At 40.0% G+C, this 72,089-nt stretch overlaps 1 protein-coding gene and 1 long non-coding RNA gene across 4 annotated transcripts in view; both read left to right on the forward strand.

The window, feature by feature from the left end:
• The first annotated feature begins 1,377 nt into the window (after positions 1-1,377).
• Positions 1,378-43,509, forward strand: LOC119731189 (pituitary homeobox x-like). Of its 3 annotated transcripts, none has more exons than XM_038204254.1 (5): positions 1,378-2,131; positions 11,921-12,175; positions 18,884-19,355; positions 32,104-32,321; positions 40,430-43,509. In XM_038204254.1, the coding sequence occupies exons 3-5, from the start codon at positions 18,917-18,919 to the stop codon at positions 40,955-40,957; spliced, it is 1,185 nt and encodes a 394-aa protein (XP_038060182.1). In that variant the 5' UTR covers positions 1,378-2,131; positions 11,921-12,175; positions 18,884-18,916; the 3' UTR covers positions 40,958-43,509. The 3 variants fall into 3 exon arrangements, with proteins under 3 accessions (XP_038060182.1, XP_038060184.1, XP_038060183.1); XM_038204256.1 differs by having other exon boundaries at positions 18,887-19,355; XM_038204255.1 differs by lacking the exon at positions 1,378-2,131 and having other exon boundaries at positions 11,774-12,175.
• Positions 43,510-50,467: 6,958 nt separating this feature from the next.
• Positions 50,468-72,089, forward strand: part of LOC119731485 — a 35,584-nt gene continuing 13,962 nt past the window's right edge. The window contains exons 1-2 of the long non-coding RNA XR_005271454.1: positions 50,468-50,895; positions 61,584-61,674. This is a non-coding gene — a long non-coding RNA (uncharacterized LOC119731485). The remainder of the gene's footprint in view (positions 50,896-61,583; positions 61,675-72,089) is intronic.

A 72,089-nucleotide genomic window follows, 5' to 3' on the forward strand; every position in this document is an offset into this window, starting at 1 on the left:
GGTCTAGGTGCTGAGGTTCACTGGGAAACAGACTTCGTCGTGGCCGGATCCGCGTTTTGCCCGAAATTTGCTAATAATATTTCGCAACATCTTGTGACTAGATTGTTTATTATGTAATTTGAATCTTAATTAAGGCAATACTACCGATCTGCATGTGATTTTAAGTGTTTATAGTGTATTTCGAGTAATTCTGGGGAATGTGGCAGATTTTTGATAAATCTAACCGATTTTTCATATGCACTTAGCAGAATTTGGCTCTGACCTAACGGTCACCCTGAAAGTAACTAAGAAGAGAGTAAATGTGATGTGTTCTGCCAAAACTAGACTGAACCGGGCAGACCCTGAATTTGAGAAACAGGCGAAAGTGGCCTCGGGTGGATTTTTGATATTTTGGTTATTTCTTATTCCTCAAAACCTCATGAACATCCTGCGGAAGTTTCGGATTGAAATTCCATCCATCTTCTGAATACGGTCAGAGCATATACTGACTGGAACGTCGAGTTTATACCTCTGGTTCTTTTCAGAACCATTTCGGTCAGTTTGAGAAATTACTCCCACATGGTGTTTCCGCAAACCTTTCATTCATTAGTATCTCCACCATGCAAAGCCCAAAATCTTACTTAAATATATTTGTGGTGATTTTTTGGAGGCTTGTCTCTTCAAAGATTTCGCTGGTTCTTTTTTTTTCTCAATTTTGTTGCTTAATGATGCTACAACATACATACTTTGTCGCTCCTCAAAAGACAGCAAAGGTGCGTCGCCCCTATACAGTTTTGGTATCGCCGAAGTTGGCAGGCTTCCATATTGCTAAAAATGTATGTACTTTAAAGTACTTTAAATCAAGACTTTAATTTGTATCCACAGTGAAGCCCTAACTTTAAGGCACAATTTCACATTTACAACTGTATTTTGTCTCTCCGAAGCTCGTCGACCGATGTTAGTAGGCGTTTTCTTTTATAATTTTAATTCAGTAGACAAATAATATCAAGAATAGGTTTTAAATCAATTTCAGCTGCCCTTCCATTGGTCCAGAATTCCAGTCTTTTCTTGAAGACACACTTTACATTAGAATTTAACACTATCAGGCTAGGTTACGTGTTCGTATTTCTTGGAATAAAAAAAACCTCACTTCTAAGGCTTGAATGAACCGAATGCCGAGGTAATGAGAGAGCGAAATTTGCAGAGTTTAAAATGGACTTTCACCTATGGAATCGTGATGTATTATTTAACAAACCCAACAAAGACTCGTTCTACAACCAGGTGTACTTTTCCTCTGGCAACGGCGTTGAATATATCAGTAGTGGAATGTTTAATGAATGGGACTGTTTTGAGAGCTAAATCTTCAATCAGGAATAAAGCACGAGAGCTCTTATGGCCCACGTGCAAACACCAGGCATTCCTAAGCAATGCGAAGCTTCTGTGTTAACGTTGCATACAATGATGGATGGCAGGCCAGACAGCAAATGCATCACGGAATGTACCAACTAAAAGTTTGCACTCACTGACACAACAAGCCTCGGCCCACCTTCCTCAATTCAATTTGACGACACGACAAAAAGCGAATCCACCATATGCCCCGCTGTTTTGAACTTTAAAGTGGAATCTGTATTCTAGTACGTCAGACTATTAGGCGTGACATATTCTACTCCGTCAAGTTTCGCCAAGAGAAAACCTTTTTACTGACGAGCGAACACGAGACGAACTCGGAGTTGTTTTTCGGCCCGGCCAGACGGCGTGTCACGCAACAAACCGACTTGGAGATCACTGTGGGCTTGTCAATCTCAGACTACGCGAAGCTGTTGTGAAACATGTTTTTTTTTCTCTTCCAGTAGTGTGACATTGACAGACTTTTGATGTGGAAAACACACCTGGCCAGCTACGACCCCCCCCCCTTACCGCGTTGAATGCGAGTCCCTCCAGACGAGCTCTTGAATCATGTTCGAGGGGGTATAACCTAGCCACATCTCATGTTGGTGTCGTGCTTAATATTGTCTAGGAAAAATGTGATTCTGGAGAGTTTTCAGACCACACTTGCTTGCGAAATTATTTTTGGATTGGTCTCTGAGGAAGGTGCATGGTTGTCCGTGGTCCTAACAGCGAATTGGACGTCAAACCACACAGCATGATACAGGTAGGCCACTAGGTCACTTTTATTTTACTGGTCCCAAAGGGCCAGCCTGTATGCACCGACTCATTGACTGATGTCCATTGTGACAACCTGATACTGGCTGGTAAAGAGAACCGGGCAGTGCTATTGTATAGGATTACCCCGCAATGAGCCAAATCCGGTCAATTGTGCACGCCGAATGCATGAAAAGACTAAAGTGAATAGCCATTTTGAATCAATTGAAAAGAATTTTACGCATTCTGGGACCAGCTTTACTAGGGTTACCTTGTCTTTGTTTATATTATAAGACTTAAAATGTATGACAATATAGGCCTGGTTTAAAACAAAGTAAGTATGTCGTGAGAGTATTGCGCGTATTGTTGTCTTACTTTCTCTAGATCTATATGCGGTTCGTTAGTGACTTCGTCATACACGCGCGCGCAACACTGATTACTAGCGCCCATTGGATAAACACTACAGTTGTGTTAACTTCCGGTTCCAATGGTTCAAATGCTATACGCAATGTGCAGTGGGCATGGTTTAAACTGAAGTGACGTCACACTAACCAGTTCTTAAGTGTGACTTCATTTCATCTTAAACCACGCCCACTACACACGGGGTAGCACTGAAAATCATTGGGATTATTGGAACCGGAAGTAGTGCACAGTGACGTGTTTCGCCAATGGACGTTAGTAATCAGTGGTGCGTTCGCGTGTATGACGCAGTCGTTAACGAACCAATGAGTAATCCGACGACAATCATTACAAGTCATTACTGAGGTGCACCATGCTTGCGCGCAGGTGGTACGCACTACGCGCGCACTCAGTGGCCAATATGGTTTCAAACTGTACGCGCACCTCAATGTAATTTTACGCGTACTATAATGCACAGTGTGGTGCCACCTTAGTGATATGGCAATCACCGAATTAGTAACAAGTGCATGTGGTTACCTCATTTATTTATTTATATTTATTTATTACATTTCTTTACTAGGTAATGCCAAAACACTTCAAAACTGGTTTCCATTTGGGCCCTGCACTCATTAAAAATGACAACAAACATGTATACAAATACAATACATTACAAACACAATACAATACATTACAATACAATGGGATTTTATCGGGTGCTAGATTAGTTAAATGAATAATTAATTGAATAATTTCAGTGGCTAACGCATGCAGGGTACCAACTTGTATTTTGTCGACAAGATAATCTTTGAACATTGATGTACATGTATTTTTGCTGCATCATTTTTGAACTGTTTCGCTACGTGTTTTGAATTTTACAGCAAGAGTCAGACTTTAACTTTAATATAATAGTTCTACGTCCTTCTAAAAAAGTGCCGCATAGAGGTGACATTTTCGTCTGGTTCCCTCACCTTCATCGCGATCTATCACGCATACCTGGAATTCCACTCAGCGCCATGTGCCGCGGGGAACCATACCTCTCTGTCAAGCTATTGCCGTAGGACACGTATAGTGAAACGTCGTAAACAGAATCCGTATACGACATAAATAATAGGCGCAATAAAGCAAGTAGCATAAGCCACGTGATGCCATATTTGAATCATAACCCCTTATTACGATGGCAATATAACGTCGGTGATATCGCTGATAACTTAACGGTGATTCAACACCTTTGTTAAATACTTTCTTTGTGTTTTTAAACATTTTGCGTGACTCTAAAACCTCACGACAATTTAGCACAACGCGATTAAAATGACAGCACCAAGCAACAGTACAACACGTGTACATTGTCTATGGGATTTTGAAAGAAGAACAAAAAAGAAGAAGAATCCGTACACAAACAAAGGCTTTTTCGCAACTATGCCAATTAAAATGGGGAAAATGATTAAATCACAACAATCATAGATTGTACATTAGTCAGGCTAACACAGCCATATGGTTGCGAAGGGCGATTTCTAAAGGTTACGTAACACTTTATTTTGAATGAAACTTCATGTACACAGACATGGTCACGTTGGCGGGAGAAATCTTTGAAAACTAATTTCTCCAGTTTTGAGGACCGTATCTTCATGCAACTTTCAGGATTTATTTCCCCTATAATGATCCAAGTATGTGCTGAAAGTCGTTGTGATATGTTCATTACTTAGGCCTCGCTACGTGCAATTTTAAAAATTGTAACACTGGCGTTCGCAATATCTATCAAGCCTCAAGAATATTAATGAGGTTCCTATTCATTACGGTGTGCAGTTAACAATTCGATAAAAGCCTCCTGCACGAGTTGTTAATTAAGAAATATCACACTTTTGCCGGCTTCCATTGGTTGATACCGAGACCCAGGCCATGTCACGCCGAGTGACGCTAATGAATATGCTAATATGCCCGTCATCATTGTGTGCTTGGCCGAAATCGGTCAGCCGTAGCGCCTACGGCGCTATGCTGAACAATGCACATAGGTTGGGTCGGCAAATAATTGTTTCGATCCTCTTCGAAATTTTCCATGGAGATGGTTCACGTTGTAACACTAACGTTCGCAAAAACAGATTAAGCTGAAATTCGAAATATACTTAGATAATGTAAGTGTTCTGCTACTCGTGAAACAACAACTGGGATAAATTCCTAGAAATTGGGATAAATACATACATTTGGGGAAGTTTTTGAACGATTTCTTCCAGACTTGAAGGTCAGCTTTGAGAGTAACCAGTATTGAGGTTTCGGCATCGATGACGGCGAATTTTTCACTGACATGAAGTTTAGAATTTCTTCTTCAGTTACAATGTAACATTTTAATCATACCGAGCGTATTTTCGGAGAAACACAACGTTCAAAATGCCATGTTTTGGGGGTGCATGAATTTCACTGCTCTGTTATAGCGTCTAAGTACGTAATCGGATTAGCTTTGCCTAACAACGGTTAGCAACCATATGGCTGAACAGACATCAAATGATGGTTTTTCAATCATGTACTGTGTGAAAAATATAGAGTTTATTGCACGACATTCAATAAACATGTAAACAAGGTATACATTACTTAATCGGCAAATCATGTTCTCCACGAAAGCATTGCCGTAGGTGCAATAAGTGCATAATATATACGTGATGTGCAAAAACGCTTTGCAGTTAGCATCTGTTCGGGCAATTTGTCAGCTTTAAAATGTCATCTCTTCGACCCCAACCACACACATGACATTGCCATTATGTATACCCAACCCATCGTCAACATGAACTTTCACAATGTTGCTTTATGCAACAGACATTCAGCGTTTAGTCGCCAGAGCCCTGTCAATAATTGTTCCCATGTCTGCGGTGCTGCTACCATGAGCTGCCGGATTAAGTCAAATTTGTCCTAGCATTCGCTGCGACATCACCCGTGAAATCCCTCTCCTGGACATTCTGTTCTAAAGTTTAACCCTTTGAATTCAGAGGTTTTGAAAAGAAAAAAACTCTGATTCCCTCCGGGCTTCCAGTGCTAGCTGACCCCTGGTCGGAAGTGAATGATCCGGGGGAACACTTGCTTGAATTCTCCCGCGTCCATCATCGAGTTTGCCCGGTGGGCTGTCGATCTGCGGGGAGAAAAACAAGAACGTCCGAAGAAAAGAAAAAGGGACACTCAAGATTCTGGATTTCCCATGGTGTGGAGACAGAAGGAGACTGATCTCCGAACAGCGTGAGGCAATGAGGACATCTTTCTTCGGTCGTCAGGGGGTGAATCGCGCCGCTGGTCCCGTTGGGGGATGCCGGCCCTGCGCGCCCCGGGCGGTAGACAAGTCGTAGGCAACTTCGGCCTTTGAGAAAGGTTTAGAAAGATTGGAGATTTTGTTCTTGTGGTGTGGGGTTCAGTTTGGGTCAGGGTCAAAGGAGTGGTTTCTTACACCGTTGGTGTCGCGATTCACATACGCTTACGTTACTGCACATGCTGTGGCAAGGTTTCTTTATTGCAAAATTAAAGAAATTTTTTAATACACAGGGTGAGCAACAAAAAACGAAACCTAAATATCGGGACCATTGTTTTAGTAAAGTTCTAAATGTAGCACTTTTAAAATCTAGGATATGAAAGCTAAATTCATAAGCTTTCTTTCAGTATAAGAATCATTCAAATCACTAATGTACTTTTTAAGTTACGGACTTTTAAACACAACCACCGTTTTAAAGTTCTGTCCACGGATCACGAAAAGGTAAGTGTTCTTTCAGCAAAACGAAAACAAATCACAAAGGGATGTGTGAATTGTTTTCGTTTTGCTGAAAGAACGCACACCTTTTGTGTGATCCGTGGACAGAACTTTAAACCGGTGGTTGAGTTTAAAATTCCGTAACTTGAAAAGTACATAAGTGATTTGAATGATTCTTGTACTATTTAGAACGAAATAGGAGCGTCCCACTCTTAATTCAAAAGTTGAAATTAATTAATTGATTACTTGTCGTGGGCTGATTTTTCTCTTGTGATGTCTTCCTGGAAAGCTCATAACTAATGTAATGCTAGAAAATTATCTATTCAATTTGAACATTTATTTTTCAAGGTGCCACACCCAAAAAGCACGTTTATACCAACTTTAAACATCGTCTGATATTTAAAACTGTAAAGTCTAGCGTCTTTGGGACTTGTTTTACCTCTAATTTTTTTTGTTCTGATTGTACCGTGAGTTAATTCGTAACGACTTGTCTTCAACAATTACCTAGAATTTAATGTTTCTTCGAAAGTATTTTGTGGTCAGACATCAAGTAAAAAGTAAAGATGTATGAGTCAAACTGCTTTCTGTATCAATCATCTTAGTGTGACTTTCTTTAAATCCATCTCATCCTTTAAGTAATCAGAACAATTTTGGAAAACAAACTGTCCTTTTTTTGTTTCGACAAAAATGACAACTCGGCATGTGACGAATCAAGTTCATTAACTTAAGTTAGCTTACCTTAGCTTAACTTGGGAGACATGCATATATATATGATGAAAAATGTTTTGTGATAGACTGGCTGGCCAATCCAACATAAGCCACCCCAAAAATAGAAGTATACTCTGTCTTTGAAGAAGTTTGCTATCTTTAGGATATGACGCAGTGTTGTAAAAGTCACACAAATTGGTAAATTGCAACTGTTTTGGAAGCAGGCCCGCGGAAATTTTTGGCAATAGACAACAATGACGAGTCGTAAGCAACTGGAATTGTGATTGGTAGATTGTCCTTATGGAAGACACAGTCACATGATCGCAATAGTATGGAGGTCGATGCACTCTGAATGAAGCAATTGGCTGAATGAACGAGCCCGGAACTCGACTAAATTGTGGAAGACAATTTGAGTTGTCGCTGCCTCGTGTTACATCAGTGTTTCCTTCGTATAAAAATGAGGCATTATGACTCCTCGCTTGTTACTTAATCAGTGCAATGAATTGCTGGGTTGCATCTACAGGATGTGTTTCATTGTCAAGTGGAATCATTGGACTTGGACTAATAAAATACAAACAATTCTTCTCTTTATTTTTGTGTGTGTAGAAAGTAGAAACACTATAGGGTGTCCCACAAAAAGTGTGCAAGCAGATATCCTTTAATTTCTCCAAAACTACTTAACATGAGTATTTCATCTTGATGGAGCATATCAATTATACTCTTGCGTATAATCAGTGAAAATGCCATGGAAATCCGTTCATGCAAACCAGAGATCCAACAGATTGTAAAAGGCTGTAGGTTTTTTCACCATTCCAATGGGATTAATCCCAGTGGATAAGATTGTCATAGGCCTTTTCACTCTGATGTAAATTAACTGTGTAAATCCCATGGCCTTTTATAATCTGTTAGGTCTCTCGTTTGCATGAACGGATTTTCATGGCATTTTTGATGAATATACACAAGAGTATAATTAATATGCTCCATCAAGATGAAATACTCATGTTGAGTAGTTTTTGAGAAATTTAAGGATATCTGCTTGCACAACTTTTTTGGGGAAACCCTGTAAACTCCTCATACCTGTCACGTACAAAGTCAACTTTGTTGGTCCGACTTAGGTCGGAGACATTGCTTCATCGACAAGTGTAAACCAGCAATTTTTAGCACAACAAAAATCCAAAGCATAGGCGGCCTATAAAAAGAGATAGCACGGTGACCTCTCAACTTTGATTGGTATTAATATCAACCCCCTTTTCTTAAAAAAAATTAAAATACCGAACGGAAACAAATTGGGGCCACTTTTTCCAGAAAAATACTTATTTCGCTCCCCCACCCCTTCCCGGCCCTCCCCCTTTCCGAACGACTCAAACCTAGAAACGCTACTGGAGAGAATGTTCAGATTTGAAGACTCGGGACATGCACAAGACGTGCGCTAACCATCAAAATCATTTCTTCTTTTTTATGCGATTACGTCACAAGTGTGGTTTTCCCACCGGTTTTGGCTGGGAAACCCTTTTTCTCAACTCCCCCCCCCCCCCCATTTCGTAATTGGGCCGACGCCACCAGCGTCCAGATCCGACATCATTGAGGATATCCGAACTACCGATGTGTCACGCCTTACTCACGCGCCTACCTTACGGAGCGCAGATCAAAGAATTAGTGCACGCAAACTCTGCATAATTGACGTTCATTAATGGCCTTGCATTGTTTCGTTTAAAGTCCCTTCTGTTTCTTTGTTTCCGATTGTAGGAATTCTTTCATTTCTTATTTGTAATATTCCTTCTTCTTTTTTACTTAGTGTAGGATGAAAAGATACATTCTATTTCAAAAAACGAAGTTCATAATATTATAGACCTTTCAGTCGCCGACCATTTTGCCAACCACAGGTTGCCAAACTATGGAAGGTCCAACACTGCAAAAATGAAGAATAGTTATTCATGATTACAAAAATATTATTTTAATCGTTGAAAATACAAAATTATCAACAAATCCTACGAAATAATTCCTAAAGATGTTTTTTGTTATGTAATGAGGGTGTTATAAGGATTTTTTTGGAAAAATATGAGGACTTTTTTGGAAAAATATGTTGCCAACCGCGGCTTCAATTTATGCGCTTGCGGCAGCCCATACAAAATGGCCCTCAATGTTTACAAACAAAAGAAAGGTCCACACGTACAACTGAATTCTACACTCTAAAGAGTTCCCGTCGGATTTGACCCGGATTTTGAGTTCTATTTGACTCGATACATTTCAGGGTCAAAATGACACTTTTCCGGTGTCATATGAAAATCCGACTCCTATGAAAATCGGACTCCTTTTCTCTATTATTGGTTAATCCCTCGCACGTGACCAGTCACTCTCCTAATTATCATACTTACGCATGCGCAATACTACCAACGAGTCCATATTTCATGTAGATTCACGCTACACTGGGTCAAAATGGCACTTGGTCGTTTTTTGGTTTGGGGGTCACTTTGACCCGGAAGCTTTGGTAAAATTTTCATTTGAACCTAGAAAAGTGTCATTTTTACCCTATAAAGTGCAAGGTCAAATACGATCCTGATTCCGGGTCAAATCTGATCCGGTGTCATATGAAATTTGGACTCTAAATCTAGTCTCTATTGCCATATTGCCTTAGTGACCTGTCCCTGTACTTAGGCATGCGCAATACAGTCAAGATGTCCGTATATCATAGTATAAATTTCACACTAAACCGAGACTTTTAGAGTGTACAGGATGAGTCAAAAAATATATTTCATGTTTAAAAAAAATATGTAGCACCAAAAATAATAATGACTGGAAAGCCATTTCATAAAATACTTTTAAATGAAACAAATTACTTAATCACAATTGTTGACAGTTGTTGAAACAAGTATTCTGTGTCATTTTCTTTGTTGTTCCAAACGGTCAGAACACACAATAAATTGGTTTTTTTTACCAAACAGGTTTTACGGTCATTGCGTTTAAATGGTGATATTCTTTGAACGGATTGAGCAATTTCAGTACTTTTTTCATCTTAAAGTAGTTGATGAAATTGGCTTTCCAGTCATTATCATTTTTGGTGCTACATAGTTTTTTAAATATGAAATATATTTTGGGGGTTTTGATTGTAAACACAGCTCACGTTGATGCCACTTTGTCAACTGTAAATTGTATATAGACCCGCCTACACCTGATCTTCAGTTTCAGTTCAATCATCAAGTGCGTACTCATCGTTTAGCATACCAAACCTAAGTAGGACACTCTGCAATCAGCACTCATTGCCACCAACACCCAACCCCATGCATCGTCAGCCCAAGCAACCTATATTTACCCTTGAGACTAATCTCACCAAAGCCACGCGCGATCACACGGTATTAGCAACACCAACCCACCCATTTTACTTTCCCGCTTTTTTCCCCCGCAACACCCCGCGCGCGATGATACACGAGTGACACAATCCCGTCTCCAATTCCCGCCAAAAAAATCCCGCCCAAAACTAAAAAAAAAAAAAAAAAAACTGTAGTCACGGACGCAGTTCCTATCGACCCCTCTGTGCTGCCACAAAAACGCGTTCCCCTTTACCAGGCTTATCGGGATATTTGTCGGGAACTTTGGAATTAAGAAGCGCTGTCAAATTCACTCGCTATCTTTTCCACTCACCCTGGCAAAGAGAATGACTTTGCTAACTTCGCGTCGAGGGGCTGTCAGATGCTATTAGGCCCCTACTCTTAAAAAGATGAGACCATTTGCTACCAGCTTTCTCGGTTTATATTTTGTCGGCAAGGGGTCGTAACAATTTTCTCGGTTCATACTCTGTCGGTAAAAAGATCGTTAAAAAATCTCATTTTGAACCCGACACATATTTATTTTCTATGTAGGCCGAACTCATTACCTTTTTTTGCCTTACTACAAACATGAGATCAGTGCGAGAAATAACAGTGAACTTTTGTTGTGTTCAATTTTCCGGGAAAAAAACAAGATTTTTTTTTGAAAATGGAACTTAGCGTTTTCCCGGTATGCTACATTCGAAAACTTAATATTTGTTTTTGCTTTTAGCCCGTACCTCTGCAGATCAGAATCCACTGAACCTGGTAGGCCCTACAAAAAGTCAAATTAACAACCGGTTATTTTGTCCCTCAAAACGAAAAAAATACCGTTTTCATAATGATATTATTTTGTCAAATGTAATATCATTTTGGTAAAACTGTAATATTGGGGAACTATAATGATATCGAATTTTACTTTGAGTGTCTGTTGATAAGTGTGCCAATTAATGACTTAACCTGTGAATGTCCATAGCTTTTCCGATTGGACTGTCCGCTTAAGACAGGTGGAATCATGTCCAGGTGGCCGCAATGGGGAGGTTGCAATCTGTGTCGTTGCGTGTCACAGACGCGCACAAGACGAACAGGGCTCATTATCAGAACATCCGGGAGACGGGTGGAGACCCACGCAAAATACTCGTCACCCCTGGCTGCACTTTATAGACCCTGACAGCACCACATGTTACTGTCTGTATCCCGAATGGGTGTAACCCTCCTTCGGCCAATCTCCAAACTCCTTGAAACAATACATCACGCGGTAGTGCGTGATGGTGCAGAGACGGAGTGAAAGGGCGGTATCCTAGGCAGAACGAGGCAAGTTAACTCACTGGACTTGATTGGTGATTAGTTTTGGCAGGGCGGACTAACCATCACTGCCTTATGGTGTTATCCGTATACGTGGTAAGAAGGGGGAGCGTATACCAGTCTCGGCCTGATAGCTCGGCCTTAATTTGCAGTGACCACGAGGCGGGCTCCCTGCCTCGCAGATCACCACTTGGCGTTACACGGGATTTCCTGTATTTTCCACAGCCGTACACTTGATTCGATGAAGGCCTAGGATAGCCCTTGGGGGTTCAAGTGACACCTCAGGCATTCTACCGATTGGTTCTAGTCAGCACGGACACACGAACGATTTACTCTGATATTCGTGTCTGTGTTTTCATTGCAGGCCTACATCCACCATCTTGTTTGAAGGACTGCCGACGACTAAGTGTCCCTTGCCGCCATTGGCTGAAAGTTTCCCTCTTTAGTAAAACCATCCAGTGAAATCATCCGACTTAAGTTTGATAATTCTCCACAACTCGTACATCTCGAGAACATCTGCGCAAACTGGTATTTTGGAAGTGGAAGCAAAAACTGCGGGTTAGTGCAAACTGGCATCGTCCAGAAGAGTTGGATAAGGATCATCAGCTTGATATTTCAGGTAAGATCTTTGGATTTCATGGATTGAAAAAAAAGAATTTTCTGCATTCACTTAAACAGCATTTCAATTGCATTATTTATTTCCAATGAAAACACACACGATTAAAACAAGGTTTTACTATATAGTCCTTAGTCGAATTTTATTTTCATGCAGACTCTGTATTTTTTGGCTCTGTTTTCATTGCTCATTCCTTGATCTGAAAGGCAAATTGTAAAACATTGTTTTTATAAGTAGAGTGAAATCTCGATAAGTCAAACATCAGGGAATTGGCTCAAATTTTGAGCTAAGCAGAGTTTTGAGTTATCCAATGGATTTCTATTATTGACAGGAAGAAGCTTTTAATTTGAGTTATTGAAGGGTTTTTGAGTTAACAGGTTTTGAATCATCGAGATCTCACTGTTTTCGATCTAGCTTTGAGTTATTTGAATTTATCTGGTAGAAAAAATGGAAACGTTTCTATCAGAAGCAAATTCGTTTCGTTATTTTGGTGCAAATCTTGGCATGAATTCACAAAAGCTCCAATGTTCCAATTTAAAGTGCAGTCAGCATCAGTCAGAGTTCATACTTCAGTTAAAGTGCACCTTGGCAACCAGGGGAAGCGACCTAAACTAACCATGAGATTGAATATCCTGATTCCTGATTGGTCAGTTCCGATTTCCCGCCTCCAATTAGCGCTAGACTCGTCAAAGAACATAGAGTTGACATGGACCAATATTGTATCGAGCAATATTTTGGTTCACCACTTCCCCCTTCTTTTTTGGACAAGTCCAAACATTCAGTTAGTTCTGGAAATAAATTTCATAACACTCTGACACGAAGAGTACTCTTAATTCCAAAGAGTGAAAATTCACTCCATTTCAATGTGGATTCACTCCGACAGTCGGAAACTAGGACTAGACGTTTTAGAGTGAAATTTCTTCAATCGTAAAGATCGAGTTTTCACTCGAGCTTCGACTAAAGTGGTTCATTTTGCAGACTATTTCAATCGAAAATGAGAGTGATTTTAAGTCTAACACGTCTAGTCCCTAATTTCACTCTTTGGAATTTAGAGAGTATGCCTGTTATAATCCACGTCACTATAATATGACTTTGCGAACCTGTAACACTTTCTATGGAAGATTGGCAAACATTTAGTAAAACTAAAGTCTTTTACCATGCATAGAAATTGACCAAGACGAACTATTACAACTTTTTTGACTTTTTATTTTATTTTATACAAATTGAGTGAAATGGACAAAGCATCAATAATAACCTGTTTTTAATTGAAAATATTGAAAGGTTATTTAAATCAGTTTTCTCCACCATTAAATTCCCTTTTTCGAAAATGAGATATTTTCTATTTAAATAGTTTTTATTGATATAACGAAGGAAACAGAAATTGACCTTTTACACTTTTTTGCACGACTTGGGCATTTATGCAATGGTGAATTGCAACAACGTAAAGAAATTAAGAATGAGGCTCAACCATGATTCCTACTAGACTTTGGGCAGGCCTATAACTTCCCCTCTAATCTCCTCAAGATATCAGTCAGGCCTTGGTTTGTAGCTTTTCCACAATTTTCAGAGGAAACACCAACTCGTGTTCTCAGTTTATCTCCCCCGGCCAAGACGCATGGTGTTGGGAGGCCGTAAGAGGGGCCTTCTATACCCCGCTGAACATGTGTCACGGTTTGTCAAGGCGCTTCCCGAGTCAACCCGCGAAATGGTTTAACTCGCCTCCAATATCCTGGTGGATAGAATCTCGGACAGGCTTGCACAGGTGCATGGGGCAACACGCTAGGGTGAAGACGTACATAGATTGGGTGGGTCCGTCTTACTATAGACGACCTTTTCTTTTTAAACTTTTTTAAAAACTAAACCTTCACTTTAGACTTTTGTGTCATACATTACTCTTAAGGCCTATATGGGATGAAATATAAGTTTTAATCACATGCAACTCAAAGATGAGGTTCTTTTTTACGCGGTATCACTTTGAAATCATATATGCTTGAGGGAAAATGAGCGCCGAGAGACGCAGAGACGAACCAACAGACACACAAACAACAAATAGGCACTATATATGTAAAATCAAATATAACAACAAGTTGGCAGGTAACAATTTAACATCGGCAACAGAGTTTTGCAGAATATATAGACTGTTCATCTCTTGCGGGACAGTTGGTCGGGTAAACACATTTCAGAAAACAAACAAGCAAACAACAAACAAACAAATGACGTAGGTTGGTCTGTTGGTCATTACCCTTCAGATATATAGGCAACATTCATCTTCACACAACAAATCGGATCTTAATCGAGGTGAGGCTCTTAAACAGTCCAGACAACGGCTTTACACGGGATAAAAAGCACGTGTTTTAGGATCGGTTAAGGAGGAAGTTTTGTCAACAGTGTGAAACGCGAACAAGCCGCTTGATATCTTAGGCAGGTGAGCAGCTAAACTTCGACTACCCCCCCCCCCTAAAAAAAAGCATTTCACAGAAGGAACATCAGCGGGTCGAGCTGAATCATACCCCGTAACTTTGGGTGTCGTCAACCCCTGTATACGGTACACGCCCATAATGCGGAGAACCACGAGAACAGGTGGGGGAAGTAAGTGCGTCACGCGCGCTACCAACCAATCAAATCTCTGCAATTCATAGTCCGTATATACCCAAATTAACTATGACCAGTGATGATTTTTTTGGCAAACTGTTTTGGTCAGTTCCGATGACGTCATAGAAAAAGAGTATAGGGAGAATAATTGTCACGCTCGCGTGCAAGGGATGGTTCAAAGTTCTTGTCTCATTTCAACGGCCCTCTTCACTTGGAATATCTTATCAGTTGAGACGGGGAAAATTGTGCGCACTTTAAGAAAGTGCAAATTTAATAGGTAAGCTTTCGAGCTCGGCCTTAACTGTCCAAAGAAATCTGCATCATGTACAGGGTGAGTAAAAAAAACCGGAACCCAAACACCAAAAATTATATTTCATATTTTAAAAAAAATTGTATCACCAAAAATAATAATGACTGGAAAGCCAATTTTATAAGGTACTTTTAGATGAAAAAATGACTGAAATTGGTCGATCCGTTCAGAAAATATCACCATTTAAACACAATGACCCTAAAACCTGTCTTGTCCGAAAATGCGATTTAAGAATCGTCGTCGAAATCGTCTTCAAACATCACCAGCGATACAATCTCTGTTTAAACGTTAAAAATGTTCAACAGAATCCCTTTGAAGGCCTGTCCCTTAGAAAAAGTAGATTTTATAAATCATATTGTTTGCCTAACCAGGGTTGTTAATAAAGATAATTGTGCACCACAGCTGTTGACAGTTGTTGAAACAAGTATTCTGTGTAATTTTCTGTGTTGTTCCAAACAGTAAAAACACACAATGAATTGCTTTTTTTTGGACGAGACGGGTTTTAGGGTCATGGTGTTTAAAATGGTGATATTCTTTGAACGGATCAAGCAATTTCAGTAATTTTTTTCATGTAGAAGTAGCTAATGAAATTGGCTTTCCAGTCGTTATTATTTTGGGTGCTACATATTTTTTTTAAATATGAAATACATTTTATGGGATTTGGGTTCCGCTTTTTTGGACTCACCCTGTAGTTGATAATTTTCCACAGTAAGACCAGTTCCTTGATATTACCCTATATTATTTCATTAACAAACCGATTTTTCTTATATGTAATATTGTTGGATTGATTCCATCTTGACTTTACTCGTGGATTTTCAATTGAGTGAAAAGGATCCAACTGATGCTAGGGACTAGAGTTCGGAGAACAATTTTATTCAATCGAATAGATTCAATTCAATAGTATCCTTTTCAATCCAATTCTTTCAACCTAACAGAGGGATTTTTAACTCTTGATGTACAGGGGGGTGCAAAAAGAAGGAAACCCACTTTTGACAGCAATTTTTACTTACTTGTTTAGCACATTTCAAAAATTCAACTTAGTGGAATTAAAATATTGATATTTAAACATAAGTGACGAAAAAATGATTGCAAATGCATATTTTGTCTCTGAGATAGGGTAGTTTAAAAATTTCATGTGCCAAACCTGTTTGTCCATGGACGGCTTTATTCCATCTGCTTGACTGAGCTCCGGAGCTTGATTTGAAGACAAAAAACACTACTCTAGATTTACACGTGGACAACAGTGATTTTGGTGACTTGTATTCAAATGAGCATATTAATAACACTATTGTTGCGATTTTTTTAAAGATTTTTTTCACCACGTATGGTTGAAGAGCTATACTTCACTACAATATAAAACAAAAGTTCAAATAAGTTAAGTAAGTAGGTTAAAATTCCTGTCAAAAGTGAGTTTCCTTCTTTTTGCACCACCCTGTAGGTAGTCCCTACTTTCCGCGGGTGGTAAGAGTGAAATTTCATCCATGAAAATAAGAGATTAACATTTAGACTGTTCGCCCAGAGGTTACACTGTCATCAACTTCCCCTTGGCCAAAGTCGACAAGGAAACTGCAGTTGTCTTTCCAACAAGCCTCATGAGATTTCCATAATTTGCCCTTTCCTTGGCCGTATAATTCAATGATATGTCCCAGCAGGCGCCCAACAAGTGCTAATTGGGGGGAGTCAAGTTACACACAATGGTTGAAAAGAAATTGCCGAAACCTAGAAGGCTTTCAAATAAAGGACAATAGCAACTACCATTATCGGTAGCTTTTTTGTGTAAGCTTTTCCTGTCAGTTTTAAGGACAGATTTATAGACCCATTGTTTTACGACATGGAACATTTCCCCTGCGTTTTCCCCACTTTTGAATAGCAAGACGATGTTCAGATTTCCTGAGTTTCCAAAATGCATCACGAATGAGACTTTTCCTTTCGGATCTATTTTCAGCAAGAATAACTTGTAAAGTTTTAAACATTATCTCCTGGTATCAAAGTTTTGGGTACACATGTACACGGTACTTTCTCTGTCTTTGCAGTGAGACCATTCGCAATTGGCACTTTTATTGCGAAATTATCAGTGTCCTCTATGTCGTTGAATGAAGGGAACTCTCTTCTTTTGCCGGACCGGGAGGGGTTAATTTATGAAGCTTAATGTGATAATTGGGGAATGATTACATCGAATGGGAGCCAGGGTGCCGCGGAGTAATTGGTGTAACTGATTAGGGAGCATCCCAATCGGAAATGTAGGAATTTTAGAATCGTCAGGGAGGAGGAAGTGTCGATATTCGGGTCATAAAACTGATCGTGAGGAAACAATCCGAAAGCTATACAAGAGGAAACGAAATATATTAGTTCCTCTTATGTTGTGTCTCTCCGCCCTTAATCATCATTAATGCTCTCAAGTAACGAAGGGGCGATTCAAGGGTATTTAACTTCGTTCTTGACGACCGTTTTCAATGGGTCCCAGAGTGCACACAATTTTATTCAATAAATAGCAATTTACTGGGTGTTTTCCAGTAAAATACTGTTGGGCAATGAAATTTTACCGACATTGGTATGAAATTACCTCATATTGGGTTGAATTGGGTGAAAACTGTCAAACTATTGGGAAGAATTTGCCCAAGAGTGTAGGCAGTTGAAAATTCGACCAGCACTGGTCGAATTATCAACCCATTTTGCCCAACTTTTTTTACAGTGCAAGCATCAGTCTACAAACTGGGCCTGATTAACCCATCCATTGGTGTTCAACGGGGTAGTCCTACACAGTAGCACTGCCCGGCTTAAACTAAGGTCCGCGGCCAGACTTTGCCCACGGTTCTAGCGATTTATGTCTTTCCATCTTTCGTTGCTAGGCCAGATCTATGCATTTTAAAACTTTTACAAAGATAAGGTAAAATTTTCCAACGTTACAGCTTAAAACTTAAGCAATTAAGTGAAAAGAATGTCAGTCTAGTAAAGCTAGTACCAAAACACACAAAATTATATTCAGTTGATTCGGAATGGTTATTCACTGAAGCTTTTCTATGCATCAGTCTAAACAGTGGGCTGGGTTTAGCCATTTATTAGCGTTACGAGGTATCCTATACGATAGCACTGCGCAACACACAAGTGACAGTCAATCAGTCAGTGAAAAAAGTCAGTCATTCAAGTCAGTCAGTGAAATCGTAACAAAGACGACATACAGAGGCAGACTCTCTGAGACCAACGGAAAAAATGAAATGGAAAGAAGCACAAATTGATCAGAAATAAAAACTTTACCGCAAGAAATTTCACTTTAAAAATGTGACGCAGACAAGAACAATTCGAGCATTATTTTGGACAGTGCTTATACAAGTAGCGATCATGTAAGCTCGGAATCGACCTGACGTGTCGTGCGGCGTGTTATTTAGCGGCCGTGAATCATGACACTTTCGCGGTAGGACCATATGTTCAAGTTCGGAGAAACATAAAGCGCGCGGACCTGTGTCATGGCCGGCAGTCGAAGGAAGTGGAAAAGGGGATGTGGATAATCATATGAAACATTTAACAGCTCTGTCCTGAAGAGTGACAGATCATTCTGTTCGAATCGTTCGATTATGAAACCGGTTCTTTTTAGAATCACACATATTTTGTTAAGTCACAGAAGAGTACACCTGCATAGTTTTACCACAAAACCTCATACCAGTCCTATTAAAACTAACGAAGAAACACAAATGAGTAACTAACTTTAGAAAAAAATAAGGAATCTCATAACTTATCTCTCTTTGTTTTAATTTGTGGCTTTTCCTTGTTCAAGTGATCACATTTGGTAACATTCTTAATTTTCTTTCCAGAAGAAGCCTACAAGCGATATTTCAGAAGCAAGCATGTTCAAGTTCGACAACAGGCGAGCGTTTAGCGACATTCTGCCGTCTTTCAACCACTTTGGCGCCCCCAACGGCGGCCAACATCCAACCAGCTCCCCTGTCTCGACAAACGGGTCAGACCTTCTCAACATGGACGCCAACGGACTGCAACAGCAGCAGCAGCAGCCAGTACCACACAACGGCCACGTTTCGCCGGGAATGCTCGTTCAAACCGACTCCAACGGGTACGGCATAGCGACCACCCCGCACCGCGTGCTGGAGAAGAGCGGGGCGCCCCCTTCCGGCCTGATCGACACCAGTTCGACTGATCGACACCAGCCCAGGATGACGGAGCTCTGCCCCGTCGGTGCGTCCACAGCTGGCTCGAGGGCCATGGTCGATCTCGTCATGGATGACGTCGAGGTCAAAGGTCGAAAGATAGCCAGGAATGACATCAATGGTAAGTTTTAGCTGTTTTCCATTGGAGATATATTTATACGGCTGTTGCCTGAACTTCTTCATCTTATGTCCCTGTACAAAATGACATCTAAATCGACATCAGAAGCTAAAAAGACAACTTATAAACATAGTGAAGGCTGCCCAAAAGGAAGCTGGTTCAAAAGCTGTTTTTTAGCACAAAATGCGGCAAGAACTACCTGACGAAGACCAGATTGATGGGCGTGTCCCCGCCCACCCAACCAGGCAGCTGTTACACACTCCCTACTGTAGATTAGACGGTACCGCCCAACAAATCCCAATATGTCGTACTTGCTCATCTATAGTATAATGACCTCGGTCATTATTGTTGGCGTCTTGTTCAAGTCGGGGTTATTATGTAAGGGAACACGCCCTCACGCGGTGACTCATGATGATGGTGAGACATGGCGGAAGTTATCAATATTACTTAGGGTGTTAGCGATTGAAGAGATTGTGCTAATTACACATAACTGATGTTCCTATGGGGTTTTGTGTATACTCCGGAAGACTTAAAACATAATCGGAACATAGGCAGGATATCACAGCTTGTATCGAAATGAATTTAACATCAATACCGCTGTAGCGCCCTCAAACACCGGAAGGCGCAATTATACCGATTGGTCACAGAATCACTTGAGCAACATGCACGATGTGACTTTTTTAAAAACCTCATAATATATTTAATGCACCACTAATAAAAAAAATTGACGATACTATTAAAAAACTGGCAATATTAGGTTTATTTCTGCATAGGCCTATTTCGTAGTTTACCGCAAGCATGTTCAAAAACTCCAATAGTTGATTCATGTTAACTTTTAAAACATTTCCATCTAACAATTTTTTCTTTCTTACAAACATATAAAATCAAAGAATTGATTTCTTATTTTTTTCTGCACAATTTATAGGCTTAATCACACAACGTGTGCCGTCTTAAAATGTTTTCTTTTGAAGTTTGTACATGTAAAAAGCCACGATGTCATACGTATACAACTGATTTTGGCAGAATCGGTCTTGGTACCCAAATTCACTAAAGGACCTGTTAAAAATTAAATTTCAGTCGAAAAAAATGTTGCTCAATCCATTCACGCATCGCACATACGCTAGATGTTGCAGCATAGGGTAGAGTGAGATAGGCTTAGGTCGACCGTAATGTTTCCTCAAATTATGGAGATCCGGTTATAATTGACTTCATGTTCACCGTGATTTATTCTAATGGACCGTCGTGACTTGGCCGTCCAAACCCCGTCAATCGACTGGGGAGCTTGCCAGTCAACACACGGTAGTAGACAAGGGACTCGCGCGGGCCGACTGCCCGGGTTAATTGTGTGTAAACTTCGGTGCTGCGTATGGCACGGTAAATTTGGGGAACGGTGTTTGTTGGCCGGTTACACACACACGCCAGAAAGAGGGAGCATGCAAATTGCCCATCGTGTGAAGTCGAGCTATCATTATTGTCATCTCCGGCGAAAAATTGATACCGAGCCCCCTATAATAAAAGACTCCCGTGGATGATGGACTTCACGACTGCATCCCACCTGCCGCCGAGTTTCTGTCCCGTACTCCCGCGGGGCTTGAGCGCTACTGGCCCGTATACCCATGCCCCGTATGCTCGCTGAAATGGATGGACCGCGGACCATTATAAGACTCGCACGACCGGCACAGAAAGTCAATGCCTGCTGTGATACTGCGCCCATAATTACGATCATCTTCTATTTCCATGTGCTTGAATACTGTCCATTTTCTGAGAGTTAATGGCCAGTCTGTATAATACCCATTATACGGCTTGGGGCAGTGTACCCCTTGCCTCATTTGCTATTCATGAGAAACAATTGTCTCCAAGCAATATACCAGTTCTCAATACCGAGTACCCTTTCAGTTCTCCATCTTATGAGACCAGCTCAATTCAAATCACGGCTGGCGTGTGGTAGAGAAAAAAAGAATAAACACACCAGCTAATTATTTTGTTCTAGACGACTACAGGGGTACATAATAGTTTTCGCAGAATTGTTGAATACTGATCAATCAGGTTTATCTAGCTCTTTTGTTATGTGCTTGATGTAAGATAATTATCTTGACAATAAAATATAATCCATACAACAAAATCACGGAATGTGAATGGTCTAATAATTCTAGTCCAAATTATAGTTGCCTAGCTCCTCGCAAGAGAAGGTGCCTTTGTTAAAAAAAATCGATTGAATTTCGTATCTTTTTGCGAATAAACTAAAGATAATATCTTCAGAACCATGCAGCAGTCAAGGGCGGATCCAGAGCACAATTTTGGGGGGCCAAAAACAAATTTGTGTCTCCCAAAAAGTGGGTAAAAAAATTACGGCGTGGGGAAGGGCCCCTAAACATTTTCGGATTCTCGATGCTCTGTGGTGCGATCTGAGGCAATTTCTGACCACTTTAATCAATGTTTTTTGAGGAAAAGATGGTAGTGTACTCATTGCCTGCCTTTATTGCGACGTCACATAAAAAAAAAACAATTGGTTGGGGTTGGGGGGGGGTTGGGGGGGCATGGCCCCCTTTGTCCCCCCCCCCCCGATCCACCCTTGGCAGCAGTTAACTTTGTTTAGAAAATTCGTTTTGACTTCATTACTTGCCACAAAAGTTGACACAATTCCCATTGCCTGTGTTTCAGTAATGAATTACCTTGAGTTTGTGACGAATTTTTTTTAGTATGAAAGCGTTTAGGCCTAGGCCTAGGCCATGTGAAAAATGTGGAAATATAATTGGATTTGCAACGAGTCTGTTGAATTGTTGGCGTAATTTTCTACCAATTGCGAGCACATAAAATTAATTGAATGTTTTTAGGATGATAATTGCAAAGGTATAATAAGATTTGTGAAAATGCGACATCATTGGGACAGAAGTAATTGTCAATTGCAGCCAGTGTACTTTGTAAACCAGCTGGCAAATGTTACAGATTTATTACTTTACATAAAGACATCTGTACTTGGTATAATTATCATTGGTTATTAAAAAAAATGATTATAAAGCATTTCTCCACTAAATACTGGTTCAATATTTTGATGCAGATAATTGAAATTTTTGATTGAATGTATCCTCGGAATGATTCGTATGGACTCATTCCAGATTCACGCTTGAAATTTTAATTTTAATTCGGAACTCGCTCCATCTGAAAATCAAAAGGAAAACAGCCCCGAGATTGTCTGTCTGTCCATCCCATTCCAAAACACCGGAGGATCTTCAACAACATAAACAACCCTCCTCGCCTTCCCCCCAAAATATCGATGTTTTCACTCCCTGACACACACAGCGATAAAGACCCGCTAGGAAACACAAGCACTTAAGACGGCCAAGAACCAGAGCAGAATGATTTTCTGTCAGTTTTTTTCTACCTCTCCCCGCGCGCGCAAAAACTCGCCAACCGTTTAAACGCCTGGAGGATCTGAGCTCTTGCCGCGCGCGGTGGGTCCGTATAAACCGCGTCCGCTAAACCCACTCCCAAGTCCGTATCATCGTATCAATTAACCACGTATCATGGTGTGTTGATGTTGGCATCTTGAAGGCTTTTAAGGGCTGAGCAGTTGGCCGTCGGCCACGGCGCAAATGCAACAACAGAACGTGCTGGGGGAAAAAAATTAGGCGACCGATTTGAGGGGGCTGAAATTGAAGTCAGTGATACTGTAAGAAAAGCTAATTGCGATTAGCTATAATCGCTAAATTCTTAGCTGAAATTCAATTTTATTCAGACGCAGTTTAACAAGAGCATGTTTTATTTTGCAGACAACAATAACAAGAGATATACAGAAACAAAAGACATAGTGACTTTGTCTGGGATAGCCTAAAAAGCCAATATTTCCATTCCCCCCCCCCCCCCCAAAGTAGCTTTCCAAATAATTATAGAGCAAAAAAAAACAATCAAGTTACACCTACAATTGAAGAAAAATAACACAACGTTCAGAGAGTGCAATTGTTTTATTTTGCGTCCTCAACTTTTCTTGAAGAGCCGAAGAAACAATTAGGCCCTGCCTGTTTTTGTTTATCAAAACAGGCCGCTCTATGGACAGGTTTTGATCATGTGATCTGTTACACGGTACCCTGTGGAGACATGGGTATAAAAGGGAACAAAATACTGAATACGTCTCCACAGGGCAATTTCTATAAATGAATACGTCTCCACAAAATAGATAGATGGATTTTACTCAAAAACTAGGAATTCCCAAGGTGTGTTGATCCGTCGCAAATTGAAGTATTTTATGTAAGGGATATTAAGTCCGCATTTCAGCCCAGGAAATTAATTCTGGTGAAATTGGAGCATTTTGAAACTACAATTTCAAACTCGAAAACTTTAGTACACGAGAACAAAGAAATGACTCCACAAGGATACAAATTCCAGTATGGATGAATTTGAGTGCGTGTGTTCCCCTCCACACTCAGTTAGCATAGGCATACTACTGTGATGATGTATCTCATAAGTTTAAGCCACTTCCGCAGCACTACACTACCCCGCTTCCCAGTCCATCATCTCATCAACAAAGAAAATTAGTATTAACATGTTTGCTACAAATTTGCTTGCATAACAACTATAATTACCCGATAATTAGCTTTGCAATACGCATATCAGTTGTTAAAACCTACCCCGAATTTGTTTCTCTGTAGCAAACGAAATACATGTATACTTCGCATTCCCTTTCTTTGGTTTGTATTAATTCTAAAAGTAGCAGATTCTTCTAACGCCGTCAGATGGTCGATTTTACGGCCCATTTCACAAGAACAACTCCATTATGTAGCTTGTTTGTGTGCATGATCTGAATCCTAAAAAAAAAAAATGCAGTGTTGAGCTTTTAGATTTGGCATTTGTACTTTTTTGTTACCAGATGATTGAAAGGGCGCCCTCAACATTCCCCGCCGCGTCGTCTATTCGACATGGTTTTATGACTAATGAAAGTCCTGGCATGGTCTTCTTGTTTATTGTCCATTTTAATCATTTGTTTTAACACTCCGTGGAAAAAACACTGAATTAAGAATTAATTACAATGACCCAAAATAGAAATACGTGGGACAATGAACGATCAACACCTATATTTATATTACATTATTGGTTGCGAAATATCGTCTGTACAACATCTAGTGAAATTCAATCATTATTCATCAAAAAATTATGGTAGTTTTGAAGTAACTTCAAACAGAGGTATTCCAATCTTTGGAAAGATTATTACTGGAATGATAAGAGCATTGTGGTGGTTCTTATTTCTCATTAAAACGGGCTGTGTATTCTTGAAAGGTTGCAAGTACTAGGCTGTTCTACACAGGTGGACTTCTAGAATTTGAAAGCAAGGATTTTATTCGAAAGACAGCTAGCACTCGAAGTTTTGATTAAAAATCAGGCGATATGTTTATTTCATCGGCAACGTTCATAGGACTCTTTTTAAAGGCAGAGGGCTTACTGGCTTAAGTTAAGCACAGTTTTGACTATTCATTCGCTGTAATTGACTGAGAAAAATCCTCGTCTTTTGTGATTAAAAAGGTCTTCTATATGCTGAGTTTGGACAAAAAGTATACAGCAAAGCCTTCTTTTACATAGGCACAATACAGAGGCACGTGTCTTAATGAGGTATGAAGTTCACTTTTTTTCCGGCTAATGAATAGCTTCCGGTGACTTAAGAATCCCGCCCACCTTGGCTACAAACCAACCAATCAAAGCCGGGAGGGGCTGTGAATGACAGGTGTTGACCGCGCGTCGAAATGGTCCGTGGCCTCACGCACACACCACCGCACACTGTATGTACTGTGGCTCCAACCTTGCATCGTGACATCAACAAATGAAGCGCCCACCGATGACTTTTAGCTTCATCATATCGACTATACACGGCACCGAGTTCACTGAACACGCAGCACGCACTTTGTAAACACAGTCACGCACCACCAGCGCTCATCACTAATGCTGTAATTTACTGTGTCTTTTCATACAACAAATGCTAATCGCGCAGGCTCGATTCTGCGACCGATTTTTTTTTCTAAATTAAATCAACAGTTCAGGCCCATAGTCTCACATATCCTGGGAAGGTCTTCACATGTCTACGTAAGGGCTAAACTTCTTCCCGATACCAGTAAGTCTTTCGTTGCTTACCTCTCGTTAATCCTGCGAGCTACGGCTTTAGTCCGTTGAGCTGGTGGAATCCGCTGTTCAGCGAGGCGGCTTAGCGGTGGACCGAGCGCCAATACCTTGGAGAGTGTACATGAACACGGACTGTTCCACCCGTTCACCGTGACTGCAGCTGAAAGCAGGCCGAGCTTTTTGACGGTGTGCCCCGTCACAGCGGCAGAACAAGACCGCTGAACTCATCCCTGGATTCCCGTACTGTAGAACAGTTAATCCCAAGGGTTGATTCAGACTCAGTAGATCATCAAATAAGAAGAGAAGGGGGAAAAACAGGACAACTATGAACACTTTGAGTGAGCCACTGTCGACTCTTGAGGAACTGGTTGGCTCGAGTCCGAGGCCCGGTTCAGTGGTGACTCTCTCCGCTATGTCGCCGGGGATTCATTGCAATGGCACGGCGGCGACTACGGGAAGACCCCGGCACGGTGAACACAGGAGCGGAGATGAATTCTCATCCACTGCTGATCTAGGTACATCTTCTTTCCTATACTTTCTGTCTCCTTCCTTCTTTCTGTCTCGTAAAAAAACCGTTGCATGTACACCGTCCACTTTTTCTCGTTTGAGGAGTTTTAAATCCTGTCTCATTAATTTGTGGTTGAAATGTATAGATGGTTTGATCCAAATCATGTTTGAATGTTATTTCTCGAATGTGAAACATCTACGTGCCATATCCTTAGACCGTATACATTTTAACCATTTCAGCCTATGAGCGTTGTGTACAATATAGACCTAAGCGGTGGAGTGAATCTTAATTTCAAACTAAACCCATTAACGATATCGTGTCTTTGACTCCTGATACTCATATTCCTGTATACAATATTGGTTAGTATCCCTCAGGCAAAACGAGTATGACCCGGATGCACCGTGAACCTCATGTTTTACTATAATTATGCGAGTATATGATACGCTGTTTTACCGTGCCACGCTAGTGAAATTCACCTTGAAGTCATCTGCATGCGCATTTACATTTCAGAAATTATGAATAAAGTTGATTTAAAGGCAACATTATCGTAATTACCAAATATCGTGGTGAAGAATTTAATATCCTATACAAATGTAAACAAATCACATCTTCTCAATATACATTTTCACTAGTCGTTTTTTGTTTTCGATCTTATTTTCCATCATGATCAGTTCGTAGATTTGTTTTTGTGAGAACCTTATTGCTAAAATATCGAACATGCTTTCACAACATCACGTACTTTAACCTTAACCTTTACTTATAAAGTAATTGCTATGAGTTCAGGGTAAACGGTGACAAATCTTCATCATTATAATGGAGTTGAAGACATGCAGCATAGGATGTATTACTTCTTTCCTGTGAAACTGTACACAACATGTGTCCGGCCTTATATCTGTTCCTTATACAAGGCTTATTACAAAAGAGTGAACTACACCTTTTAAGATATAGGCCTAAGGTGTTTTTGTTTTGTTTTTACTTCTTTTGTATTTCTATGTTTTCCCTTCCTTATCAGTGACTGCATCGTTAGAAGGGAAAGACAAATTTCAAAATTTTCTGCTTAACCCTAAACTCCCCGAATCCATCAAAATCCATACCCCTGTTTTGGAGAATTTCGGCGGACTCAGGATACCTCCATATTGAAAACTGGGGGATTTTGACGTCAGTTTTAAGCATGTAAGGATTCCTGCTTTTAATATACAACATCGAAATATTTTTTACTCCACAGATTATGTGAAATTATCTTGTGTTTCCATCATGAGTTCAGTTCCCTTGATACACCTGACATTTTTTCCTTGTCTGCTAAAGCTAATGACGTTCAGGATTAATTAGTGAAAGCACGGAGGCTCCAATAACGAACTGTTAGAAGCTTCATAGACATTCGTTACATATGAGCGAAGGCCAATTAAAATGAAATTATAATTATTGTAATGTTTACATGAGCACCTGTTGTCGGCATTTCATTTCTTAAAGATATACATGATCATTTTGTTGTTTGTGTATTTCTTATTCGTTTGAAACACTGCCTTTAATCTTATAAGAAGGGTGTATGCATAACATTTAACCTGTTCACGTTTCAGCTCCCTGCCTAGAAAACCGACAACATAGGCATTTTTGGATCTCTTAACGCACCTTAAAAGGTGTGCACGTGGACACACTTTTATAAAATCACCTTCAATTGTTTTCTTTCAGTTGATACCATTTCTAGTTCATTCAAGGTTTTCTCATTATTCGGTAGGTATATGTTTCTGTGTGACTACCAATGTTCCCATGCAAACAAAGAACAAGCAAACAAACTATCAAACAAAAACCGTTGTAATTAAAATCTTTTTTATCTGAGACGTTTCCTCATCTGTCACGGGATGTCAACATTAGCCCAGTGTATCGGTGTGTAGTTCGAAAACAAGGAAATGATGATACTCAATGAAAACACTGCACAGTCAACGGGTAGGGCGTGTATTGTCGCCAGTGAGCTGCTTACACAAAGATGCGCCGTTCATCCATCACGTCTGCCTGTCTTGAGAAAATAATTCTAATAAAACAAGTAAACAAAGCAAATAAACAAACAAGGTAAATGGTCAATTACGTGCGATGAATGGACTGATACCAAGTTGTCTTTAAAATAAAAACAAACGAAAAGATTTCAATCAATTAAACAGATTACAAGTCCAAACAAGATCATTGATTTTATCTGTTAACCGTTATCTTCAGATGCAATCGATGCTAACAGTAGGATCGTTGCATTTTGTGCATTTTGTTTCGTTTGAAGCAACAGAATTGATCTTAATCTTAAGTAGGGTGCTTAACAACTAACCTGTTGAGGTTTCAGCTTAGTGAATACCACACATTTTGAGAAACTATGGAAAACGTATGCACAGTTTTTTAGGGTCTGGTAACTGGACCTGATTCCGTTGCTCACGCACATCAGACCACCTTCAACGTTACTTTTCTTCAAAACGATGCTATCTTCACTTTGAGGAAAGTTTCCGTCATTAGATAGGTAGGTACTTTTCCGGGTGATTACAAATGACCCTTCGTGGCTTTATCAGTGAAATCGGTTAATTTCTTTGTCATTTACTCGAGGTTTAGTTATTTTAAGCTTTGTTTTCACCCCACAAGGTTAATATATTTCAACAATCTTTGGACAATTTCGGATTCCGTAACCACTTACAAGAGAAAACATCACTGAAAGAATGTAAATGGCTTTTCATTGGGAAAAAATACACAAACATAACAATACATTATTCTACCTTTGTTGTAATAAATAGATAGACACTTCCTCCATTTTCAACCCTTTGTTGGATCATCAGGTGTCACAATTTGAATTTGAAATGTACGGAACAAGGAAATGCTTGCCATCCAAACACAGAAGTATAATTACCGTCGACACGCCAGGATGAAATCCATAGATAGATAATCGGCTTAAGCTAATCTCCCAAGGGGGAAAGGCTTTGTGTTTTCTTTGAGCGATGGAGCTGGAGATGTTTTTTTCAAGTATTCCAAAGCTTGTATTCTGGAGTACTGCGTCCATTATTGTATCCCTAAAGAGATTATCGCCGTTCGGGTTACACGTGAATTAAATTTACATGCAACATGGCGATACATTTCCATCATCATGTTTTTTTTTTTTTAAATGATGAAATGATAATCTTGCTTTCGAAATACAAGAAATTGAGTTTGCTTCGTTCCATTTTGGAATAGGTTATAATGTCTTAATCTAAATCCACTCTATAATATTGGGGAACAATCATTGTCCTTGACCGATTAATCAAAGTTAATTGCAGATCTTAGCGGTGGACAAAAAAATCAATCTCGGACGAGGATTTCAGATTTTGTTATAATGAGATCAGTACATATTAGGACACAAATTTGCTTATTCATTGGGGATAAATTGATTTTAGAAATGTATTACACTAATTACTGAACAGTTGAAAGGCCTTACTGATCGGTTGGAGTTTAATAGTAAGGCACAGGGCTTGTTTGATATCCCAGCTTCAGGGTATGACATTTGACATTAGAGAAGGGAGGGGAGAGACGCCCCCACCCCGTAGTGTTGTCGGGTGTGGCGCAAACTCCTCCATCATCTGTCTAGTTTGCTCAGTGTAAAACCTTAGAACCTGTTTCCTGATGTCAGCTCCGAGGCTAAGTCTAGCCGCTCAAATGGATTAATAAGGTCTGGATTACTTGGGGGATTTACTACTCCGACGGGAAAAAAATCCTCTATCTCGTCTGGTATCGTTGGTGTTGGTGCATTCTATGTGTTACGCTAACTGAACTCGGTAATGATCTAGACATCACTCAATTCCATATCAGTAGGCCTACTACAGAGAATTTGATTGTATGTTTTTAATCTCTTAGATCCAAGGATCTAAACGTCCTAGTTTACCACAGGGATGCGTAAGGATTAGATTCCTCTACCCACAAATGCAGCCGCAGCGTCCAGCTTTCAGTATAATTGGCCTCAAATCCGTATAATTTACTACGGGAGTGAGGGGGCTTTCCAAGGAAAGAAACGCGTAAGCCGTTAGAATAACCCAGCCAGCGGACCATACACAAAACTGAGGTATATGGGTTTCCCCTCAACGGAACACGGGCTTCGCTTCCACTTAGCGTGGTTGTCAGACTACCCCGCCCGGCAGGACGCGGCTGTTGGGTGGCTCGGCTACGCGCTGACGTTATCAGATCCCCGGAGTTGCAGCAAGTGTCAGCCTCTGTCGGCAACCAATTAGCGGTGTACTTTTCCTATCATGTGGAACAATCAGAAAGATGCCAACTACAATTTGTCAGGAGATAATCCACGATATGTTGTACTTACACACTGAGACAGAAGAACGTATATTTAGTGAGTTCATGTAGATAAGTAAAGGAAGATATTTGGTTTAAAAGTGCACAGTAACATGGACTGTGAATCGTATAGGTAAACTTCCAACGTTTTTTTTTACTGAGTCCACGAAGGGAATAATAAAGTTAACCCAAACCCGATAAAAACAAAAATTTTATAAGAAAGACATTTTCACATTACACCCGCGAGGGGCCCAATGACTTCATATATCCGTTCTGGTTTTGAATGAGAATATTGACGTGCGATAAAAGGCACGGACTTCCAACAAGCTGAATGGACACAATATGAACGTATAGTTGGCGTCAGCAGCCCGGCATGCCTGTTTGTTTGTGTGTTTGTTCAGTTTAGTTGTTTGCCCATTTTTCGTTTCTGTTCCCGTTTCCTGTTGGTTGCACACACTCCCATTTTGTTTGGATCTATGTGGGACGATTTTAATTCGGCCTTTTTGAAATAATTTCATTTTGGAAAAGCCAAAAAAGATAGCATTGCCAACTTGGATATTTTCTTTAAACGCAGTGAAAATCAAATCATACAAAAATAATTCCTCAATGGAAATATTATTCGATTTTATGTTTTGTATAACTCTCTGAATCTGAATCCATTTTCCCTGCTGCTTTTTTTCTTTCGCCGACCATTCACCGATTTCGAGACGTCAGCTCGCAGATTTATACCACCTATGGGATTCGTTGCAATCTGTCACATGATCCACATTTACAGCAAAATAAGACTGCTGCCAGTTTAGAACTTACACCTGCTAATTTATAGCGTGTTTGTAAGTTTTACCATAGCCTTGGGTATACAGTGGTCTGTATTACTGCAGCTCGTAAATATCTTGGCAAGTTGAACAGTAATCGAATGAGGAGTTCATAGCGCTTGACATAAGCTATGGTTTTTGAGGTGTGTTCATAATAATCCAATCTTTGGCATGAATGCGTTAGACTTGCGTGTTTTTTGTCTATGTCCTAATTCAGATATTGGTGAATTGATGTCAGTTCCCTGTCACAGACATCTCCATTAATGTGGTGGCGTAGTGCGTTCTTTATTTTAGGCGCGCGTGTATTTTAAAACCCTATTGGTGGAAGGAGCACCGAATGCCGACTCAGTATTGGCTCTTCTGCTATACAGTATTAATTCAGGGCTTGACAAGAGCGTCAAGCGAGAAACCTCTCCAGTCCTTAATCTCATCAACTCGATGGTCAAGTGGTTGGACTTAGCGCAGATAACCCCTCAGCGTGTTTGCTTTGCCGTTCGTCCACCAATTAATCATTCTGCTTAAACCATTGACTGAGGACTTCCTGAGATACACTTTTGCTCAAACTCGGAAATCAAACTGACGAAAGATAGTCAGAAAAATTTTAAAATAAAAAAGTACTTCTGTATCACTTGCGTTTTTGAAATATGCAGGACTGCCCAGATTTCTGTCGAAATTGTTTGGTTTTTGTTTTTGCCTGATGTCGCTATTCGTGTTCTCGTCGTCTGATTTTGTGGACAATGGATGGATTTAGAAACGAGACCAAGCTTGCTTAGCCCAGCTGGCCCGAAATGTTTAGTTTAGGATGTTCCTTGCTCTGTGGCCAGTCAGCCAGGCGGGGAGGCAGGTCAGTTGGAGGGCTAGGCTGGTCACATCGAGTCCAGCAAAAACACTGTCAAAAGCAAATCGTGTATTCCGTCAGAATACTGATGTGAATACACCGTATAATGGGAACAACACTGAGTTTGTTCACTGCAGCTTGTTTTTCAAAAGTTCAGCCCACATTTAATCTTCTGCTGACTTTGTTTTTCTTCCTTTCTCTCCTCAGGCGAGACCAACGTCGAGAACGGAAACACCAGTGCCACGGAGGAGAACTCGTCGGAGAACGAGGCGAGCAAGAAGCGGCGGCAGCGCCGACAGAGGACGCATTTCACCAGCCAACAGCTGCAGGAGCTGGAAGGGAACTTCGCTCGGAATCGCTACCCGGACATGTCCACACGGGAGGAGATCGCTGCGTGGACCAACCTGACCGAGTCACGCGTCAGGGTAAGATAACTATTTATCTTCTGTCGAAATAAAACATTTCTTGAGACAAATTTTTGATGAAAGATTGTTTATGACTTATGACTTAAGAGGCTTCAACTTCAAATATTATGGCAGGGGCGGATCCATGTTTTGCTCAAGAGGGCGGCTTAGCTTTCAAGTGGGGTATAGCAGGCATGTGTAGTTTTTTTCTGCATGGCTTTTCGGGTTTTTTTCTGCCTGGGGATGGGGTGAAGTAAACCCTCTGAACTCCCCCCCCCCCCCCCCGTAGATCCGCCCCTAAAAGTTTGGATCTGGCTGAAGGAAGTGTGACCAGTTGAAAGTCTTTGTAGTACTAAAAACAAACTTAGTACTAATTTACAAATTAATACCGCAAGTGAGCCTTGCCTATCATGACCAACATTCCTAGCCGTGCCATCTTTGTTAACTTGCTTGCGAGTCAGGAAAACGTGGCTTTCGACTTCATGAAAAGTCTGGTGACACTATATACCTTATTTTGTATCAACGGTAGTGCAGAATGTGTATGAGACTTCAGGAAACTCGACTTAGTAAGATGGTGGGCTTGTACTGTATAAGGGCAGTTTTAATTTCTCCATTATTGTTAAAGCCTGACTAGAGGCCACAAACAATCCAATAATCCCTTCTTTGAATGCGTTTCCCAGTTATTCTCTGACTTAATAACGTCCTATAGCATCTTTTATCTTTTCAATTGCTTTGCCATTACCTTCATTTATGCTTGAATTTCGGTGTTTGTTTTTACTGGTCATTTTTTAATATCTCTCAACTAAGTCGAAAAACACTGCTGAAATGTGTACTTAACAATGCTGACCTACATTAACTATGAATATAGCAAGGACTCGTCTTTTTAACATATTATTACTGTCATGGTCTGACGGCGATCTGATTCATATACGCTCATTAAGAAAACTACGTCATAGACTCGGTGTCTCGAATGCATTTATTTCATCTAGGAATATGCTGTAAGGTGTGTGGGCTCCTATCTGTTCATTGATCCGGGTTTTCCTTCTAAAAATGCAAGAAAATTATCTGTATTATAAAGAAATTTTTCAGTTGAATGTTTACTAGATTATATTTTCTCACGGGTGTAACAAACCACGAAACATAATAATTTCTTCTTCAAACAAACCTGGGAGACTTGATTGAAAGATGTTATTACATTTCATATTTCTTTTTCTTCATCTTTTAATTGAAGGAAAGCACAAAGCAGTTATAAGATGCACATGGAGATTTTGTATTTAAAAAAATGTTATGCACCAATCACAGTGAAACTTTAAGTGTTATTTTAATAGCACTTAAAGTTAAAAAAAAAAAGCTGTTTAACAGAGTTAAATTTGGCAAGAGGCCCCAGGTTAACCACATACTCAGGAAGACTGTTCCATAATATATCTATATTGGCCTATATAGAGGAGCATTAGTGATCATGTATTTTACATCCGGAAATAACCGAACTGTAGCGAAGATATCCGAGTGTCAACAAACTGCATTCGGTAAACTTCGGACATTTTCGGAAGCGGGGAGGATCCTGCCCGTTTTGGTCACGTGCCGTGGCACCTACCTGACCTGAGGTTTGCCAAAATAGTCAGAATATTTTGGTCTGGGAACTGGACTAGATAATGCACACTGCAAACATCATGTTTGGCAATAAAAATAAACCTTTTCTGTTACAATTTTTTGCTATCACTTTGTAAACATGTTTAAATACTCAACACGCATTTTTACTCAACAGTATTGATGGGCAGTGTTTAGCAATTGAACATTGATGTTAAGGAATTGGACACGCTGTATTTGGCTTCTAATCATATTTAATTACACAGTTATTGTGTGAGATTGCCCCATAACACAGATTTTTGAGTGTATGTGATCTAGTTTGGTCCTCATAATCGATTAGTTTGTACACAAGTACTCAATTCTTTAGTCAACGTTCTAAGATTTTAAAACCTATGTCCACAACTTACATGTCAACAATGATCGATCTTCACAAATTCAACGCGACAGATTTCTGATCGAGTCACAAAATAGCACAACCTTGTATCCATGCTGTAGGTCTTTGTGCGCCCATCAATACCAACCCAAGGCCAACCCTTCCCCTCCACTGAGAAGAATCTCTCGGACAAACCAACAGTTGCATTTGCTTCTTTTGAAAACGAGTCGTCCTTAATTTAGATCGATTTCCCTTTTTTTTTACCCTGTTCGCTCGATCAAGCAGTACAGAAACGCCGTTTCTTTCTCTAAGAAGACAGTTTTGGCACGAATCGTAAGCGAGCGAATGTAGAGTTGACACTTTCGCCAAGGTTAATGCGTCTGCGTGGAGATTGGATTAAAAAAAAAAGCCGTTTTATTTTACATCACATCGGTAATCAGTCATCTGATATTTTCGCGAGGAAACCAATGACAAATCAGACGAGTAAACTGCAATAGTTTGAGACAATGATTTAGACAAAAAAGTCAAGTTAAGAATTAAAGGATTATGTTTTTACTCTGATTGATGTGACAGAGAGTTTATTTTCGTCAGAGTGGGCTTGTCCAAAGTGAATCGCAATAAGCCAAAATTTTCCAAAATAGTCTGGTGCACAACAAAATTCGACGATTTTTTTTCGGGATAAACGCGGCAGATAAATACACACAAGGCTATGGGGGACTTGTTAACCAAATCTGCATTCTGTTTAATTTTTCGTGCAATCGAACAGAGATGGAACTTTCGTTCGAACAAAAGTTTGGACACGCAAGACACCTAAAAACACTTCGCTGTCCAAAATGTTACTACAGAACACAACAACCTCTTCAGTTTTACTGGTACCCGCTATGCTTTTGCACGCATGTTCAATGAAATGTTTATCCCGAATGAAAAATCGTCAAATCTTGATGTGCACTCGCGCAGTTGGAATACAGAACTTACTCATTGGAAAGGAATTAAAGAAATTAATTTCCATTCCCTCACTGGCCTCATTTAAAAAATAATATTGTTTGTTAAGGGGAATTATCTTTTAACTTTACCGATTCGGTTATTGCTGACGTAAAATCACGTGTGTAAGATGCAAATGACATTAATTGATATATTTTCATCATCCACACGTCATTACTTAAATCCACCCTAAGCAACAAAACCATAAATTACTTAAATGCGTATTTTATTTCACTAATTATTGAAACGTAATGTCATTACGGAAATTGCTATTTTTTTATTTCAAACGACAGCTGCCCATAAAAGAATGATTTAGTGTGAGCACAATTTCGCTGCATTAAATGCAACTGTTTGTATAATGGGCGTGAGCTATTTTAAGGAAGCGCTCGTGAATTTGTTGGGTTTTTTTTCTTTTGCGAATATACGCAAAGCAATTCTTGATTGAGCGCGAAATGATGTCTGTCCGCGCATAAATATGCACGAAGCAACGTCAGGGGCTATGGTCGGAATGAACGAATGATTTAATTGCTCTAACCTACCGGTGAACCCGATCAGGGGGAAATGACAATAACTCCCCCCCCCCCCCCCCCCGTCAAGTAGGCTGTGTGAGGCCGTGCGAAAGGGTATAGGGTCGTGGGTAGGGGTGTTGGCATTGACATGCGTGGGACAAGTGGTGTCAAAAGTCAAAGGTTACGGACAGTGATCAGTGATCGATTATCGATTCGTTTGTTTGTTTTTATGTAATCACGATTTGGGATTTGTCGTACTATTTGTTGTGACATGAGGGCATTAAGTCATTAAGATCGGGTTTGTCGTGAAACCACATCATAATCTTCAACAGTGTCACCGTCACTGACACAATGTCATCGTGATAGTCACTTTTGTCATCACATCAAGGTAATCACTGTCATCGTCGTGATCTCTTTTATATATTTGTTTCTGATCGTGACAGACCTATGGTCTTGTTTATAATTGGTAAAGATATCAAGAAAATCCACCAATGCAAACCGGAGATATCGTTGATTTTGTAAGGCTATATTATTTCCTCCTGCACAATTAGAATCCTGTAGTTAAGCTAAGCCCAATACATTTCAGCTGTCAGAGAAGATTGCATGTTCATTTTCTTTTCAAAATCTTTGTCAAAGACTAAACACCTGATATTAGGCATTCCGAGTGGTATTAGATTTGATTATATAATGTTATGTACCCAAAATGTTATCTGTAAACACCCTTATCCAAATGCAACACAAAGGCCATGCAATATTGCAAGCACTGCGAAACACATTATCAATAACCCAATAATTGGTGTTATATACAAGCAAATACTAAGAGTGGAAATTACATTGTGCCGGTCGAAAAATACATAGCCTTACCAAATCAAAGATATCTCTGGTTTGCATCGTTGGATCTTCTTGATTTTTTCACCAATTATAAACAAGGCCATAGGCTTGAAATGCTATACCATTTATCAACTGTTGAGAAAATCCGCGATTTCTTCATGCACAATGTTTATTGGGACATGCTGTACTGCCGTTTGTCTTTGAGGATGTTGTTATCATTTCACTATAAACCACATCATCTTACATACTCGAACCTTCCCAAGTGCCACATCTCCCATCTCCGTTTAGTCGCATCGTTTGACGATCCCCAAGGCTGTCCAAACTCGTGTCTCCCCCCCCCCCATTCGTCCAGACAAACCCAGTTCAGATACCATCATGACCTAAGGAGTTCTCTCGAGACCCTGCATCTCGCCTTTCCCGTCCCGAGCTCCTCCTGACAAAAGGAGGCAGCTCAAGGAAAGTATCTTGAAGGGGACATTCATTAACTATCAAATCTAAAATAGCTGGAGGGATTTAGGTGTTAATTATCTCCCAGTGTACAAAACCTATATGGGATCTCTCGCGTGTACATGGCCTACACGAGGAGTATATCTGCGCCTGATTTCCGCTCATGGCGCCGGGACTACGGCGACGTACGGCCTGGGCCGTCATAGATCATGAAATTTCTATGAGCGATATGGCACGCCATTGTGTCTCCTACCACTGCATTGTCTGTGTAAAAAAAACACTCACTTATAAAAATAGACACACAACATCAAGTATAAATATGATATTGTATGTACATGGGTTCAAATTATATGAATAGTTGACATTTAGGCGTTTAAAATATGTATTCCGTGTTTTGTGGTTTAAAAAAAACGTCCATGCAGTATTCATTATATAGACGGGTTCATAAAATATTTACACTGTTAATGGCACTAACTACTTTGAGAAAATAACGGGATATATTGTCATCTTTGTATTTCATAAAACTCACGAAGTTATCGTAATGGCAGTATAAGCTGTGTTTTATTATGATATGGTATGACTATATGGTATGGCATCGTATCAGATGGTTTGTGTGTATGCAAATGCATACAGCATTTTATTGCAGTGTTCACCAGACAGTGAAATTGCATTGGATATTTTGCGATGTGACGTGAAATCAAACAGATTAGTAAGCAATTTTTGCGATCTAATTAGCAGAGTCGTATTGTTTATGACGAGTGTGAACTAACGCAGCTGGGATTCATAATTGCCGCTAACTAAAGATTTCAAAATTAAGGTGCACTTTGAGTTTTGGGCTTGACAGTAAAATGAACTTGATTGTGGTGATAAAATTGTTTTGAATATTCATATTTTTGTGTAAATTTCTTTTCAAAGTTAACTGGTTGGAGGGTTGAACTGAAAATATTCTTCCGAGAAATTCGGGAAGGAAAAATGTCTTTCAGCGAGCACGATCAGCTGCTACCAGCTGGGAAATTGCAACACCGGTCGGTAGCCCCTCACCCATCGTACACGCTAAGGTGTCCCACTATACGGACTCTGTTATCAAACATATGGGTTGTATTTTGGGGGACTTTTCCCGCTTCCTAACCTGAGATGAGACAATGAAACCCACGTGATCGGTCGGAAAGATCTAAATCTTGTATCACCTTACACGCTGATAGGCTGGATTGAAACTGAAATGGCGGGCTATTTTCGAAAATTCCCAAAACAATTTCATTGGGGGTTGTGTGGGAACCTAAGCCGGTACCAGCAAAATTGAAAAATGAAGGACAGGCCTATATAGCTACTGATTGATTACCAGGGAAATGAATACGTTCCAGATAAGCTGGTTGGGTCTGTAATTAAGACCAGCCCCAAATTGCATCGTATTTAATATTAAAAAATGTCCCTGGCATTAGGGATGAACGTCAGAACACAGCTGGTATTGTCTTTACTTTACAACATTTTGTTGAATGAAAGTTTATTTTAAGTGCGCGCTCAGCTTTTGAAATCCAAATGTTGGGAAAAGTCACAGTGTTTTTTTCTTCTTAAATGCATAACATGGGTATAGGAGTCTGTATGGATTGCCATTCTCACTCCTATACCTGTCAAAGGTACTCGGCAATGGCCCAGAACAGTCTAGAAGTGCACTGCACTTTGCGGAAATTTCCCCTAAATCTTTTCCGGAAACCTCTAGATGAGTAGGGGTCAGAGGGTCCCCCTTCAGCTATCCGTGCCTTGCCGTAGGCCCCGGCAGGTACCCCTTGACAATACGTCCATGGGGCGCGCCGCCGCGGTAAAATAAAAAACTCAAGAAAACAAGCGGTTTGTCACTGGACTTGGTCTGTTCACGATGACCGACATGCGATTGGGGTCAGGCTCACGCGTAAGACCTGAAATTGGATGAATCTGGCTGAGGTGACTTTGAGATTGTAAAACTGCCCTCTATCGTAGATTTCAAGACAGTCATCGCCCTATTTATTTATTAAGTTGCCGTCTGGCGTGCATATGAAATTTATGCACGACCGTGCAGTGGCCGATTTGAATACACGTGTGTGATTCATTTTATATCATGATGCAAGCGACGAATGGTAACGAATACAAAATGCGCCTCAGTCATCAATGGTGGAGCTCTCTTGTCGTTATTTACTTTCAAATCTACATGCTGCTTTGTGGAGTTATTCAGCTACAAAAACAATAATCGATTAAATCCTCCCGTTTTTTGGATGAAATTGTGCAGGTGTTTCACTGATTGAATCAAAGTGGGTAGTTAGCTAAATAAACAATTTCCAGCAGATGTTTTATTTGGCTACGGACCAAATGGAAGCCAGCAAAATCGAAAAATCATTCAAGCGTACAGACACATTCATTGATTTCATGGCAGTCACTGCCATGGCGAGTGCTGCACCATTCTACTTTTTTTTAAACATTGACTTTTTAACAGACGTTCGAAACCGCAGATAAATGCTTTACTGTTTCAACTAGCTAATGTTGTTTGTTGTCATTTTTTTGTTTCTCCGCGTGCTGCCGTTTAGAGGTTGTCTGTATCTGTCTGGGTTAATTAATGTTAGCTTGTTTGTTTCTTAAAATAATTTGTCTTCCTCGCAATCTATTTAAGGAGTTATTACCCAATGTATATTGGTGCCATCTAGCTGCAGTGTTGACCGCTGGTAGCCAATCTTTGCTGTTACACCTGCTTAATTGATTAACTGCTTGCCGGCCTCACCTGCACATTTTCTGTATTTTCCCATTTTAAAATCTCATTAACAATTTTCTCGTGCTGCATTATTACCAGGTCTACCTGCATGCTCTATCTTTCTGATTCTAGATCCTTTTTTTCATCCGTTCTACTCACATCCCGAACTTGTAAAGCTGTAACCTATCCTCTGTCGCCCCCAACCCACCCCTCTCTCCTACCGTCCCTCATTGCCTACCTACTCCATCATCAACTTGCTCGGAACAGGGCAGGCAAAATTACAAACAGGAGGAGGAGAAAAGTACAACATATCCGAACCAGCTGCCGATAGCTGGCGTACGAGATCCGATTCAGATGAGGCTAAAATCTCGGCTCCTGATTGCTAGGGTACCGAGGGGGATTTCGAGACCCATCTTTTCGATCAAGCTCAGCCTGTGCATGTGTACACACTCCGATATTGCCTAGCGAAACCCGACACCGGGATCGCATTTGTCGAAAAGGCAGAGTCGCGGATGAAACACTCCGGCTCGGCTCTGCCCCGGCATCCAGTTTCAAATCCCCGCTAAGGTCATTACATGTAAAGGATACCCGCCGATCTCGATTCGGTATTGATTTTTAATTAAAGATGTATTTATTTGTGCTTTGACCGTCCTCCTTTTCTCTCTTTTTCTGTGTGTGGTGGCAGGTGTGGTTTAAGAACCGCCGGGCCAAGTGGAGGAAGAGAGAACGGAACCAGCTGAACGAACTGAAGAACGGCTTCGGCTCGCAGTTCAACGGTCTGATGCAGCCGTTTGACGACGGCTTGTACTCCGGCTACTCCTACAACAACTGGGCAGCCAAGTCGGCCAATCCGCTGGGATCGAAAGGCTTCCCTTGGTCACTGAACACTGTCAACCCCTTGGCTGGAGTCTCCAACCAACCCATGTGTTTCAACCCACAGACGACCATGAGCTCCGGGTTCCCCTCGCCTAACGTCAACGGCGTAATGAGCCACCAGAACTTGAACAATTCAGCCGGGGCTGCCGCGGCGGCTTGCCCGTACGCCTCGGTGCCTGCCTCGTCGTACATGTACCGTGAACCTTGCTCAAGCAGTATTGCCACACTTCGCCTTAAAGCCAAACAGCATTCCGGTATGGGAACCTTCAGCTACCCAGTTCGTCAGAGCCCCACACTATCAGCTTGTCAGTATGCTGGACTAAACGGCCCCGCATAAAGACAAACCTTCTTTTGTACAACCTCACAGTATGAAATAATATAGGTTCATTGTAATATAAAAATGAGGTATTCATTATTCATTTTTTCCATTGGTATAAATCTAGAGTGACGTAGTATTATCTTACAATCGTATACCAAATCACCTTTTTTATAGAAAAAAAGAAAAGAAAAAGTTGTTATGACTTTAGTTTGGCAGACATGAAGAGTACATGCCTTGAATTGTGGCGAGAAAAAGTGGCAGAAACTTCTCTATCTTGGAAGTTTTTTATTTAAAAGTTTGTTATTTAATACGAAACGGAGAGAATGTGTGTGGACAGTGGTTGAGAGAGAGAGAGAGAGGTCGCAATAGTAATATCGATAATGAGAAGTATCGACAATAAGGAAAACCGATACCATGAGTATCGATAGTGCGAAATGTTGAGCCAAGTTAGGCAACATAGAATTACGAGACTGAGTTTCGGAACTCGGAGAATTCGGAAAAGATTTCTGCATCATGGAAATGTAGCCAAAGTGACGGATTTAATTTTGGCGATCAGCATTGCATCGCATGTATTTATGTTTGGTTTCATTCATTTCAAACGATATTTGTACAGAAGAATGAGTGAGAATTTCTTTTGATTCTTGCAAATTTACAAATGTCATTTAAGAACGATGAAACAAAAGCCCACGACATCAATTTCGTCATTGAGACAAAACAATAATCGTACTCATTTTACTTTTCAGGGCTGAATTGATTGAGGTCATGTAGTCCAATGTAATGCTTTTTTTAATCCTCTGGAAAGGAAGATGAGAGTAAAGAGACATGTTTGCCAGCATTTTACACACATTGTCTGTCTTAATGAGTGGCCTTGCCTTGCGCGCCCAACAGGCCTAATCCTCGTTTCTGATTGGCTGAGAAGCCTAGTAGCTGCGTTCGCCTGATGAGCCCTGATTGGACGATGGGATGTTGCAAGGTGGCGCTCGCAAATTGAGACGGACAACGTGCGTGCGTAAATCCCAAAACCTTCGACACTCATTTATTTCTGTGTCGCCCTCGGATTTCTAAAGTGTGGTTTTTGACAAATTCGTAATTCCTTGGTCCAACTGCGTTATCCGTTTAGAAAAAAAGGATTTTATATCACGTCAAGAAGAACGTCCCAAGTAATTATCGAGAATTGTAGTAATGAAAGAGGTGTGAAGAACCCGTCTTTGCGTAAAGACCATAATTTCATGACAGAAGGTTGACACGGTTTCGCCTCGGGGCAGATTAACTAAAACGGTCATTTTTTTGACAAATCGGAATTCACACGTGTGCTAATTTGTTTTTAAAGTCTGTTTTGTGCCGTGCACTTTTGCTGTAATCTAATTGTATTGTTTTTACATCGTTTATTGCCAGTTATTGTAGGTTATTGGTTTATCCCAGTACATTTTTAAAAAACGGGAAGTTGAAATCGATTCGTTATTCTTACTCACTTGATAAACGTTTAATAAACAACTTTTGGGTTGGTTATTATTTCATTTTCTTGGGTATTTTTTTTTGCACAAGTACTACGCATATTTGTTTCACAATTCTGTGATGTTACACATGATAATAAGTAATCTTGGTTTAAATTGGACAAAAAATACAAGATTCTGTCCTTATTTGGTATATTTTTACGTTTTCTGGTGATGATCCTTTTTTAAATCTGTTTTGGGCCATTTTTATTATTTTTTTATCAAATTTTTCATTTAGTTTTTCAACTCATGTTTGAGTAACGTTACGGTTGCACTAACAGAAATATAGCGCAGAACTTTATATGAGTATGTGTTTGTAATACACTTCAGTGATTTTTTTTCCCAAATAACATGCTGGATTCCTGTTTTGCCCAGAAATCACGTTTTTGATAAAACAGTTTGCGAAACACCACAATTTTTTTGATAACAGTGCTCATTGTTCATATACCATGACATTTTGGGTTTAGAAAGGTTACCTTCTTTTTTTTCCACAATTATTTATTTTTCTCTGAAAGCAGCCAGCTTCTAAATCTGGGTGAAAGAATGCATACGTGAATGGGAGTTTGGCATTTCATTTGTGCATGCATATCAGTGTCTCTATGCACTTGGAGTTTAGGCGGGAACACAATCCTTTATCTTTTATATCTGTACAATTGAAGCTGCTGTGTGATTGGTCATTGTGTTATGTATCGCTCAATCTGATTGGCCGTTGTTCTATTTTTGATTTTTAAAAATAGGTGAATTGAATGATGGCCCTTCGGTCTATCTTTGCAAGTTGGTGCATTCTATTTTTTTTTCGGGTTTGCTTCCGTTTTGACTGCTTTATTAATCTTCAAGCCTGGGACTTTGTGTATTAAAAAAAAAATCATCTTCGAATTTATCATCGGAAAAATAAATTGTCTCAACAAATTTCGATCATAGTGAACTTGTAATGAGTAAGTAAACGGTTTAAACTATTATAATTGTTTTCAGCATTTTTCTTTAAAAAAAATAACACATGGTTTTGTGAAAGGTTTTTTATCAGACTTGTGAAATATTATGAAATGAAATAATAAAAAAAATTATCGAAGAGAAAAACGTTTGACTCTCACCCGATTGTCAATGGACCCTTCCTGCCTGGCAATCAAACAGTGCGAATTGGCCAATTAGATCACGAGTTTTTAGTCAGGTGACCAAACTCGGCCACTTGCACTGCGAGAAATGCACACAAACCAAAGTGGGCGGGGCTTATAGCCACTTCCGGAACAGCCCAATATTTGTGTAAGGGGGAAAATAGAATGAAAATGAATAGGCATACAAGGCACAAAGACAGATTGCAAAAAAAACCTGAATGTGTGTATTGGCGCTCGTGATAGTCAAAAGAAAGATGTGAAAGCCCAGTCCATTTAAAAGAAGGGGGAGATCATCCTGAAAGCGATATACAGGAAGCAGGACAAGAACCGCTCCAAAATGGGAGGAGAAAAGAGGAAAAAAGAAGGGGGGGTAAGAACTGTCTTGGCAGCGTGCATCACGAGCCTGACAGCCCGGCAGACGGGACGGCATCGCAAGTCATCAACGACGATAATCGCCGCTTGATTGTGTCTAGTCCCCAGTGACTTCCTATTGCAAACAAGCTCGCGTCCGGACCGGCACACAAAAAAAGCATCAACGGTCGCCCCCAGCGGGAGGGGGAAAAGGGAGACAGAATGTAGGAGGGGGATGCCAGACGAGGAGGAAATAAAGAAGTCAAGAAAATATTGATAATAGAGTCATCACACTCGTACCGCCACTTCAGTCACGTTTCGCTTGTCACGGATGATGATGAACCGGAAGAAAATCGAGAGAAATTCCCTCATGCATCGACACGAGGTTTTTTTCTGTTCATTGTGCGTATAGCGAGATGTACATTAGTTACTCGTGCGCCTCTCTTGGGATCTGTTACCGGGGATGCTCGCGTCTGTGCCCGGTGTATCACGACGAGCGAGCCCCGGTGGATCGGAACACCCGTGGAGAATTCTTTTCAGTTTTCGGATTACGGCTTATTTTGACAACATCCGCTCTCTAATTATTCACCGGCCAATTTGTCACCAAAAACAGTAATTTTCCGCTCGATGACTCCCACGCCTGATTTTCGGGAGGTTAATGGGGAAGGCCAGAAAGCCAAAACAAGCGCTTGCTGTCGCGGTTTAGTGCCTTTGATCTTATAATTGATTTATTCATGACACTGCAGGAGAAGAATTGTCCACATTTGAAAATGTCGAAATTCCTATATTCATTTTGACCAATGCAGTGCTATACTCACGATCGCTTATTTAATTATGAACTCCAGAATTTACCTAAGATCAGTTCCAGCATTATATAAAAGAAAATGTTAAGTCTGTGACAGAGCCAATTAATCATGATATCTAATTAATGATTTAGAGAAATGATCCAAAACTCCTAGTCTGTAATCTCCTTGACCATTACTAGATGATGGACGTATACGATTTGAAAAATAATTTATCAGGTTTACTCACTGAGCTCTTTAAGTACAAAGCAAATGCCTGAGTTGTATAAAGTCCGTGACGCTGGAATAGCCCAAATGTTATAATCATAACGGGGAGTGGCAATGTATCATTCTTTCTTTTTAAAACAGAAATATCGTCACTTATCACAGTGATAAGCGGATTTTGTTTCCTTTTAAGATTAATTCTGTTTATCTTTTATGTTTTTGACGTAGTTTAAGGTGTCATCAGTCCGTTGTCTTTCCCTTTTGAGAACAACGCTCACACGAGTCCCCGGCCCCTTCCCTTGCTTGTCTGTTCGTCACTCTATCTCCGGCTCACTGCCTGACACTGCATCGCTGAATAGTATAACTTACAGTCAGTGGCTAATGTGAAGTACGGGCAACTCGACGGATGACCGTGTCTCAGCGAGTTTTTCCCCCAGGTGGTCTGCGCTCATCGGCCCCATCACTAATCCCCTCCACTCGGTGTCAAGATACCGGGTGGGGAAAAATCGACTTGGAGAACCATGTCCTTGAGAAGAGGAAAGCAGGGGTGAATTATACCGCAGTTGTCCCAAGTGCGTGGCCCCAAGGAATAGACAGTGCTTGTCGCCCTTATTAACGTCAAAATTAGCGAGCCAGAACATTTTCCATAACTCTACCCCCCAAAAAACCAAAATAAATGTCTTGCTTATGCCTTGTCCACCAGTAAGTACTCATGCCTGACGACTTTGCCATCACAGATGTGCAGTAATACAGTCCTCTATCTCGGTGTGATGGATGAACTCTATAGCCACCGGCTTATTTGTCTGTCTCCCGAAATGACTAATAGTTTTAATAGAATGCATAAGGCCATTCTGAGGCTATTTTGTATTCATGAGGTGCCCCTCCGTGTTCTATTGTTGTCAGGCCGATATAACCTTTCTATACCATACGGGGCTCCTCCATCAAACCCTGGAAAGGGACGAATCATGAGGTAGAATTGATGGGATAATATCTTCAAATCCAAACACATCATTGAGAGGACTGTGCCTCCCTCCTGGGAATCGGCAACACAAGATGCAATTACAAGGGTAATGTACAATCGCCATTTGACGGGGGAAGAGGTTCAATTGTTCTCGTCTGGTCTGCGATGATCGTACCATAATTTGCCCTTCAGCCAGGTTTCAATGGACATCGTTGGGGAAAATAGAAAGCTATGACTGTCAATGCAGCCTTTTTAATGGGACGTGTAGCTGATGTTTATGTTCATCATTACGTTGCAGACCAGTATAGTGATAATTGCGCGCACTTCCCAAAGTTATTAAAAATACTCACAACTCTACAAGGTGTTTGAGACACACATCAAATTAAAGCTTATTTCATCATCTTTCATTTTCCGTTCAATTTTCTGGGGTTCAACCATGTCTTTTGGGAGAAAATTCCATCCAAAGATGATCACCCCTAAAAACAGGCCTGAAGCCCATCGCCATTTTGAAAGCGGATGCCTACGCTTCATTGCAAAACTATAAAGCCATTTTAGAGGCTAATTTCATCTGAACATTTCATACTAATACGAGCTGGCAGTCCTCTACACGACTTTCCTCTTTTCTTTTTTTTACAAATCGTCAAGTTCGCGACCCTCAAAATGCTCTAATACCGGAGCATTTGAGGGCATGCAAATCGTGATTTGGCCGGCGAAGGCAGTTTGGAGCCTATTTTACACTTAAAGTGTATCATTTTTGTAAATTCCTGCATGACATCTCACTCTTGCCGTTAGTGTCTGATTCATGCAGATCGTTTTTAACTTGTTTTTAAGTTCAACTGTGTCTTTGTTATGTGTCTTGTTTTGATAAGTGGGACTTTGACATAATATCTGAGGCGTTCTGGCAACATAAGACAAAACCGGGCAAAGGCATAGTGGAGAAATAATGCAAAAAACCTAAATGGGGGTGATTTTTTTGATTCTCGGATTTATTGACATTGTAATCTTTGATATGTCTATACACAAATTATAAGGAAATGGTATAAAAATCGTGAAATAAAAGTGTTTTTTTAAGGATAAACAATTATGATTTTTCATTTTCACGACTAAAAGACTCGAATTGTGAAGGCCCTTTTCTCGGTATTGTACTTTTATGACATATCGATAAATGCGAATTTTAAACAGCCATAACTTGTCAATGGAATGTCCGATTGAAGTGAAACAAACAGTATTGTAAAGAGATTTCTTTCTGTTCCTAATACCCACAAACCCTCATTTCGACGTCTGCCTACTTCTGTTTCACTTTGCCAGAATACCTCATATATGCACTTATAACTGCACTTCATCGACCAAACCAAAAAAAACCTACCAAAGTAATAAGCAACAAAATAAATGAACAATAGACCTTAACCGTTAAGGCGGAGTCGAGGGGCAATGGTTTTTGTATGGCGTAGATATGCATGGGTAAACCTTTTGTACTAGATTACAATAACAAAAAAACCACTCTCTGAGATATACCTGCAACGCATCAGGTCTATTTCGTATAGCGTCAGTGCAACAAGGTCTTAACTCGATTCTGCAATAAAGTTGTATCTCGCGCGAATACGCTCCGTGCGGGGAGGTCGTGTCTCACGCATCGCGACGTCCATTGACTCTGTGTGTACATTCGGGTTATTTTAAGCGAGATACGACCTTTTGACATTGAAAACTCGCGTTTCGCGTACATGACGCCATTTAGGAGATACGACCTGGTTGCACGGACACGACGATTTGAATTTGTATCTGAGAATTTGTATTCCTGGCACGTATGCCTCTAGTCAAAAGTGCAGTACCACCGTCGACTCGGGCTCAGTGACCCGAACCGCGGCTAGGCCTGCATTTAACATTACCGAACATGAAATGAAAATCGATCATGGAGTGAACATCGTGCCACATGTTACATATGTTGCCCGTCATTGTCTAAATACGGTGCGCGAAATCATGTTTGTCGGCATTTAGAAAAAGTGCCGCACAGTGCAAAGCAACATATCGTTTGAATGAAATAACTAAATGAATGTGCAGGCAGTTCCGAGGACTAATTAACTAAAGTACAAAACTGACGAGCACACACACATTCGCAAGGCAGTCTGGGTATGGATCACAACCAAACCAGGCAATTTGTGCACAGACCTCTGCGGTTGAGAACCAGTTTAAACTGTCCGGTCGTCCCTCCTTTCTCTATACACATCAAAAATTAAGTGATCATCTTGTCACACATTGTTGCATATGTGATTTTAATTGTAATTATTAAAAAATAATAACAATATTTTCTTAAAGCCTGAGGACAATTTTGAAGAAGTCCCTTTTTTTGGATTCCTCAAGTTACAGCCTGAACCACGATCCTGAAACTGGACATGGAAGAGCCAATAATTGGCCAATCAGAATCTAGATTTCAAGCTCTCTCATTCAACACTGACCAATCGCATTCGTTGCTCTGAGCCTGGTGACTGGTACCTTGAAAGAAGTTTCAAGATGTGTTCTCTGTCGCCATATAAGGGGCCTTCGTGATGGAATTGATAGCGTGACCGGATTGGTCTCTAGCTGTCACATGACTCAGAAATAGAACATGACGCGTTGACGAAAGCCTAACCCCATACACACGATTGCATACTTGGGTCACAACATCTACGTTGGACAATTTAGTCCAGATACTGGATAACACGCCTGGTGTTGACATTTTCAAAATGCAGGCAATGATTGATGAACTCAAACCTTCAAAAACTGATAACAAGCACAAGTATTTTGTTGGTAAATAAAAACTAGTTTACGTTCAGAAATACCCAAGCTGTTGCGAGTATATCCGATAAGGTTTAATATCCGAGTGTCAACGAAATGTATTTGGTAAATGTTCGGACATTTTCGGAAACGGGCAGGATCCTGCATGTTAATTTTTTGGCCGTGGCGGCTACTTGACTTAAATTTTGTCGGAACCGTCAGAATCTTTTGGCCTGGGAACCAGACAATATATGCCATTTTCGCCATTTTGTGAGAATTTGAATTCCTGATAAGTAGACCCCTATAATCAAAGGCCAAGTTTGCGCAAAGACCAGCGGTGAACTAGTTTATTTTATGTATTTTTTTTTATTCACTAAGCTATAAACATTGCTATTGATAACCAGCGATTGATCACGGTGCGACCAGCCGCAGTAGGCTGGTTCCAAATAGTCGACTAGCGTAATCCAACCATCGTCGACTAGACAGAGTTCGGGCTAACTTAGTCGGACCATGGTTAACAATAGTTCTTGCGCTAACTGGCACAGGTGCAGTGGCATCGTCAACTCAAGCTCAGCCCCAGCTTCCCCCAGAAGGTTAACCCGGCCTAGTTATTCCACCGAAGCGCGGTGACCAAAGCCGCGAATGCACCTGCATTTAGCATCACCGAACATGAAATGAGAACAGGGGCCAATTTCTTAGAGCTGCTAAGCACAACATTTTGCTTAGCATGAAAAGTCTTCCTTGGCAAAAACAGGATTACCAGCCAAATAGCCATTGTGATGTATAGTGCTTGTGATTGGTATTCAGCTGCTGTTTGCTTAGCATGACAATCACATGGAGTTTTGGCTGGTAACCTGCTTTTATAAGCCAGACTTTTTCTGTGCTAAGCAAATTTGTTACATTACCCGTCATTATTTAATATCGTCCATGGAAATCCTGTAAATCGACATTAAGCAACACATTTGCATGTTCAGGAGCCACGGGGCATTTCCGAGGACTAATATTAACAAAAAATATACAAACTAACGAGCACGTTTACTGAGTACAAAGAAACTTGGTTTGACAATAGAAGTTGGAAAGGTCAAAAATCATGTGAGGCACATGCATATGTTGATTGAAATCTATGTATAATGTTGTACTAACTGAAAGCGAAATGTGTTCTCTTAATAAACATTTTTGATGTTGGCAAGGTATTCTGGATATGGATGACAAACAAACAGGGGAATTCTTGCACAATCCTAGCCTCTGGGGTTGAAAACAAGTCAACAGTTTCATTTAATTCATCAGTTTATATTATAACCATGTACATCCATAATTTAGGGATAATCTTGTCGCGCATTGCTACATCGATGATTTGAAATATAATAATTTTTTTTTAAAAATCACCTTTGAAGTTATTCTACATGAAGAAAGAAAAGTTGCTCGGCGATATTTTTTTGTTTACCATCTTGTTGACATCCTGGCCCAAATGAGTAATAAGCGCAATAATGACACAAAGATTTAAACAGATCGTATGCGTCCATTCAGCCGTTCACAATAATTTTGCACACAACTTCAGCCGGATTGATTGGAATTTATTTTATTAAAAGATTGCAACACTATGGTGTTTTGTATGTATATTCGCCCTGTACAAGGCTAGAAGCCACTCCATGTACAGGGCTACAAAAGAAATAAAAAGAAGACTTAGTGCTCAGGAAAACTGAAGGTAGGAATTAACATTCCTCTTGAAACAGGACAGATCATAGGTTGGAGGGAAACAAGCACCAGGCAAGGAATTCCAAAGAGATGCAGCACATGGGGGAAAAAGGTATTGGAATGTCCTTTTGTTCAACATCTCGGCGCTGCAACAGTACATGAATGAGAACCAATCGAAATGCACACTTTCTATTCAAATATTTGAAATGACTTGAAGTTCTAGAACCCGATTCCCCTGCATTCGTTTCTACAGGACATCGTGCTGAACCACACATGGGATTACCATGATTATAAGCTTACAATATCGCCATGGATAAAATGGAAAAAGGAGGTCAGTTTGACTACCAAATGAGCAGTTTATTTCTGTTCCAGCAAGTGGAATGGGGTTTGTTTTGGTAGAAGGTAGCTCGGAGAGATATATTTTTTTTGGAAAGGGAAGGGCATACCGTCCCCATTCCTGACCATTGAGGCAGATCCCGCAATGTCGCCAGGCCGTCACCGGCCTGAATACTACGGGTGGTTCAAGCAAAGGACACGGTCGACCCTCCAGCTACGCAGGCTCCCAAACTGTACCAACATATAGGAGGTAAGAGACAACCTTTATTTTGAATGCCTGTATTTTGCTGAATTAATCACTGCGTTGGCTTTGTGCTGTTGCAGTGGAGAGTAGCGGGCCTGTTGTTACCCCGCTGAATAAAGTCATATTTTTCACTCTATCCGACTGACGGCTCAAACACCTGTCATCGAGAGAGAGAGAAAATTCCATTTAGTACGATATCAGTTACGAGGAATGACGACAAGTCTTGAATGGTTCCGACTTTTTGGCCCCACGGCTTTCATTGTGTGAATTCTTCGATGGAAATTTGTAGCGGTTACGCAAGGGCGGCAGTTTTGAGAATATCCGCCATCTATTATGTCGCAACCTTGTCCCCAGCGCTTACTATATTTCCAACCTCGGTTCCAATAGCAAACCCTGGACAGGAAACTTGCTTCCTGTATCCTGATTCGATACCGCAATTGGCTAGTAATGGATCTATATCGTGTAGTTGGTGTTGTTATTTCCAATGTGCATTACGTGTTTTCACGACCATTGTAATTATTACTCCACACCTTCTCAAAAATAATCCTTTCATTTCCAATTTGCTCATATTAATATGAAATGTGATACTGCACATCAGATTGTAACATTGTAACTTCGAGAAAAAAAATTTTTCGTAACCCACGGCGCGACGAATTGATTCTGTTTTTACCTCAGCCACCGCATACAAAAACAAACGCTAATGTAACGCACAGGCAGGCACCAGACTATTCCTCATTTGCAAACGTGTTCAAAAATCGTGCACATGCAAATGATCCAATACCAGGGTGAGAGAGCAGGTAGTGGTGGGAGCGTACTGCTCGACACCCTGGAAACGAGGTTGATTATGTCGATGCTGTGAGTGAGCTTAGTTGCCATCACTGGAGTAATGTAAACAAACGACACAAACTGACGAACATTATTACTTCCTCGTTTCGCAGAGTGCATCATGCTTATGCCATAGACCATGTTACATTTTGTATACAAATTGGGATGTTGTGGTCACGTGATGCCACTTTCAGCAAACTATTCTCTTCTGCACTGCATGAGTATCTCTTGAAATGTGATTGGTGCAAAAGTGGTGACGTAAAATGTTTAATGTGGGCCAAATAAAATGCAATAGATGCTTAATTGTTTGGGTTGCCTGTCGGTATGACGTCACAGGTCACATGGTCTATAGTACAAACTTCAAGCAAATCAACTCTGTAAATCAACTCAATGAACAAATTATAACGTGTATAAAGTGCCAGTCAGCCGGTCGTGTGACGTCATAATTATTCAAAAAGAAAATATAAATTGAGGAACTTAAATAAGCTATTGCTCACCCTCGTTCCCGTAGTGTCGAGCAGTACGCTCCCACCACTACCTGCTCTCTCACCCTGGTATTGAATCATTTGTATGTTCAAAAGTCTTGCACACGAATGCAAATTACGAATAGTCTGGTGTCTGGGTGTGCTTTAAATCAGCGTTTGTTTTTTCATGCGGTGTCTGGGGTAAAAACAGAATCAATTCGTCGCGGCGTGAGATTCAAAAACACGATTTTTATCAAAGTTAAAAATTAATGCTGCTATCTTATCAAGCCAATATGCAGTATTACATTACATATTAATGTAAACAAAATGGAAAGGGGACGACTATTTTTTAGGAGTGGGCGTAATAATTATGATGAACGTGAAAACACGTAGTACACGTCGGAAATAACAACACCAAGCACACGATATAAATCCATTACTTGCTAATTGCGGTATCAAATCAGGATACAGAAAACAAGTTCCAAGCCCAGGGCTTACTATTGGAAACGAGGTTGAAAATATAGTAAGCACTGAGGACGAGGTTGGCTATCTCGTGACCCGGGCGCCGCCATCTTGGGGGCGAATAAGTATGTGTCATCTTTGATTTGATACCTCTATAAGGGGACGGATAGGATTTCATAATAACTTATATAGGGATGGGCAAGTATGCTAAAGTCGATGTACATGTATATATTTTATTGGAACTGTGTTGAACTTGTCGAATGCGTCATATTCACAATGCAGTTAAAACAATGCTTTGGTTAAAAAAATATTAGAAATTTGCATGATTTTTTTTAAAAAGCTGTTCATCTTGCTGTTGAGCAATTAAGGGGAACTGTTAACATTAAAACCTCCCGTCGACAGAAACGCAAATTATTTCAAACTTTATTTTTTTTTTAGATATGTTTTACTTAAAATATTCCAACCATTCAATAACCCATGTATTGTGAAGTCTGGATGGTATAATCTCGATCATAAGTTGGTTAAGCATTGTACATTGAGCTCTTAATACCATGCCTTCAGCGTATCAATATATTATCATCTCAATGCCAATACAATGGATAATGTAACCATGAAAAATCAACAGAAAAATGGCAACAGCTTTTTTGTCGGCATGAACGAGAAAAGGACGGATCTGTTTGCTTACAACCAGACCTACTTCTGTCAGTGAACAGGCGACTAAAAGCATTTCAATTAAGGACAAACATAATACGCCAACAAAGCCACCAAACTGATCCAGGTCTTTTAAAATAACCTTGACGCCAGCTCCATTTAAATATCTGTGACAGAGACAAAAATGGCCGCCAGGAGCGGGAAAAAAATTAAAAAGGAAGGGTAGGGGGTTTGAAAGAGAAATGTGCCTGGTAGCTATATGTATGTGTGTGTGTGTGAGACAGAGGCACGCATGACGGCGCATACTGGCTGGTTTGGCGGATTGATGTCTCCATACGGCGCACGCATGGAGCTCGCTTGTCAAAAGAATGGGTAAAAAAGTACCGTCGAACCTGCGGAGGATGTACGGCCCCTGAATCTCGTAAATTATTGGACAATAGCACGGCACAATCGCTTTCTCTTTCCCTTTGTACTGTGCAGTTTTTTTTCTTTGCGTAAGGCTACACACGCATGGTTGGGCTGAACGAGTGGGCGTGTCAAAAAGACAGCCGGACCGTATCAAGTCGGGGGGGGGGGGACAATCAGTGTTATTGTTTCGGTTTCTTTGCGTTTTCAAATCACTTTTTCCTATTATTTTGAGGGCGTGAAATTTAAGAGGTCTGTACTGAGCTTGTCTAAACACACATTATTTTGCTTACACAGTGACCAAAAACAAATGCAACTCCGAAACATTTGCCTTTTTTCCAAAACGTGATAGGTACATTTTTATGTTTTGGATTTCAGATTGAAGCTGAATGCTTTTTCTTTCAAATACTGAAGAAAAAAAATCATGAAAACAGAGCTTTGGGTTGCTGAGAAAATGCCAATTATGTAACACAACTCCTGTTTTTGGTCCATTCCAATGGCATTTCCTCAGTTAAGGGATTTACACTGTAACTTTTTTTTCTTGATGTACAATTCAAAGCAATTGCCAGCAGCAACACAAACCTTTCGTTAATATTTTTGGTAGATGCATAGTTCCCTCGCCATGAAACCGTATGCGGATATCAAATTACAACAGATTCCGGGAGTCACAAAATTGTTCTTTCTTCCTTCTCATAAATGGCATAACTTTGATTTCAATGCACAATTTTGATACAAAAGGGCCGTAGCAAAACACCCATCGCTCACTGCACAAAGAGACCTCAAAGTACCAATGGGGAGAAACAGCACCAAAAATCGGATTCGGTGGGGTCAGACAGGGGACACAGGCCCCACATAAACGTCAACAGTCATTAATCATTTTTCTACAATTATACAATACAACTGTATCAAACAAAGACGGAATATTTCGCGTTGGCACCTGCAAAACACCAAGCTGTCAATTTGGCATAATTTCTTTTTTTTTGACAACTTGCAAACAAAAAGTTTTCAGAGCTTTATTTCAGCTTTTCGGTGTTACACACCTCAATCTAAAGAGGTGTTGGTTTTTAGTTTTTGTTTCGTCTATTTGCATGTATGTCTGTTTTGTTAGTTTGTTTGTTTGTCAAGTTCTCAAGTTACCTACGTGCACATGCGCATGGTACGCGGAAGTAAACTGACATTGTGGTGACATGCATGGTTTCGTGACCCACGACCCATTAATATCCTGTATTGATACTTTAATTTGATGGAAATCCCTAAACAGAATGTCGTAAATCCTAGCTGCCAGGTGGCGCTTCCATCCAATTCAGAGGTCTTTTATAAATAATAGTGCTTCATTGGGCAAAAAGTTAGGTACAACAAAAAAATCTTTGTAAGACCACGCATGCATATTTTGATAATGAATCAAAAGGTTCCTACACGGAACAAAAACCTCCACAAACCCTGCACGTAAACCCTCTATTCTCAGAATGAAAAATTACCCTTATATTTCCCAAGGCCTGTATCGTGATTAATGGCAAATTGTCAATTATTCTATTAGATAATTAATGGTTATTGTGGTTCGTGCATATGGGACAGTGTACTGCTGTTCCTTAATTGGAACGGTCCATTCTATCAAATTGAATAAATCACACCATTCCCAAAAAATTGGCTTTATCAAAATAAACAGATGCTTCCGAACTTTTTTTTTACTTCTTCCCTCGAAGAGGTCTCCCACAACCGACTCTTTGTAAGTTTGTAAAAACTGGATTTTAACCTCTTTTGAATCACAAATCTTTGTTGTGTCAGTTTTAAAACCACCATTTCTTGCATATAAAGCCATGTGCACTTAACCGTTCATTTGGGATTACTTTTTCTGCCACCGTGACCACAATTTGAACCCTCGTTCTTTTTGAGTCGAGTTTTCGTCAGCCTTTTGGTGTTAAGCCCCCATTTTTTGGCAAAGTGCTTCAGAAATTAATGGTTCCGTGCACATCAGTGGATTGCATAAAGCGAGCTGAGCCAACCACGCTCTTTGCGTAATAACAGCGACTTGTTTTTAAGTACGGTTTACATTGGCAAAAATATGGCGGCGCCTATTGCGTCATATACAAGTACGTCCCAAACAAAATGTCCGTCTAACTATTTTTGAAATAACTTCAAAACCATGAAGTCAATTTTGAAAATGTTTAATTGTGTAAATACTCCTTATCCTTGGCCTAAATCCCAAGGAGTTTCATTTAATTTCAGTCACGCATCACGACACAATTGTCAATTGATCACAACAACATTTTTGGACACTGTGACCAAGTTCCTTGCCTTAATCAATTTCAGTGCTGTGTTATGTAAGCTGTGTAAAATCCTTCATGTTGTGAAAAAAGACTGATGTGGTTTGGGATTGGAATCATCTGCCCTTGAGAATTAAACTGAGGTCTTGCCATGATGACTGATAGCCAGGCAAATGATTCCAATCCCAACTGCAGCTCTTTTCAAAACATGAAGGATTTTACACAGATAAATTAAACACAGCACTGAAATTGATTAGGGCAAGGAACTTGGTCACAGAGTCTAAAAATGTTCCTGTGATCAGTTGACAATTGTGCAGTGATGCATGACAGAAATTAAATTAAATTCAAAAGGGCTTAGGCCAAGGATAAAGAGTATCTGCACAATCAAACAGTTTCAAAATAAACTTCATGGTTTTGTAGTTAAAAATAGTCAGGCGGACACTTTTTGAGGACATACTGGACACTGTGTATTTCAAGAAGAAGAAAAAGGTAATCCAAAAGCATGGGTTAGTACGCGTAAATTATGATCTGGAACTATTTCAAAATGGTTTCATCTAACAGGATGATTTATTAGCTATCCATTGATACCTTATTGGCATCTCTACAGTCACGGATGACCGCGAACCGATGATTTCAATACAATGGCCAAAACCTTTTTTTCCCTTCAAGTTTTCTATTACTTGTCCGAAAAAATTGCTATCGCTGCGTAATGTGCGTTGATAATTGAGGTATGGTGGGGATTTTGGTGGATAAAATGGTGGTCATATATTTGTTGATCATTTCGAAGATTTTGTTTATCTATTAAATTAAGCAATCCCGACATGCGGACATGCTATGTAACATAGCTTGCAGTTGGTATGGCCAAAAAAAACATATTGTTGCCAAGCACTGTTTTGAAAGGTTAATCTTACTAGAAAATTGATAAGATTTATTTATTTATATATCATTGTAATTTTATAATTGCTTCGGAGCAATTTCTCATGTAATACAGTGATGCCCATGTAATACATGCAGCGATGGGGCGTCAGGTTGGCGTCGCGGTTCTTTCCTCGCCTTCCACCACTGTGACCCGGGTTCGAATCCCACCTGGGCCAACATGAGGATTGGGTTTTCAGTCCCTACCTGATTCTGTGGGTTTTCCCCCAGAATATTGTTCTGGGGTTTTCCTCCCACCTCTAAAACCGTAATTTCGTCTCATTGTCTTCTCTCTACAGGTTTCTTCAGGCTTGCCAGCTACAGCGTCCAGAGCAGTTTTTAGGAATCCTTGGTTTCATTACCAGAAACAATAATACTTCTTATTCAAATTGAGTGGAGTTGGTGGCTTAGTTCTTTGTTTGTTCATGACTCGTGTCTTTTGGTGTGTCGGTGTTAGTTTGTTTGTTGGTTGGTTGGTTGATTTGTTTGCTTGCTTTCTGGGTTAGTTGTTTTCCTTCAAGTGAGCATGCACGTTATTCTCTCAATTTATTTTGTTTTCAAACAAATCGGTGAAAAATAACACCCTCATGATCCAAAACCATTTGAAAGAGATATTCATCGGCAATTCTTGAGCTTTGCCGAACCTACCGTCTGCTAATCCAATAAGCACACCCCAACCGATAAAGAAATTAAGCCTTTCGCATTCAGTGACTGAGACAGCTAAATTAAAAGCATCAAAATATTGAGCCCCGCTTAACCACCCTGGACATGGAAACATGTTTAGTCTTTTGTCGATAATACATGAGATTTTTCCGAGGCACGAAGCGAACAGCGGCCGACTTCACACCGTCAATCCAGGCAGATTCGTGGGGGCTTTAGCGGCTAGGTAACCGGGTCGCACCGGCGCCCGAGTTTCGGTCGGTAAATCCTCCCTTCCGTGTGTAGACAAATACAGCTCTTCACAGCTATACCACCCATGTGTAAGATTAGGCAGCGGCCAATCCGGGCCGCGGCCCAAAATCCTTCACCGGAGAAAAGAGAAAAATCCCCCTTCCCTGTTTTATTTGCCCGGTAACATTGGGAATAATTCACAACACGTCCTGGTGGAATAGCATGCATGGACGATCATTTCTCCCGAGTGAATCTTTTTTTGGAGTTTCCGTGCCACCGCGGTGCACGACATGCCCATAGTTTTGGATTGTTCACCCTGGAAAAAGATTCGTGTTACTTGCTACTCAGGTAGGTTTGGTTGTTGGTTCTCGTAGCGTTTAGAAGATTTTAGACCCACCTTCGCATAGTTGCGAATGATTCGTCTTAATGTGCAAGTTCCTTGATTTTTCCTGCAAGGTTTATGATGATTGATCTGCTGTCCTTTTACCCTGTGGAGAGTGTGGCCTAGTGGTTAGGGTTCGTGACTCATGATCAGAGGGTCAGAGGTTCGAATCCAGCAACGGGCCATGTTTTGTCCTTGGGCAAGCCACTCCACTTAGGAGCATAAACGTGTACCGGCATGTAGTTGAAACCGGAGATAAAGGCCGGCCTGATGGGCCATATTGCTTCATGACAGACTTCACTGACTTATACCGTTTATGCTGGTGTTCTTATCGTACATGTCCACAGAACGTAGTCAATTCTACAAGAGCTAATGGCGCATGATATAACCAGGAAAAATTCCATGGATCTGCTGAGCCAAAAAAAAAAATTGCTTAGAATCTTTATATGCTTAGGACAAATAAGCCGAGAACCAGTGACAAGCGATATAATGAATGACTTTTTAACTGGTTACCTGATTTCGCTTAGCAAAGTCTGTGCTTAGTAAATGTCTGTACTCACTGATATTCGCTCTGGTCTTTGCGGCCAAGCTAGCCGCTTTCACAGGTAGTATAATTATGCTTTTATTTTCAGCTTTTTTGGGGCCTATATCCTTAATTAAAGGTCAGAAAACCTTTCTACTGAGTTCACCTTTAAGTACAATAAGATGCTCTGATAATTATATATGGGCACGTAGTGCCACATATCATAGTCAGTACACATTGGGTAATTCATGCACATGTGTTTGAAATAGCCATTAGAAACGGATACGAGTAAGGGAGACACATGGGGCTTGTAGTTGCTTGCCAAATCACCATTTTGCGTAGTAATCTCATCTGGCACTCTATATATATGGGCAATGTGCGTCTCACATTAAAATGTTAGGACGCATGAGTCTGGTGAAACAATCAGACAAAATGGTGATAATGTAGCGAGTTGCTCCGAACCGCATGTCTCCCATTCTCGCATGGGTATGGTGCGGGTAGCTACGTATGCAGCTCGGGTATAAAAACTACATTGTTTTGCATGTATTTTATATTCGTATGGTTCTTTCTCAAAACTCACATTATATACATCTTAACATTTTGACGTGAAGTGCACATTACACATGGTATGCCAGCTGAAATAACCACGCAAAGTGTTGATAACCAGCAACTTTTTTTTTACCGAGCCTCATAAGTTTCCCGTACGCGCATCGCTTCCACTATAGCGATGCACGGCGTGCATATATGGTCCAACCTGCGCAGTCTTACTACAGCAGCTGCAGCACAAATTGGTGCGTTGCCATCCCAATCGCATAGGCGATTTGGAAAACCTTAGCAAGAAAAAAATCTGAAAGAGTAGCAGATCTTCACATTGCTGGAGGTTATGTTACCGAAGCGACACATTTCTAATTCCTGGCAAAAAGTTTGGACAGTCGAACCTATGGGGTCAAATTTAACCGAAGCTACTAAACGCATAAAACTTTAACTGATGTCTGAACTCGAAAATGTCATGAATTCTTCTTATGCAAATAATATAAGAATCGACAAATTGAAGAAAAAAATGACATAGGCTTACTAAACAGGAAAATATAATTATTGAAACCAATTTCGTTTGAGTTGCCGATGCATGTCTCAGCGTTTCATTTTTGGGTACATGTCAACACGACCCTTGACATTGAGCTTGCTCAAGAGCGCATGCGTCAGATCTGTGACTGACATTATTGTAAGAATGCGAGTCGGTTCGCAAACGATGAACTGCCACAACAAAAGAATTATATAACTCCTTTTTAAAATATTGCATGTACCAGCTTTTTGATATTTTCTTTCTTTCTTTTTCTCTCTCTAAAAGTTATGGTATATATTGTGTTTTACAAGGTTGTTTACGGGATGTAGCCTGAAAAAACTGATACCCAAAACATATGGTGCAATTAAAATAATACAAATGAAAAACGACACTACTATTGACTTATAGCCTTTATTTCCTTTGTTCACTATCGAAAGCACAATATAGAAGGTGGTACCTGCAACTGATATTTAGTCGTATATAAAACCATTAAAATTTAGTCTTATCGTTAAGACGCCAGCTGGACGTATCACGTATGATTTTAAACCCTTAAGCTTTAAATTAATTTTGGCCTGTCTCAATTTGGCATGATTGATAAATGACCATAGAGATTAATCCCCCGTGATTAGTATGTCACTAACCTTGTCACACAGCGAAAAATCGCAAAATATTGAAAACAAACTTTTGATATATGAAAATTTAGTCCATACCATACCGGTGTGGTCTAGCGGTTGAGCACAGGATTCATGATCGTGAGGTTGTGGGTTCGAGCCCCGTCGTGGCCATGCGTGTTGTCCCCTTGAGTAAGGCGCTTTACCTCAATTACCCGTCTCAACCCTGGTGTTAAATGGGTACCGGCATTATTCAATGCTGGGAAGGTAACAGACTCGCTGTGGAGGAGGTGTGGCGATCCCCCCACAGCAGCATATGAGTCTGGCCCAATCGCTAACGAAAAAGAGGGCACTCTTTTTGTAAACACAGGTTCGTCATCTTTTACCACTCAAGATAACAGTTCAACTATAATTCAAATCAATTTGAAGTTGACACATTTAGAACCTGAAGGCTGTTTCGTCAAAATTTTCGAACCGAAATTAATATTTTTTCTGATTCTGTTTTTGTGAAATATGCGATCCAAATTGCACGTGTAAGTATGATTTAATCCTTGGGATACGTTGACAGACCTGGTAGAGTAACCCTTTCGCTGTAATCTTCATTTTCTGTGTGGAATCGCATTTTCTGTGTGGAATCGTCTGGTTTGTTTTTTTTAATACACTAATTAATATATCCACGACATGCACTTGAGAAAACAGATTTCCATGCCTAACACATTTCATTTTAGTTTTGAGTAATACAAATAGAATTGTTAATGCATTTTTGTATGTTGCATTGGAAATTGCGTATAAAGAGAGCTCGTATTTACAAAAAAAACCATATACGTTCTTCCTTTTTTTCATACAAGAAACTCGTCAGGCAGATTGGGCAACATAAATATTGTTAGTGGTCTTGATCTAGGTAATTACAACGGCTGCAAACAGGTCCGACGGTGAGATTTTTTTCAGCGGGACGGGTGGGAACAACAGACTCCCAATTATCGCGTCTGCAGGCCGGGACGGGCTTAAGCGGCTAACGGTACGCGGTGCGTGCTGGGTCCGGGGATTATATCCGTCTGTATCGTCTGGCACCCTTACGTTCAACACAACCAGACCATACACACGGTCTGGTATGCCTTGCGTAACAGGGAGTGGTTTTTCAACTAGATGCAAATCAACCTTATAGCGGTAAACCGCAACGTCATCTGTTATGTTTTGACCAAGCTTTCACCGTTTGCTTTTCTCCAAAAATATCACAGGGGTTCTGTGACTGGAAGAAGAAACTTGAAGACGGTGTCGATCGTTGGGAGATTCGCGAACGAATGGTGTCTTCATGCGCAAGACAGACAGGTAAGGATTTTGAAAAAGTTGATGGTGGTTTAGTTTGAAGTGACTTTTCTTTGGCCTGCTGTGGCAGAAAAAAATAACAACTTTTAAAATCTGTAACGGTCATGGGACAAGCAATTCAACCAGTAAAGCGTACACTAATGAAGATATTTGACAAATGACGATGTTAAAAACAGAACTGTTCAGTCGATGATTTGATAAGTCTTGCTTTGTGACCAAAAGCCAATAAGACGTAGGCCCTAGAGGAAAGAAGTTTAAAAAAAACAGCCATGGCCGCCATCTTAGGTGTTTACGTCACCAAACCACAACCCCAAGGACGTTTCGCGCTTTCTGTCTTTCTTCCCCTTTCAGGTAATAAACCCGAAAGTAATTTTCAGAGAGGAAATAATTGACAAACCTTGACGTGTAGATTACGAAAGGTTTTCACTTTTTTGACTAAGTGTGATAAATGATTGAAATTGGCGCCTGGATTCAGACGCAAATAACGCGACTCCGAGGCCAGTCACCGTGCAGCGTCGCACCTCATGCCGAAAATTGCCCCGTGTTGCCCGCCTCCGTACACGCTTCAAGATCCCCTTTGATTGGGCTGATTTCTTGCGGCCCCAGCCGCGGTAAATGACCCTTGTCCAACTGAAGAAAAGAACTTTTGCAGTTTTGGGAAAGTAATAAGGTATATTGAAACTTTTGATTACCTTTGACATGTGTGAATGACGGATATTATTAATGGTCAACTTCTCCGGGATCGGTTGCTGACAGAGTTGTCATTTATAAATTACCTCACTAAAAATGTTAATTACATGGAAATCGGTGTAACACCAGATGCCGTTCCAATTCAAGTTTGTTTTCAATTACCAAGGATTTGAAAGGTTATTTTTTTTAGGAATATAATTCAAAAGTTGACCAGGGAGCGAGTGTGTGCTTTAGATTGCTCTTAATTTGAGAATGATGCACGCGTGCGTCAGAAATTTAAGTTTAATTAAAAAGTAATCTTAGCGGAGAGTCATATCTAGTAAAATTGAATTTTGTCTTTTATGGGATGTAGGCTTATCAAGACGGTCATTTAGATATTTCAACCAAATCGTGGGTACCTGTGGGGAGCCTTATTACTGCAAAAACCTTGGTGTACATGTAATGTAATTTTGTGTGCAATCCTTGAAAATGCACCTTGTCCCATTCAACCTTATTTTCAATTTTCTTTTTGCCGTTTCTAAGGGCATTTTGGTGCCTTTTTGGTTTTTTTATGCTAATGCAAATTTGTATATTCATGAGCAAAAGTGTGATGTCATTTCAGGCAGATGTTACAGCTATTTTGGCAGATACATTTTCCAGAATATTGGATAATTTGTTGTAGCCTATATTTTCTTTTCTTTGGTGATTCGTTGTTGTTTCAGTACTTGGCAGTAGGCCAAGGAGCAAAGTTTTCTGACAAATGTTGTCAATGAGCAAATTTTAGGTTCAAAATTTGACCAGAAAACCCCTCAATTGAACAGTGTCTTCCTGATAAGACTTCACAGCAACAAAATCTTGGAAAATATTATATGTTTTAAGAAGTGCACTTTTCAATATGATTAACTAAAAAGGGATGTGACGTTGTTTTCATACATTTTAAGAGGAGTAGAAAGTTGCACAAAATATGTTCCCAAGTAAAATTCATGTCATGGCCCCTCAATGTTTTACACTGATGGTCCTATATGGATACCATCGATGTTAATTAATCTAACGCTACTCCGTGTAGCAGTGTATACCCGGACTCCGACAAATGGTTTTCTGGTCAAGTTGATGTCGAGAATTGAAATAGTATCGCTCGTTCCAATCATCATGTAAATATCAACGTTTAACAATTGACAGCATAAAGTCAAACCTCTTAGCCTGATTTGACCTTCATTTTGCAGCTCAGCCGAGCAAGAATACTGTAGCATTTGGAGCAATTTCACTTGACATACAGGATAAAATGCTTGCGTTGAAATTAATGGGGTCTGGTCGGTTTCTTTTATATTGGTTTCATTCGTGTAATTGGATTCATTGAAAATGTATATCCCCGAAACAAGAATACATTACCCCTGATACATTTTACTAAATAAAAAAAATGAAGTTGAATCCTCCATTTCTTTTTATTTGTCTTACATCTTTGACCCTAAGGACTTACAAGTTTTGGACACTCGATATGGGTACGCGTGCTTCCATATTCCCGAAGCTATGCCGTCTTTTACAAGAGGATAGGTAAAAAAGAAGGGGAAATGCTTTAATGCCGAGTAAATGAAGTCAAAATCCCGCGATCGTGTGGCCAGAAAAACAAGAAACGTCGTTAATTACAAAAGGGGATCTACGGAGTTAAGCATGACTCCGGGCGATGGGGGGTAGAAGCTTAATCCAGGCAAAACACGGGCCGTAACTGCGGCAATATTCCCCCGTTGTACCTAGGGACAGCGCGCGGTCTCGCCATACATCACCGCGTGCATGTGGACGCTACAACGACCGAGTCTTTTTTTGTCTTCAGGCATGCAAAATTGACTCGAGCTCAGTAATCCCCCTTCAATTCAGTCGAGAGAGAGAGGAACTCGGCAACCTGAGGCCTGTAACTAGCCCAGGCTAATAAGGTTCACATCATCTTACACTCATATATCAAATTCATGTCCATGCCCTGATGTATACGGCAATATGTCCTCGTGGTGTTTTATTAGCTCACTGCGCTCGTGCCACGAGGGGGGATACGACACGCGGTCGTGACGACCAGCACCGCGGCTTCCATCGTTCAACTCCCCGTGAAAATGGCCAATTTCTCGGCCATTTGCACCGGTAATCTCCGATGGGGTGTTTTGGCACGCGAGGTTCCGGCAAAAGTCGTGAGACCTGAAGTGCCTTATCAAAACTGAGCAAATTTGATCAGATAATTGAGAACTGCTCGCACACAAAATTAATAATTTGTGAACTCCTACGGGTACAGGATGTTGTCTGGTAATTGCGTAAAGTGGGTTTGACAGAACATTATGTAAACAAAAGTGAAAATAAGGGAAAACATCTTACCTGGAGCTGTTTGTATCGTAAGACACATCTTTCAAATAGCAGGATTATAAAAAAAAAATCCACCTGCTTTAGTAAATCGATGTCTTAACGGCATAGTCACAATAATGAGCAAAATCCCAATTCTGGCTAAAAAAACTGAAATAACCTGCACTGGGTCTGACCTTGTACTTGAACAGCAACTATAGGCCTTTATCATGCTGCTACCATTTCAGTCATGGTCCCTGTATCCAATAACAGTACGATATTGGCTTTTGTGCAAAAAGGAACCAGACTATTTTGCCTTCCAGCCTCACTTTGGTTACGTTGATTTGAATGGGAAAAATTCAAGATGGCCGCAACATGATAATGGTCTATATAGACCATAATAAACCGAGTTCATTAATGTTTTCAATTTGAAATAGCGCTCATTTTTATTGAAACACAAACAGTGAAATGCAAAACATGGACATAAAAAAAAGAAGTTGTAAGAAAACGGATGTCAATTGTCCTTAAAGTCATAATGGTAAACGGTCGATGTTACTAACAAAGGATAATCAAACAAACCTGCAGCAACATTACATTATCATTATGTATAGGCCTGCACGAATGATCACAGACTATGTCTTCAAGCAAAGTGAACTTTAACCCTTGAACTTTGACAGATGTGTGACGTCATTTTTGTCATTCATGATCGAACCCTAGTGTTCAGGATAAGGTAAAAAATATATTTTGATATCGACAATGATGAAAGGCTCCATGCCTAATCAAGGGCGGATCCAGAACACAATTCTGGGGGGGCCAAAAAAATATTTGGTCCACCCAAAAAGTGGGTCTAAAAAATTACGGCGTGGGGTTCGGGGCCCGCTAGGGCCCCGAAAATTTTTTGGATTCTAGATGCTCTGTGGTGCGATCTGAGGCAATTTCTGACCACTTCAACCAATTTTTTTGAGGAAAAGATGGTGGTGTACTCATTGCCTGCCTTTATTGCGATGTTACATTAAAAAAAAAAAAATTGGTTTCGTTTTGGGGGGGGGCCATGGCCCCCTTTGGCCCCCCCCCCCCCCTGGATCCGCCCTTGTGCCTAATAGCCTTTCACCTTTCAAGGTCGGCATTCGTGGTGCAGGAAGAGATTTCTTTTTCATTTTCCTATCATCTTCATCGCTGCATTACACTTGTTTTCAGATGGAAATATAGGTTCCTATAGTTTCTGAACAAAGAAAAAAGTCTGTAGATTTCGAGCAAATCTAGCGTTGTATAAACACGCAGTGTTCCAATTATTGGAGAAGACACATTGCCTTAGTTTTAATTAGTGAAAATTCTCAGATTTTGAGCAGAAACAAACTCTGCAGGTTCTTGTTTACTTTTGGCTGTTTTCGGCATCATTATACAGGAGTCAGCTGTATTCCCGAAGATCTAACGGCTGGGGTTTTATCTTTTTTTTTGCAAGTCCTGCATGCTACACAGTAATTGGAGTACAATCGCAGTTAAAATCTGACACCTGTAAGCTTATGAGGAAAAGATCCCTAAAACCCTTGGATTAGTCCCATGCTATCACATCTCCCTGGCTCGATCCGTCCGAATTCTGTATTCGATTACAAATTCGAGTGTCCGATGTCCGGCCTAGCCGAGCGGTATACTTCTCCGTTGACTGTCCCTCTTTGCTTCATGCTCTTCCCGGCCCCTATTCCCTGTCCGGATCCTGTGGTGTCTCTCTCATTCAAGCCGTAATTACCTGCTATAAATTTACACGGCCAGCCGGGCCCGGCTGCGCAAAATTCGTGACCCTGCTTAAAACAAAATACATCACCTAAAAAAAGGTCTATATCAACCGCATTCCCCTCTAAAAACCTGGTAGATGCTGCCAAGTTGCTTGATTTGGCGCGCATTAGTCGAGCAGACGGGTTTTGTAGCCTGTGGCCATTGTCGTGTATTACAAATTTTAAAGAGGGTTTCGAATGTTTATGCTCTACACATCCCCGGGCGTTGGTGTAATATCATCGTTGGGCTGCACGCGCGTATACAGCCCGGCCAAGTGCAAGGCTCTTGTTCGCATTAATGTATATTGGTTTAAGGTTATTATCCGTGCCAGCGAACCACACTGGCTATAGAGCTACTCGTCAGCCCAAAAGTGGTGCCGTGTCTTTCTCTTGTCGGGAAAATAGCCAATTCTCGCTCAGTATGTACACAGATGCATCCGAAGGCAGATTAGCTTTTTAGTTCCGTTCCATGGCCAACTCCCAAATTGACTTGGAAATGAGGCTATATAAATTTACATCTAGATTAGTGGTGAGATTATAACTATTTCACGTGCGTTGTTTTGTGCTTGACAATGACGTCATTTCGAGGGTTTTTTTTTTCATTGCAAAGTTACACTTTAGCGGTTACTCCATTAAGAAATTGAGTTTCAATTCAAAACTAGATGTAGGGCCTATGTTTATGGACAAACATATGGCTGTTTCGGCAATGTGTTATTGTATTTTTGTATCATGTTATAGACTGATAGGACGCACATGTGCAGTAGAAAAATGCAGAGTGATCGGGACCAATATAGTTCTGTAGATATAGGCCTTAGAAAACTGCACCTTTAATGTGACGTCACATGTCATGTGATGCCGTCAACTTCACGTCACTTCAATTTCCATCTATAACTCAAAATGACAGCAAACCGAAGAAAAATCACTCGTGAAGGTTTCCCCATCTTGGCCTTGCTGATATCCATAAACTCTCACAATCTCACAACCACTTAGAGAAAGACCCTGACATTAAATTAGTAAAGGTTTTCCCGGCTATTTAAATACGGTGATCATTCGAATTCACCGTTTTTAATATTCAAATTCGTCCATCAACATCGATTTAGTGCACTTCCAATGTTTAATATCGTCTTTTGTCAGACAGTTCAATTCGAGCAAATTCAAACCTTGAGCACACGTTTTCGTCCCGGAGTATTCGATTTCGTTTCGTCTGCGCCAAACCTTGTTATTCAGCAATCAAATCCGTCTAATTGATTTGATATAAGACGAATTTGATCTCTGAATGCTGCCATTCGGCTACATCTTAGACGAATTTGATCTGTAATGACGAATATTCTCGACCCGGTAACTAAAGAGGGTGACCAAACTGTGAAGTTGAATGGTTAATGACTAAATTGGTTTTCTTAAAAGCGTGTGCAATTTTTCGTGAACGAAATTGAATGATAGAGTTGGTGAATTTGAATGAAAAATCTTTAATATAGCTGGGAAAATCATTTGGTATATTTTTTTGGAAACTGGTAGAGCAGATGGGCATTCTTAGTGCGATGTAACCTATGCAATCATGAAAAAACAGAAAAGGACGAGAAAATATAAATCATGAGTTAAAGGGAATATACAACATTTGCAAACATCGAAAAATAAAATTACCAAGATTTTATGAAATACCTTTACTAGGATGTTGGTAAATGACAGTCTAAAGCATCCTGTAAAATTATGACACTTGGTGTGAAGTCATTTTCAAGAAAATTGTATTTTTGTATAAATTTCCAACAGTGGTCGGCCGACCACCGTTGGAAACACCTAACTATTTTTCAACTACTGCTCTAACTTCACCATTTTTTTCAGTCCAAATTTTGTTTGCTATTGGATACATGTTCATGAACGGGTGCAGGCCAGCTAGACTGGTTCCCATACCTTACAAATTTCCGGCATCTATAAATTGATCCATTTTATCTTTAGTGGAGTCAGGGAACCAGACTACTTTACCATTTGTGTTTTTCTTGGTTTTCCAGCATTTTCGAACACAGAACTTCAAACATATCAGTGGAACAATATTTGATCTATCATAGTAACCCCTCAAATAGTTCATTTCTGAGAATTACAGCAAAAACCAATGATGTACATTCCCTTTAATAAATGTACCATTCTACAAGTAAGGATACATTTTATTTGATATCAAATTATTACAAAATTATATCGTTTTGTATATTTTTCCCCGAAATTGTAGGGCAGACGGGTACTCTTAGTGTGATTACACTGTGCCATCATATAAAAAAACAAGGGAAAACCACAAGAAAATGTATTCTTAGTTAAAATCACCAATATACAAGCAAAAGTAAATTTCTCACCATATTATTTTTTTCTGAATCGATGAGATCTGATATTATTTTGATCTGACGATCAATTTTTTTTGTTATATGGCCATTTCCAAAGTTTTCGATTAAATGTGTTTGAGATTTTTTTCAGAGGTTTTTTGTAATATTTCCATTAGGCCTACCAAGACAACATCTTTTTAAGAGAATCAACTGCAAACTTCACTCAATAAAAAAGGAAACCCCACAAGAAGTAAAAACATGCTCCATTTTAATCTGACGAACCTGTGCTCACGATGTACATAGGAGGAGGTGACATGCCATCATGTCATTATATCATCAGAGAAAATAATCATCAAATTTCACCAAATTCCCTCAAAATCTTCAGTATAAACCTCGCTTGACCTATCGACGTAATAACACAACATCTTCGAACTCTCTAAAAGCCCTTGATAATTAAAAAGTCAAAACACAGCTTGGCGGTTGATCCCTCCACATTTTAAAAGATTATCCCCGAGTAACCGTTTTGCTGCACCAGATCATGTTTATTCTTATAGGAAATGCATAAATGTAATATTTTACTAATCTAATGTTTTATTCCTCGTATACAGTATAGCATTAGAACAAAGTCTTGTAATGGCATCAATTTTTGTACCATATTCCTTCTAAGTTTGGATAATAGTTGGCATTATAAAAAAAATGTTATTAAACACTTTATTTTGCTAAAGTTCCCCGTCCTTTACTTATAAAAAAACTGCATCAAAGCACTTTTTCCATGTCGAGCACCGATCGCTGCAGGAGTTCATTATATCCAGAGTGCTGCATTTGAGTAGCGATTATGGGATTTGAGTTCTATGAATAATGATTAACTGGCCCGGACGACACTGGGAGGCTTGTACCGCCGATGCGGTCAAACATCTGCATACGCTTGGCAGAATACGAGCTACAAGAAGGACCACTTGGGGTCGATGACAGGGGGCGGAGTACAAACAGTTAAAAAAGGGGGTACAGCATCATAGTAACCTTTGGGCATGGTCACATGATCGTGAAGAGGTCATAGGGTAACGCCTGCTTTCGAATCCTACTCTGTACACACAGAATCAAAAATTTGTATTTCCTTTTTAAAGGGACATTACGGCCTGGAATGCGCCCAATTGGGCATTTTAAACGAAATGATATGAAATAGTAAAAGCATCTAATAAGTAGAATATACACGTCCACACAACCCTCCTTTAAAAAATTGGCGTGTTTTTTTGTTATTCTTGCGAGAAAATCGAGCCGTTGAGTGCTAGTCGTGATCCAGCCGCACTGTGTGTTGAAATCTGCGGACTTTAGATAAACAACAATGTATTGGTGCTGTGTGTATTATGTACCACGCACACGTGCATTGAATAGACACGACTTGAAATACGTATGGGTATGCAACAAAATGTCCGTCATGTCCGGTGTAAACTACCGTGTTTTTAAACTAGACCTTTGAAATAGCATAAGTGAACAATCCAAACCATCAACTTTCGGGTATTTTAGGCAGCAATGCCCCTTTAAACATATTGAGTTCAATCGTGATTTAAATTATGGTATTGAGTTGTTTTCGGGAAATCCAAATTTAGTTTGATAGTTATTGTTCCTGTGCACTCTTAAGACTCAATTTCCGAACCTCTTAGTATCAGTGCCAAAACTTACATCAGTATAAAAAAAATTGCGAAACAAATTGTTTGATAAAACTTAGTAATACCTACAGTTTTACTACAAAATGCTTGCTTTACCAGAAATTCAAGGCCGATCTATAATTTGAATTGACTTAAAGGTTAATATTTTCCAGATTTTATAACTTGTCATCTTAAACACGATATGAAATGAAAAACATGAGAAATGTCATCATGCTAAAGGCTGACGCATCGTGTATGTAACAACCGCGTCCCTTCTACACGTGATGTCGTGCACGTGGCATTTTGACATTTATGTGACGGTTCAACCTTTATGTCTTTATGAATTTCATTAATAGTAATAAAGATTCTACATGAATGTACATCAGTAACAAAATAATAAGATTAGACTTTTTGCCCTTAACTTGCCTACCTATTAATTAACTAATTTCTTATTATTTGAAGAAGAAAAAAGGTGAATAGAAAATGCGTTTTGATTCAGAAGCCTTCTTTTTATATTTGGGAAAAATCAGAGAATTTAAAGATGAAATCTGAAGCAGAAACATGGGTGTTTCTAAATTTAAAATTACTCATTGTTGGTAACATGTAAGCTTCGTAATGTTGTTGTCATCCAGCATTTTCAAGTGAAAAAATGTCATGACAAAGATGTCATGTGCAAATATGCCTCGCTCTGACACTGAATATGACTGAATGTATTAAATGTTTTGTGCTATATTCCTCATTCAAATGAATGCTAAGTTAGCACATTGTTTACCCTCATATTTTTCTTCAAATGTCATTTTTTTCGGTTAAAGGTTTTCTAAGTTTTGCCACCATAGATTTGCACGGCAATAAAATTGAAGCAGAATTTATATGCGTGTTTATGAGCAGATGCAAAACACGGGGCATTTCCGCTTTTTACACTTTTATAAAGTGATTATGCTTTGTCAAACGCAAAGACAAATGACAAATTAAGATTTATTGGGAACAGGCAGTTTATATTCCATGGTCTTGAAGTAAATTATATGCATATAGTTTCAAATTGGTATGATTTAAAAATTGTTTATTCTCATTCAACAATAGCAGCCAGATTACATTAAAACATCAAACAAGTTGCACATACTAAACAATAAAAAGGGAGGACATTATAATAAACGAATGATATGATGATATGATGATCAATTACTTGTATTGGAGATAAAATTGACTTTGGCCAGAGTTGTATCTAAAATTGGGAAACATTAATCATCGAAATAAACATCTTACGGAGAAGGAAATGGGTCTACATCAGGTGGATTTACAAAGATTAGAAGTTATTGCTTTAAAAACGTACCTTAAAACTGTAAAACACTGCGAAGATAGTTCCTTTCTTGTTTGCCAGAATACACAATACTGTCATTGGATTTTAGATACTGTTAAATTTTGAAAGTTAATAAAAATAAAAATAAACAAATAACAGCGAAGACATGAAAAACGTGTTACTATGACTTCAGATTTTATACTTTTTGGACAATGTAAATTTAAAATGAAATTCATTTTACATGAACTTTTTTGTCTTTTTGAGTAAGGAGAAATCCTTTGGCTTATTCAGTATTTCACGTTGGCCAGAATCTGTTTTCCCTTCTATACTCAGACTGTCTAATTGGATCACAATTACCACCCGTCTGCTTCACACCACTTCATACATGATCATGAATGCTAACACA

This window comes from Patiria miniata, unplaced genomic scaffold (assembly GCF_015706575.1).
Source record: "Patiria miniata isolate m_02_andy unplaced genomic scaffold, ASM1570657v1 HiC_scaffold_23, whole genome shotgun sequence".
NCBI classification, from domain to species: domain Eukaryota; kingdom Metazoa; phylum Echinodermata; class Asteroidea; order Valvatida; family Asterinidae; genus Patiria; species Patiria miniata.

What these genes read in the sequence shown, in the direction of transcription:
- LOC119731189 (XM_038204254.1), top strand. Translation starts at nt 18,917, where the DNA reads ATGTTCAAGTTCGACAACAGGCGAGCGTTTAGCGACATTCTGCCGTCT. An exon ending in AGCCAGGAATGACATCAATG is followed by an intron (nt 19,356 to 32,103) that starts GTAAGTTTTAGC and finishes TTCTCTCCTCAG; the next exon opens with GCGAGACCAACGTCGAGAAC. An exon ending in TGACCGAGTCACGCGTCAGG is followed by an intron (nt 32,322 to 40,429) that starts GTAAGATAACTA and finishes GTGTGGTGGCAG; the next exon opens with GTGTGGTTTAAGAACCGCCG.